Source organism: Anolis sagrei, chromosome 1, assembly GCF_037176765.1.
Source record: "Anolis sagrei isolate rAnoSag1 chromosome 1, rAnoSag1.mat, whole genome shotgun sequence".
Lineage (NCBI taxonomy): Eukaryota > Metazoa > Chordata > Lepidosauria > Squamata > Dactyloidae > Anolis > Anolis sagrei.
In genome coordinates this window covers 311301813-311373901 of record NC_090021.1, presented here as the reverse complement: position 1 = coordinate 311373901, position 72089 = coordinate 311301813, and the positions used below count along the sequence as shown (strand labels likewise).

Here is a 72089-nt window from a genome sequence, read left to right as displayed (position 1 = left end):
ATCTCTAGAAATCTCCAGAGTTCTAGTAGGTTAAGAAAGATTTTCCAAACAGTTCTTACCCCAGCCATGTGTGGTTTTATAAATCATCACCAAGATTTTGAGTTTGAATATTTAAATCTCCAGTCCTTTCCATTAGATTGGCAAAAAAACCTGTGTATTTCAAAAAACACTTATCAAGAAACTCCATAAATTTAATTCTCCACTATCTATATTGGCTAAACTAAACCAGTTTTTGTTAAGAGTGAGAGAATAATGTTTTCTGTACCTAACATATAGTTCTTAGAGAAAAAGAGTATGCCACAAAAAGAGATAGCAACTCAGACACAGTAATACATTTCAGTAGAGATCACAAGGTAATTTCCTGATTATATGTATTTTTTTATCTTTCAAGCCATTTTTAGTGTGAGTGAGAAAAAGATCTATGAACTTTGGATATTATCTGAGAAAACACATACATTACACCAAACCTTGGACAGACTTGAATTTAGTCAACCAGTAAAATGAATTGAGAGATAGCAGTGCTGAAATAGTCAGAAAGACAGCAAAGCTATCAACAGGCAGGGAAACAGCTCCAGCAGATAGACACCATGCTGGATCTGACCTTGGGGGAGGATCTAAGGGCCCTTTCAGACAAGCCCAACTGCAGAACCTGTCTCAATTTACCTGAGGCATCTAAACAGCACTTCAGGAAAAAGCACATGAATGCAGAGGAAACTGGATTTTCTCAGCTTAATCTGCATTAATCCTGTGGGGATTGACTTCCTGGACTGCATTCTGTAATCATGGGGGTCAATCTCCACAGCCATCCTGATACTTTGGGTTCCTGGAGCCTGAAGGGAGGGCACCCACTCCTCACATCTCCCCCTTCCCCCAAAAAACTTAACTGAGGGGCCTGCGGGCAATTCAGGTCCCTCTGCAGTCCTCTTTACACTTGAAAATGAGCATCAGGAGGTGTGGGGAAGAGGGAAATCCCATCTCCTGATACATCATTTTCAAGTGTCAGGGGGACACTATAGAGGAGCCTGTGCTGCGAGCAGTCCCCCTTGGGTAAGTTTTCTTGAGGGGGAGGAATGAGAGGTGGCATCTAGTCACCTGGCCCCAAGGGAAATCCCAGGGTTGAGGGAAGGGGTGGGGACTGAAACCCAGAAGGAAGTGGGTTATTTTAACCTACTTCTGTCTAAGTTTCAGGTAAGTGTAGAAGAAAAAAAGAAAGCCAAACTGAGATTAAATAGCAGGAATGCAATTAGACATTCATTGCAGAAGAAACAATTGTCTATTATTCACCATTCTTTTTTTAATCATCTTTATTCTACAGTTTTCCGTGTTTTATATATGACACAGAAAAAAGGGAAAGATGTGGGGGGGGGGGGTGAGTCAGGAGGGAAGGAAGTTAAGGACTGGTAAAAAAACAAACAAAGAAAGAAAACAAGAACAAAAAAAACCCAAGGGGGGAAATAATAAAAAGGATCAGAAGGTAAGGATGTGGGGTGAGGGAGGAAGGCAGGTGGGTGGGTAAACAGAAGGATGTGATGGCCTGTATGGTAGTGAGCTTCCAATTTAGTCCACAGGGTTACATAATAAAAATACTTGTTTTTTGTATACTGTTTATATTTTGCAATCACCTTCCCTTTTAGTCTATCTGTATTGATTTCTTTTCCTTAAGATATCTTCTCAGCGGTTGCCAGTCGGTCTTCTTTTTATTTTGATCATACATCATATTCGCCAGATTATCCATATCCACATATTCCCTTATCTTAAGAATCCAGGCTTCAAAGGATGGGAGTTCTTTGCTTTTCCACTTGCTTGCTAGAATAATTCTTACAGCTGCTGTCATATAGTATAGTAACTTATCGTTGTTTTCTCCTGAATCAAAATCTAATAGATGTAATAAATAATACTCTGGTTTCATATCAAATTTAATCTGTAATATTTTTTGTACATGAGCATGTATTGCCTTCCAGAAAGTCTTTACTCTTTTACATAACCACCAGGCGTGGTAGTAAGAGCTTATTTGATCTCCACATTTCCAGCAGCTTTTGCTTACACCTTTGTAGTATTTGGTCAGTTGTTGAGGAGTTAGGTCCCAGCGAAAGAACATTTTTTTGCCAGTTCTCTGTTATGTTAGTTGATTTTGTATATTTTAGGTTTTTTTCCCAAATAACTTCCCATTCTTTTAAGAAAATAGAGTGGCCAAGGTCCAATGGACACAAAAAATTGAAAGCTTTGGGAAAGTATCAGGAATAAGAATTAACAAAGCCAAAACCAAAATTCTAACGAAAAACATAAAAAAACCAAGAAGAGAAAAATTACAAGATCTGTCACAATATGAGGTAACTAACAAGGTTCAGTATCTAGGGATACAAATGACAGCAAATAACTCACAACTGCTTAAAAACAATTACAAGACAACTTGAAGGAACATGCAGAAAAAACCTAGATAGCTGGAAACATATGAAACTGAGTCTATTAGGCAGAATAGCTGTCATAAAAATGAATATTATTCACCATTTTTAAGGTCTTCAGGAATAACGTGTCCTGGAATTGTTCATGAACTATGTCATGTGTTTAGAAACACAGAACTAGTAATATTGAGGTTGTATTAAATGAAAGTAAGGGAAAATCCATCATATCCCAACACAGTGGTGAACCAGATACTCAGTAAATACCAGAAAAGAAAGCTTGAAAGTAATATAATTTTCTCATAGTTCTTCCTTCACAATTTAAATTCAGAATATGCTTCTGGTAATATGGAGGATTCATATAGCAACAATCTAAGATTAAGAACTTCTTGTACAGAACAGCATTGCAAGTGTGATGGCTTTGATGGCCTCCCATGATGAGAACGTACATTCATTTGTGTTGTGGCTCTTCTACCTATGACATAGAGGCTGGAAAGGCAAAACTGAAGTTATTATCTTGCTGCAACCCACCTACCCATTCTGCTGATTTTTCTTTGATCCACCCTGCCACCTCCAACACACTGAAAGCTTGTTGGTTTCATCTGAGCCAGTTTGAACTTTCCCCTCATTTCTTACAGTTTTTCCCCCTTCCTCGACACCAGTGTTTCTCAACCTGTGTGTTTTAGCCTACAACTCCCAGAAATCCCAGCCAGTTTGCCAGGTGCTAGGATTTCTGGGAGTTGAAAGCCAAAACACCTGGGGACCCATAGGTTGAGAACTGCTGTGCTACACCATTAAATGAAGAATTGGAGACATGGCTCAGGTTGTCTTAAATAGGCAGCTGGTAATGTGTGTGTGTGTGTGCGGGGATGATGATGTCAGTGAACACCTATGACATATTTTGATTAATTATACTATAGAACATGAGACCTCAAGGCAGTCTTTGGGGATGATCTGGTCCTCATTAGATCATGTGACTTGGAGACTAGACCCTTTCTTTGTTTGTTCTTCAGATGGCTGTCTGAGGAGCAATCTAACTTGTGAGTTCTCTATGAGACTCAGGTGTCTCACCCAGGGGAAGATAGAGAAGAGGTCTAGGAGAGACCAATTGCCCCAGCTACCCACACACTAAGTCTTCCCCTCCACTCATCTCAAGGAATAAAATATAAATAGGTGATGGCTTACATAAATGAATAAATAACAACAACAACAACAACAACAACAACAACAACAACAACAATAATAATAACTTTATTTTTATCCTGCCTTCATCTCCCCAAAGGGGCTTACATAGGTCACAAAGTGTCTAAAACAACACATAAAGTAAACACACAGTACAATATAAAAATAAAACCAATAGCATATAAAACAATAATTTAAACTCAGAACAGAACCCAATAATTTATGGTGAGAACTGTCGTAAAACATAGCCAACTGTAAACAAGAACAAGGGAATGGGATAGTGCAAGTTGTAGCTAATGAACAAGGACATGGGGCAAAAGTGCAGCTCTGTGTCCTTAATCGCAAGCTATTGGGGCTAGACGTTTTCAAAGGCTTGTCCAAACATCCAAGTCTTCAATTCCCTCTGGAAGGAGGACAGTGAGGGGTGTTTGCAACACCCTGGTGAGGGTGTTGCAAACAAATTATTGGGAATATTATGATTTTTGTACTACAACATGCTGTCTTAGGAATTCAGGGAGATTGCAATTGTTCAATAACTAACATTTCCAGCCCAGCTAGCAGCAATTTAGAAACCTCATCTTCAAAGAAAGGATTATATATGGGCAAAAATTAGATGAAATTTGCACATATGAGCTACAATATCCTTTACATTTGTGACATGAATGGTCCTTCTGTCCATGGACCTGTCTGCCACCTTTTCATTTTCTGAAACCTGCTGAGAGTAATATGTAAGTTCTGTTTCAGACTGGAGGGGAGAAAGACATCTTCATCCAAGTCTTGCCGGTAGAACAGTATGTATACTGATCAAGAGTCAAATTATGATAGGCTTATATTAGGTGAAAGTAGTAGCCTTGACTCAAACTTGCTACAGAACATATCAATTTTACAGCACTAGTTTATGTAAATAAATGAAAGAAGTCTTTCTAAATTGTGTAAGACATGAAGATATTTTAAATAAACACACAAATTTAATGCTGTTAAGGAGAAGGAAAGGTTGTGTGCCAAGAAAATAAAGAGTATTAACTACACAGTGTAGAAAAACAACATGGGGTTTGAATTCTTCTCTTTGGAATTCAGACACATGTTGCTTCATAGTAATTTACACCATGCTTGTCAAAGGCATCCTTTTTCTTCCTTATTCTCCAAGAGAAACAGCATTTCAGAAAACCTTTCTTTGTTTCTCCTTTTACTTGGGCATATGACCCATGTGAAACCCAAAACTCTATTTCAACTTGTAAAAAACCTAAAGAGAAAAGAAAGCTGAACAGCATGTGCACAAATAGTATCATGCTCTTAGAAAGAGTCCAATTCAGAGGAAATATGGAGGGTCATACCTTAATCCTTTCTCTGTAGGGATGTAGAGGAAAGTTCCAAATTTTCTTTCTTGCGTCCCTCACAAGAAAAGGGATCTTATCATAGAAGCATAGATTTATAGAATTGAAAAAGTACAAAGGCCACCTAGTTCAATCCCTGCCATGCAGGAAAAGCACAATCAGAGCACCCCTGACAGATAGATATCCAGCCTCTCTTTAAAAGCCTCCAATGAAGAAGCTTCCACCACAATCCAAGGCAGAGAGTTCTACTGTTATGGTCTCATGGTCAGGAAGTTCTTCCTTATGTTCAGGCGGAATTTCCTTTCTTGTAATTTGAACCCATTGTTTTGAGTCCTAGTCTCCAGGGCAGCAGAAAAGAAGTCTGCTCCCTCTTCCTTATGTCAACCTTTCAAATATTTAAGCATGGTGATCATGTCTCCTCTCAACCTTCTCTTCTGCAGGCTAAACATACCCAGCTCTTTAAGCCACTCCTCATAGCATATGATCTTTAGTCTTTTGATCATTTTAGTTGCCTTCCTCTAGACACCTTTCAGCTTTTCAATATTTCTCTTAAATTGTGGGACCCAGAATTGGACACAATATTCCAGGTGAGGTCTGACCAAAACAAAATAGAGAGGCACAATTACTTCCCTATATCTAGACACGAAGATCTTTTTCACTGGTACTATTTTCACCCATCCTGTATCTGTGGATTTCATTTTTTTCTGCCTAAATGAATTATCCTACATTTCTCCTTATTTAAATTCCTTTTGTTAGTTTTGGCCCAACTCTCTAATCTGTTGAGGTCATTTTGAATTCTGATCTTGTCTTCTGGAGTATTAGTTATCCCTCCCAATTTGGTGTTATCTGCAAATGTGATAGTCATGCCTTTTAAATCTTCATCTAATTCATTACTAAATATGTTGAACAGCACTGGACCCAGGACAGAACCCTGTAGCATCCCACTAATCATTTCTTTCCAGGATGAAGTAAACCATTGGTGAGCACTATTTGGGCTCAGCTGCTTAACCAATTACAAATCTACATAACAGTAGTATTATATAATAATAATAATAATAATAATAATAATAATAATAACAATAATAATAATACTTTATTTATATACCGCTCTATCTCCCCGAGGGGACTCAGAGAGGTTCCCAGGTAACATCACAAAACATACAAGGTAAAAACAACATAACCATAAGATTAACAAAAGAAAATATAAGCATAAAAATTGTCACCATAACACACATATATTAAAAGTAATCCTGCCTGTTCAAGGCAATTTAAAAATTTAAAAGGTCGGGCCAAGATTTGTGCAAGCCCATTATCTAGCCCGTATTTCACTAGTTTGCTTGCCAGAAGATCATGGAGGAGCTTGTCAAAGACCTTGCTGAAATCAAGATATGCTTCTGTGAGGTGTAGTCCATGCCATGCCAAAAGCCCTTCTTCCTGGAGAAACAGACCATGGCCCAGGAAGCCAAATTATTTTTGATGACATCATTTGCAGAGCCAATTGTTCACCTCTACTATTTTTCTTACCCTTCCTGGGCAGCGTCATCCAACTGGGAGGATAGATGAACATTTTTGATTGAGAAAAGAGCTTCCATTTGATTCTGTAACTTCAGATTCTGTGTTTATGAACTGATCTCCTCCTTCCTAGAGATATCTGACATGAATTAATCAAGGACAGTTTATTCAGCTGTATCCAAGAACTTCTCATCCTTGCCAACGTGTTCTAATTCCTCATCATCTCTTCTTCTTCTTCTTCTTCTTCTTCTTCTTCTTCTTCTTCTTCTTCTTCTTCTTCTTCTTCTTCTTTTCTACTAATTCTATAGTGTAGATGTGCCCTGAGCCACACAAAAACTGACATTTGCAGAGCAATCAAATGACTTAGAGCAATCAGATGACCCTTTGTTGTTGTTCATTCGTTCAGTCGTCTCCGACTCTTCGTGACCTCATGGACCAGCCCACGCCAGAGCTCCCTGTCGGCCGTTACCACCCTCAGCTCCCTCAAGGTCAGTCCAGTCACTTCAAGGATGCCATCCATCCATCTTGCCCTTGGTCGGCCCCTCTTCCTTTTGCCTTCCACTTTCCCCAGCATAATTGTCTTCTCTAGGCTTTCCTGTCTCCTCATGATGTGGCCAAAGTACTTCAACTTTGTCTCTAGTATCTTTCCCTCCAGTGAGCAGCCGGGCTTTATTTCCTGGAGGATGGACTGGTTGGATCTTCTCGCAGTCCAAGGCACTCTCAGCACTTTCCTCCAACACCACAGCTCAAAAGCATCGATCTTCCTTCGCTCAGCCTTCCCTAAGGTCCAGCTCTCACATCCATAGGTGACTACAGGGAATACCATGGCTTTGACTAGGCGGATCTTTGTTGCCAGTCTGATGTCTCTACTCTTTACTATTTTATCGAGACTGGACATTGCTCTCCTCCCAAGAAGTAAGCGTCTTCTGATTTCCTGGCTACAGTCTGCATCTGCAGTAATCTTTGCACCTAGAAATACAAAGTCTGTCACGGCCTCCACGGTTTCTCCCTCTATTTTCCAGTTGTCCCTTTACCTCATCTTAATCTCTTTGAGTTGTTCCAGTTTAATAAAATCCTTGCATCCCACATTACCTTGCATTAAGAAAAAGCTGCATTGAATAATTCACTAGACTATGGCAGTGTAAAAGGCAAAAGATTCTTCCATTACATATAAGACACATGATGGTCAGATGACATGTTTACATCTGAAGAAGAGAAACATGCATTGCCAGATTGTGTGAAAGACAATCAAGAACCAACATTGATGGAAGTCAATAGTAGAAAACTGCTTAAAGTGCAAAAGGCAAAAAGTGAATACTGTAAAAATACAATACAACTTTGAATCAATAATGTAACTCCAAATTCACATAATGATTCTTGGTCCTCCTACTTTTTTCTTCTGTGTATTACAATTCACCATACTTCAACCTCCTCCACATTTGAAGTGACCTCCTCATAGCCATTATCTGTAAATTCATTTGATGTCCATTGTACATCTAGGAAAGTCTGCTGGGCTGTGCACAACTAAAATTCAAGCTCTCTGATCTCCTTAAGCGAGAGATACAGGCCTCCAATTGTTGGGTTATCTCTTCCAACAAAGCAACCTGTTTGCATTTGCTGCAGATGTAGTTTGCCAGGTGTTCTGGAAAAAAACACACATTCTACAGGTCCTATAGATGACCACAGCTCCTTCTTTCACTCCATAATTGGATGATTCAGGTTAAAAGCAGGAACTTTGCACATAACTCCTATCCCTCCCTTCAAAACATCTTATATCTTTTACTTTATTCAGAGATAAAATTTCAAAGTAAGGAGTGTTCTGTTATCTTTGAAACTGAGCAATGTCCTTCACCATAAGCTTTCATAGTTTCAGCCTACTTCAGAAGTTTGGGCTGAAAGGAGAATTGCTGCTCTCAAAGGTGTGAAAGACTCATATCTTCTTTTTGTATAGAAACAAACCAATAATGTTACTATTCTAAAAACTGATACATCAAGAGAGTATGTTGAGATAATGGCTGACCACCATATTTTTTCATTCCTTTTAGAGGTTTTCAATTTTAAAAAAACATAACTGCCAAAAAAACAACACTTGTTTTGGCACAGAATACACTTCATAGAATCAGATTTGGAAGAGACCTCATGGGCCATCATGTCCAAACTCTTGCCAAGAAGTAGGAAAATCACATTCATTTCAAAATACAACAGATTTTGCATTAAAAAGGGAGATTTCATGAAAAAAATCTTAATGGGAATATTCTGAAAATGTGACGAATCAACAAAAAATGCATGTTCATAATCATTCCAGTCGGCCAGGAGAAGGACCGCTGAAAGTAATTAGTTCCCATGTCAAAAATGAAATAAAAATGTTTTATCCCAGTTTCACTAACTTTAGGAAGACAAAAGATTAGGAAAAAAATAACTGGAGGGGAAAAGGTTCTGTATCTATATCACACTTGCATTGCTCCGAAAAGTTTTTGATACAGGGAATCATGAGTCTATAATAAACTCAACTTTGAGATGTTTATAATTGACCAAAACTATGGTACCCAAAGCTGTAAATGCAACAGAAAATCCTCTTGCCATTTATATCTGCACTTTAAGTATATATTGTATATATGTACATGTTGAAATAATTGCTTGGGTTTGAAGGTATTGAAAACAAACCTTGACAGAACCAATCCAAATACATTGTGATTGAATTCTTCCTTAGCTATGCATTTATTAGGTACCCTTATTTATGACATCATTCTATCAGCTTCACCCACATATCTGTATTATGGGTGTAATAATTATTATTTATGTTATAAGGTTGTCAGAAGAATTACTGAAATAATTTATATGAAGGGCTCTGAGCACTCATCGGCAGAACATTGGCTGAATACCAAGTGCTATTGTTAATATTTTTTTAATTCTCCCCTTCTTAAATGCAGACATTATACTACACTACGAGACATTGCAAAGTGTTTCCTTACTACTGTTTTAAGAATTGGTTCATGCTCACACAAAGTGCTAAATTACCGAAAAGGATGAATTTGAAGACCTCAACAATACCAATATTTGTAGTCTATCACTGTTGGATTTTGCCTTCAGAAGAGGAAAAATAAATGTTAACCTAGATGAAAACTGGAGGTGCTAAATGACATGGTGGAAAAGGTTATGTGTAGAGAAATCTAACATTCTCAATTGCATCCAGATGAGTTCAGACCTCTGCCAGTGGGATTTTTTTTTCTTTAAGGGCAATGCAATGACAGCTGAATTCTGGGTTTATGTGGCTGTTAATACACACTATAATGCTAGGCCTCACCCTTTCTCCATTACAAAATGGAGCACAGTTTACTCATATAGAGTGGAGTTTGTTGAATTAAGTGACTTAATGTTCACCTATGTTTTCAGCAAATATTGGAGGAACCCCCGGTGGTGCAGTGGGTTAAACCCCTGTGCCGGCAGGACTGAAGTCCGACAGGTCGCAGGTTCGAATCCGGGGAGAGGCGGATGAGCTCCCTCTATCAGCTCCAGCTCCTCATGCGGGGACATGAGAGAAGCCTCCCAGAAGGATGATAAAAAACAGCAAATCATCCTGGCGTCCCCTGGGCAACGTCCTTGCAGATGGCCAATTCTCACACCAGAAGCGACTTGCAGTTTCTCAAGTTGCTCCTGACCCGATAAAAAAGAAGCAAATATTGGCATACCATTAAAACACCTAGATCTAGTATATATTTCCAAGAGAATATTTCTTTCAATACAGACATAATTTAAGTTGTTTCTGAAGGGAGTCAGGTTATGCCAGTGTAATGTCTATAGGACTTTGAACTCTGTTTTTTACAGACATTATTGTCTCTGCCAAGAAACATACTTCATATTATGAGGAAGAGGTGATTTTGTATTGTTCCTCCCCTCATCCTGTCCTACCACAAAGCAACTGCACTTTGAAAAGATCCTTGATATATGGCATCATATGTCAGAGATACAATTGCCTGGAAGATCCAGAAAATCAACATTCTCAAATGAATGTCAAGGTAAAGCTGCCTTCTGCCTTTCATGGGTGTCACCTTCAGCCAGTTAACCTTCATTTATTTATTTTAGAGATGAGCATGCAGGGCAAGTCTAAAGGCCATTTTCTGACCTGCCTTATCTAATGTGGTCCACAAACTATTGTTTTTGCAAACTGGAAAAAGCAATACAGTAACTTTTAGACACTATTTTGAGGTAGGCTTTTAAAATGTTTGTGAATGAAATCCCTACAAAATATCAACTAAATGCAACCCCCTTTCAAAGAGGTTTTGGGAGAGATTTAATTCAAAATGAAAGGGGGCAAAGGTAGCACAGAAATCCCTCTGAGCATCATGAAGCTATTGGGGAAGATGATTCCTATCTCAAATATCCATAGTCACGAGGCTTGGTTGATAAAAAAAATGGTTCAAAACTCATTTTGGATGTAGGGGGCACTGGTGGTTCGATTCTAATGTCACTTTTGTTTTGTTTTTTAATGAAACTTTCTGAAACTTCTGAACTTCAAAATAGCTTTGTTAATGGCAGACACACATGCACAGTAGGAAAAGAAAACAGCACTGCCACTGGGGAAAATTCAGGGGATTCACCCTCCCTCATTTTAGACCAATCCTGATGAAACTTGCCACAGTGATTGAACACATGGACCACTGTTAGCTCACCAAATTTCATGACCTTTGACTTTTCCATGGATTTTTGGCGAATTTCCAAAGTTTTTATATAAAACATTTTTAATAATAAAATATGTTCCTGGTTTGAAAGTGTTATTTCCTGTTTCATTGGGTAGTCTTTACTTTGATATGCACAATGAAGGACCTTCTTGCAGCAACACCAGAAGCACTCCAAGTGGCCAGATACTGGTCAAAGGACATTTAATCAACTACCAAACTCACACATTCTGTATTTTCTCTGTTTGTTTGCTTTGTTCTTTTAGAAATGTAATATAACTGACTGGTTGCCCTGACATGAGAAATAAATAAAAAATACTTTGATATTGGTTGTTCTACTCCATAAACTTTGTTTGCATGGCTCAAACTGTGTTAAATTGGTGGAGAATAGAAATCATAGTAGAGACCCCATCAAGGGACATCTAGACTGACCCCCCTTTTCTGGGCAGAAAGGCACCATCCAAACTCTCCTGACATCCATTTGCTTCCTCTACTGAGTTGGATGGGACCTTCAAGACACATCCATCCGTTTATTTCTGTTTGCAGATGCAATCAATCATTTTATTTTATCACTAGCCGTCCCCTGCCACGCATTGCTGTGGCCTACATGGGGGTTCTGTGTGGGAGGTTTGGCCCAATTCTATCGTTGGTGGAGTTCAGAATGCTCTTTGACTGTAGGTGAACTATAAATCCTAGCAACTACAACTCCCAAATGTCAAGATTCTATTTTCCCCAAACTCCACCAGTGTTCACATTTGGGCATATTGGGTATTCTTGTAGAGTTTGGTCCAGATCCATAATTATTTGAGTCCACAGTCATCTTTGGATGTAGGCGAACTACAACTCCAAAACCAAAGGACACTGCCCACCATACCCTTCCAGTATTTTCTGTTGGTCATGGGAGAACAGTGTGCCAAGTTTGGTTCAATTCCATCATTGGTGGGGTTCAGAATGTTATTTGATTGTAGGTGAACTATAAATCCCAGCAACTACAACTCCCAAATGACAAAATCATTTTTTTTTAGTGAAGGACATACATTGGGTTGTTGGGTGTCTTGCGGCCAAATTTGATGTCAATTCATCCAGTGGTTTTTGAGTTCTGTTAATCCCACAAACGAACATTACATTTTTATTTATAATTATTTACTGACATAAAGGGCTGGCTGGCTGGCTTTAGCTGGCTACCCCAGGGCCTTGTTCATGGCAATCAGGCCAAAGTGAAATGATTGGTTTTTAAGCAGTTTATGTTCTCTTGGATGTGCAAAAGTTGTGTATTGCTTTGCTGTCTTCTTTAGACACCTTTGTAGATTCAATCAGTTTATTTTATATTTAGACGAAGACTGTTATAGATAGCTTCTTCACTTCACTTCACTTTATTTCTTAATTAGTCGCTCTCCACCAAGGTGCTCTGAGTGACTTACAATCTAGCTATAGGGGTCCTTCAGACATTTTGGCTAATGAGCAGGAAGGTAGTGTCGGAAATGTAGTTTAACAGCAGGGCCTTTTGCAATCTCTAGCATTTGGGGCCTGGCCTTCACAAACTATAACAATGGCTGTGCTTAGCCACACTGACCTCATCCCTCCCTTGCATCACCAGGGAGGGAAAGCATGAGATTTTAAAACTTTTTAGGCTTTACCAAAGTTGCTTTATGGTTCTGAAAACTAAAATAACCTTGGGAGACATCCAAACACTATGGAATATTTCCGGAAAAAAAGGTTAGTGGTTCAAATTTGGATTCCCCCCCCCCCCCACCTTTCCTGCATTTTGGAAATCCTGAATGGTTCAAAACTGCTTCGAAAGTCAAAAGTTGAAAGTTTTTTACGATTTTCCAGCTCTTCCGAATGAACCTATCCAACCCTAATAGTCAAAACTCATTTGCTTACCTTTCAACATTCAGAAGACTTTTCCAGTTACATTAATAGAAAACCTGAATTAAATTAACTTGCTCTGTTGATGTGATAAGATTCTCTGTGACACACAGAGATTGGTATGTGAATAGGGTTTTCTGCCTTGACCATTATGCCTTGGCCACTGTGTTGCAGAATGAGTAGTTACTAGATTGAACTGGAGGCTTTTGACCACTTGAATTTTCCTTGTTTTATTTTATTCTACTATGTTTATATCCCATCCTGTGTCATGGGACCTCAGGGAAGCTACAATAAAATCAAAGTAACTTATTTAAAGCAATTTCAAAGAGTAATAAGAAATTTAATCAGACTAAGGGCATATTAAACCATTCAGGATTTCCAAAATGGTTTAAAATCAGTTTAAATAGTTTTTAAATTACAAAATTATTCACTGATTCGAAAGAAATCAAGCTCCAAAGTGTTAATGAAAAGCAATTGTTTAAATTTGATACCAGATTGACATGAGATACTAATAATGTCCTCTAATAGGAGAGGGTACACAACTGTGTGTCACAGCTGAGAAGGCCTACTCCTATATTTCCCCACATTGTGCATTGTTCCCATTGACGAGACACAAGTTGTCCAAGAGCCTATACGTATATACAATAAGAGTTATTAGCCTAGTAATCAAACTCCCAAGTAGTTAAGACTTTCATCATCATCAGCAGCACATTGAATTCAATCTGGAAGCATGTGTATTTCACCTCTGTGGCCAAAGAGGACTGTATGTTTCAATTTTAAATATAAATATTTAAAATATTTTAAAGCTTCATATTAGTAATGACTGATTATTTTATTTCAGTTTATTTTATTATATGAATTTGCCAACATTTATAGATACCCACATATAGGGAATAGAAATATACTCAAAACAGGAGAAATTAAAACTTATCAAATTTCAGGGCTCTGCTGAAAAATCTAGGGATTAATTCATGTGTATTCAAATATGTAACTGCTACATGGAGACTATCACCTTTTTTGGACAGACTTTTCATCTTTTTCACATAACTGGTAAACAGGTACAGTATGAACTTCTCCTTCTCAAGTATAACTGCATCTTTTGAATTGACCAAGTACAGATGAGAGAAAGGTTTTCTTCTAATTCATTTTGGAGGAATTTACAAGAAATTTGAATATTTTGTGATAAAAAGAAAGATATGTTAAAAATTCAAATGCATGGAGAAGGTGGGGTGGGAATGAGAAAGACACATTTTACTTTCCCTATTTTGATAGTGCTATAAACGAGCATGAACAGACTGCATTAATACATGCCTTTATGGTCCTGCACTCCTACTTACACATAACCTTGTAACACCTCTATTCTGTACTTCTGGTGCTCCCTCCTTCTGCCCTCTCTCTGTGTGTATATATGTATATATCTCTGTGTGACCAGGGCTATAGCCAAGGGGGGGGGGTGTTAACCCCCTGAAAAGGTTCTAACTCAGGGGGAGTTAGAACCCCCCCCCCCACGAAACCTGTTTTACTCATGAACTTTAACTGGTTAACCAATTTATGTGTAAACCAGGTTTCTTTTTTAACCTGACACATTTCAGGGCAGGGTTGGACTTTTAACCCCCCCCCCCCCGGCTCCAGCCCTATGTGTGTGTGTACACACACACACACACACAAGCGGTTTCTCAATTGCAGATATTGTAAAATAATTCAAGTTATATATTTTTTAAAGGAATAGTGATGGGGAGAGAGAATGGTAAGGGAGTAGAATCAACCCCCCCCCCCCCCCCGATGTCAGATAAGTGCCAGCAGACACAGAAGCAGAACTGCCCCATCAACCAGGTAGATGACCAGCCCACGCCAGAGCTCCCTGTCAGTCATCACCTCACCCAGCTCCTTCAGAGTCAAGCCAGTCACTTCAAGGATACCATACATCCATCTTTCCCTTGGTTGCCCTCTCTTCCTTTTTTCTTCCATTTTCCCCAACATCATTGTCTTCTCTAAGCTTTCCTTTCTTCTCATGATGTGGTCAAAGTACTTCATCTTTGTTTCTACTATCCTTCCTTCCAATGAACAGTCAGGCTTTATTTCCTGAAGTATGGACTGGTTGGATCTTCTTGTGGTCCAAGGGACTCTCAGAACCTTCCTCCAGCACCACAGTTCAAAAGCATCTCTCTTCCTTCACTCAGCCATCCCTATGGTCCAGCTTTCACATCTGTAGGTGACTACTGTTTTGACTATGGAGATCTTTGTGATGTCTCTACTCTTCACTATTTTATTGAGATTGGACATTGCTCTCTTCCCAAGAAGTAAGTCTCTTCTGATTTCCTGGCTACAGTCTGTGTCTGCAGTAATATTTGCACCTAGAAATACCTAGAAATAGGTGACATGAATATGGTGTAATTTGTAGCCGTTGATGGGTTGTGTGTGACAATAGGAAGGACAGGTTTATCATAAGGAGGAAACATGGAGTGCGTATGACACCATATGAAAGAACCTACTTCAATGTCTGTTTGCCTCCTTTGTGTGATGAAGTCCATATATTCACATAACCTGGTGTTCACTGTTGTACTTGGTGTTCACTGTACAATGTTCCTGAAGTTCCCTCCACTGTTCCAGAGAGGGGACATCTGCTTTTTCTTCCCAGTTGCCTGAATTATTTCCAATCCTGATCAGCAAATACAGGCAGTCTTCAAGTTATTGTCTCATCCCCGTTCTTAATTATGAGTCATTTGTAAGTTGGAATTTTATAATGCGGGACTGCCTTTACTGGGAAGCCAAATGTTCAGGGAAGGAAAACGTGGTAGCCAAGCAGAATGTTACTCTTTGTCTATAACACAAAACACATTTATGACTAGGGAGTACTATTTTGATAATAATTTAAATTCCTCCTCTCTCCAGTATGTTTGCGTGTGTTTATCTTGAACGTGCTTATGTTTTTAGCCAAAGTCCATAATGAATAGATTAAAATACATGAATCTTACACAATATATAAAATTAAGCAATATCGTGTTACAGATGGAGAAAATTTTATTAAAGAATATACTATAAGAGAATTTCAAAATCAGGAACAGAAAAAAAAATAAGTGATTGCTTTGAGACAACTTGTGGGAATTTGATTAACATACTCTTTCAAACTTTTTTTTTTTGCAGCCAGAAAGTATAGGAAAAAGATGCTCTTATTTTTGTGTGTTTGCATGCAAGATTTTGCCATATTTATATATCCATATTTATATTTATATCTCATTACATTTTACTTCAAAGTTTGCAAATGATTCTTGTAATGGTGAGGCTTGAAATAATCTGACCTAGAGAAGAATCCCTTTTCATTTACTCAATTTGCAAACACCTCCAATGTTTGACTCAGTATCAGGACTAGCATACATTTCCATAATCCTCAAAGCTGTCAAAGCAGCTTTTTGGTGAATCAGATAATTTAATCATATTGAAATCAATGGGATGGAGCTATTTTAATAGCAAGAGAGGATATAACCTCTCTTGTCAATTCAATATCATCTTTTCTGACTTGGTCAACCTAGAAAGGGTAAGTGGGGCATCAGATCAAAGACTCTCTGCTTAGTGGGTTTCCAAACTCTTTGAAGAACAGACTTAAAGGAGAAGGTGAGAGGAGAAAATGAAGACAGTCAAAGGCAATCAAAATGCTTCCCAGATGATTTTTAAAAAGATGACTGCAGACATCAGGTTGATAGAGCTGTGAGGAAGAGCAAAAACAATGTTAGGAAGACTGATGAGTACATGAAGCAAAATGAGAAACAGGCTGGGATATATATATATATATATATATATATATATATATAATGCATGTGTAAGTGAAGGAGCCTTCTTTAATGTTAAGAGCTAGGACAAGGGTCTCCGTTAACATATTTTATGGGGGCTGGAGGTGAATGAGAGATAAATGGAGGTAGTGAAAGAGAGAATGCCCAGGTCCCAATTATAGATCATGTCTCTTTGTGAGAATACCATAAACCATTTAAAAGTAGCAATTTGTTGAGGTTTGGAAAAACTAACTGATAATTGAAAATATTCTTTATGGCCGTAGATTAATGAACGTAAAGGAGACAATGGTAAATCAGGAAAATATCTCACTTTAAAAATAAGTTATCCAAAAATGGTTACTTGTGAGAGGTATTTCTTTCTTGTACCTCTACTCTCATTTTCATGTTGTAATAAATGAGCAATATGTTTAGCTATAATAATTTGATTGCTTTATTTTCACAGTCAAGACACTTCTACTTGATACAATTAGTGAAGGATTCCCATGTGATTCTGTGGTGGATCTACAGGTCATTGCCATATGAAGCCTATTGAAGTCTGAAGTGTGCTTGTCTGTATGTGTATGTATTCACATGATCATAGGACCATAGAATCATAGATACCCCAAGGGCCATCAAGTACAACCCCCTGCCACACAGGTACATGCAATCAAATAACTCCTGACAGATGGCCATCTAGCCTCTGTTTAAAAACATTCAGAGAAGGAGATGCCATCACCCTAAGAGACAGCATATTCCATGGCTAAACAGGTCTTACCTTCAGGAAGTATTTTCAAGTGTTTAGGTGGAATTTCTTCTTCTGTGATTTGAATCCATTGTTCTATACCTCATCTCTAGAGATTCAATGTGATAGCTTTTCAAAAATTTAAACACTATGGCTGTTATTCCCAACTTCACCTATTCTTCTGCAAGTTAAACATGCCCAGTTCCATGCTTCTCATAGACCTTGTCTTCCAAAAGTTTTATCATCTTGGTTGACCTTCTCAGGATATGCTCCATCTTGCTTGTCTTCAGTGAAAAGGAAACATAAGAACTTCTTCACACATCCCTCCCCACTTACAATTTTGCTGGCCATCAGACAGGGGGAATGTAACAAGGTATGTTGGCATCCTGTCCCTGTCCCCATCAAATGGGGAAAATGGCTGAAAAATGCAGGCAGGTCCATTGGGGCTATCTGAAAAATACTTACCAGGGAGAATGGGCAAGGCACATTGATGCCTTGTCCCCATCAGATGGGGAAAATGGCTAAGAAATGCAGGTTGTTCCGTTGGAGCTACCTGAAAAATACTTACCAAGACATTGTGGCTGAGGAAGCGTCTTGCAACACTTCCTTGGCACTTTGAGGATAAATGGGGAAGGGCCTGCCAATCATATTGCTTTGACAGGCCTGCCAATCATATAATAATAATAATAATAATAATAATAATAATAATAATAATCTTTATACCCCACCACCATCTCCCCAAGAGACTCAGGACGGCTTACAGGAGGCCAAGCCCAACAAATACATCAATAAAACAACAAAGCAATTAAGCAACTAAAGCACAATACAATATAATAAATAACCTATAAGCAATAACACAAAAAAAATGAAACACTGTGGGCAGAGCTAGATGTAATCGATTTAAAAATTTTAAAACAGTGGCATTAACAGAAATAAAGTATGTCTAAACAGGGGGATTTTAGAAGATAATGTGGGGACATCAATCCATCAGGTAAATAAAGTGTTTCAGAGGACATATGGCAAGAATTAGTCAGATCAGGGCACTGATTCCTTCATTCAGGGAAGGCACACTGGAACAGCCATGTTTTCAAGCTCCTCCTAAAGACTGCCAATGTGGGGGCTTGTCTGATATCCCTAGAGAGTGAGTTCCAGAATTGGGGGGCCACCATAGAGAAGGCCCTCTGCCTCGGTGTTGAACAACTCTTGCCCAATTTCTAACTTCCCCTTTCTGGGCAAGGTTCTAGAGCGGATGGTGGTCTCCCAACTCCAGGGATTCTTGGACAACACTACTTATCTGGATCCATCGCAGTCTGGTTTTAGGCCTGGCCATGGTAAAGAGATGGCTTTGGTCGCCTTGGTGGATGATCTCTGAAGGGAGCTAGACAGGGGAGTGTGTCCCTGTTGGTTCTCCTGGACACCTCAGCGGCTTTCAATACCATTAACCATGTTATCCTTCTGGGGCTGCTCTCCAGAATGGGCATTGCTTTGCAGTGGCTCCACTCCTTCCTTGAGGGTCACTCCCAGTTGGTGAAGCTGGGGGATACCTGCTCGGACCCTTGGTCTTTGACCTCTGGGGTCCCGCAAGGTTACATTCTATCCCCTATGCATTTGATATATACATGAAACCACTGGGTGAGGTCTTTCAAAGCTTTGGAGTTTGGTGCCATCTGTATACAGATGGCATTCAAATCTACTACTCCTTTCCACCAAACTTCAAGGAAGCCTCCCAGACTTTGAACCAGTGTCTGGCAGCTGTGATAGAGGTTTGCAGACTTGTGTTCTGAGGCTGCAATTTGCTTCCAACTGTGAGAAAGTATTTGAAAACCATATAGCTTTTAAAAGCTATTTTCAATTTGCCTTTAGATGCTTTATGCAGAAAACATTTTTGCACTGAAAAGAATATTAATTCCTGTGCAAAAATGTTATTTTCTACACAAATGAGTCTTCTGTAAATTTTACACATAACATTTTTCCAATTATAACATTTGCTACACATTTCTGTGCAGAAAAGACTATTTCTTGTGGAGAAAATTCTGGTTTCTGTGCATTTTGCACAGAATAAGTCTCAAATTCCAAAGAACCTCATCAATCCAGGATTCATCGGGGTTTCTTAGCAACAAAAATGTGTTTCTAAACTATTGTCTGCATATTTTGAATATTCTTTCAATCCCTATTCATTTAATCCTGTGAATTCTGCTCTTTATCATTTACTTCTGTAGAGTTAATAACATCACACATGATTTAAGCCTTGCTGACTTGACAAGCACCTGCACTTGCCTGAACTCACCAGTTATCTGGCATCTGTCTTATCTTATGTAAACTGAACTTTGTCGAACGGGGTCGACTTTGGCAGGCAGATTAGCAATCACGGTAGTGAGAGGCCAGGGACAGCTGAATTTCCATGAACTTTAATAACATTGGTAGCAATCTTGACTGAAACATGCATATTAACAAAGATTTTTGACATGCTGGTAGGAATTTTTTAAAGAAAAACAACCCAAGTCCAAAAGGGCAAAAAGGAAATCCATGCAAAACTCATATCTCCTAGAGCACCACAAGCCAAAGCAAAATACATGGAGAATTACCAGAGACAATCTAGAATAAAATTGCTTTTTATATTTCTCATAAAATGATTCCTATTATATATATCATCGTTACCATCATCATCATCATCATCATCATAATCATCATCGTTATATCCTACTTTCCTCTCAAAAATAAATATTTTTATTCTTTCCCTACATCTGCTTCTTGGTAGGGGGTTGGACTAGATGGTCCATGAGGTCTCTTCCAACTCAATGATTCTATGATCTATGACCCCTATATCTAAAGATCTCAGGGCACAGCATGATACAAATAATTTAATACAGTTAAAAATAATTTAAATAGAATAAAAGCATACTGAAGTTAATTGTAGAAGACAGTTAAGATAATTTAATATCACATTCCTATCGAGATGCCCGCTACTTTCTGTACACTGGTATGTTGTTGAACCACATCAATGAGCATACACGGTTTTATGGATGACTGTTTGTTACTGAGTAGATAGGCTTAAAAGGCTGCACTCAATATACCAAATTATCTATGTGGATTTGCTCCCAGCATGATACTTGGTGATTCAATAAATATGATTGATAAAACTTAGGGTAGTGAGGGAAGAATCACTTCAAGGTCTCCGACAGCATATTCTTGAAAAATTTTGTAAACTAGCAGCACATATTGTTTTTATCATTTGAACTTTTTCTTGTACCTCCAAAAACATCACATTTTTTTAAAGTCTGAAATTATTTGCTTTGTTACTTCTCTAAGGGCATGGTTTCCAGACTTTTAGTCAAGTTAGTCAACCTCCCCTGGACACGTTCCAGCTTGTCAATATCATTCTTGAATTGTGGTGTCCAGAATTGGACACAGTATTCCAAATGTGGTCTGCCCAAAGCAGAATGGGGGGGGGGGGTGGCTTCATGACTTCCCTTCATCTACACACTATGCTTCTTTTGATGCAGCCCAAAATCCCATTGGCTTGTTTATCTGCTACATCACATTGTTGGCCCATGTTCAACTTGTTGTCTACTAAGACTCCAAGTTTTTTTTCACTTGGACTTTTGTCAAGCTTGGTGTCATCCATTCTGCATTTTATTTTTTCTGCCAAAAATGTAGTATCCTAAATTTCTTCTTACTGAAATTCATTTTGTTATTTTTGTCAGATCTAATCTGGATTTTCTTTTTATTCAATATTTTTTTCCTTTCTTACTTTCTCTTCTTTTTAATTGACAATACTAAGGCTCCATCTGCACTTCTATACAATGCAGTTTCATAATGCAGTCTAATTACATTGAACTGCATTATATGGCACCGTAGACTCATTAAGCTGTATTATGAAACTGCATTATATGGCAGTGGAAATGGGGCCCAAGATAACTATTCCAAGTTACCAGAGATTACTTTCTTACCATCTCACTTGTCAACATTTAACCTGATCCAAATTATGAAGGTGTGAAGTGGAAATTATGAATAACTTTCAAAAACTGTTTACCTTCCATATACTTTCTCATAGCAAGAAGAAAATTACTGAAATAACTTGTTGATGCCTTAACTAACCTTAATAGAAAATTACATCCCTAATAGGTGATGGCCTTGGAGGACCCTTCCAAGTCTCTGATTCTATTATTGTCTCCTCTATTGATTCTAATGAATCAACTCTTTGTTTCTATTATTGTCATATTTGGCATCTTCTACCCATTAGTATATGGCAAGGAAATGAATCTCTAAGGCAACAGAATAAATGTATATAGGCTAGAAATTTGAAAGATTAACAGAATAAATGTTTAAAAACTAGTGAGAGAATGTAGGACACTTTAGGGTGGCTTATTTGTACTCAAGAAAAGAAGACGGAAAGACGTAACACCTGCATGAACTGATGGTGTTTCACTGGCTGTCACACACTTGTGCTGAAGCAAGACAATATCTTAATATTAAGATAAGAGAAGAAGTGAGTGAACATGTTCCAAACTATTCCTACTAGTTCAGAAAAGGATAGGGGATCTTTATCAAATACAGATGCACAGATTCCGCTATGAAAGTGATTTAGGTCAGACCAAGGCTGCAGAAGTGGAGTTGCTCTTTTGGTGTGTTGTATGCACAAATGGGCATATGGTTGAGCTTTGCAATGTGCTTTGGGCTGCACATCAACTTGTTCATTAGCTTGTGCATTCTGTTGTGCAACACTACGATTCAACATAAGAATTATGTAGCATCATCAGTTCTCCTGGTGGAAATTCATGCTATGTATCCCTGATATACGATCTTGCTTTGTATATTTACTTTGCTTACCTAGTTCCAGGATGCTTATGTTATGAGCAAGTATTTTGTGAAAGTTAATCAAAGGATCAAAGAAGAGGTGGAAGATATATTCTGATAGCAGGAACATTCAAAGAACATTCTAATAGTATGAACAATGTCATTGTCAATGCTCACTGCCCACAATGGGTCCCATTCCACCTTAATTACATGCATTCTGTGCATGTACATATGGGCATGCACCTTATCATATGGCATCACAGATCCCATAAAGTCCCTGAAAGCCACACCAGGTTGCTGGGTGGTTTTGTTCTTCTCTCCACCCCAATCAAGAAAGGTGCATTGGAACACTTTTGTAATTGCCTGGAAAATCAATCATAAGACAAGAAAGAGAACACAGAGTAAAGTTCAGAAAAGTTCATTTCCAAATGATGAAACGAGGTTAGATTACTTAATGATTAATCTATTTTATTCTGATAAATGTGAAAGTGGCCATTGGATAACTTTCACCCATCTCTTGGCTTTACAATATATAAACATCACATAGGGAAACACAGTAACTTGCCTTTTCCACTTTTGAATCTGGAACCATTCTTCCAGCGTATCTCCGGCTCCTGTGATGGAGGCTCTGGGGACAGCTACCTTATTCCTGGTGGTCTTCATCTCCTTCCTTGTTTTCTCTGTTGTCTGGAAGAGCAGGGCACTGAGGAAAGAAAAGTTGCCCCCTGGCCCTACTCCTTTGCCCATCATTGGAAATATTCTACAGCTGAAAGCCAACTACTTGGATCAGGCTATCCATAAGGTAAATAAAGAATGAAGACCATGCTTCTCAGCAGATATTTGCAAGAAAACAATAAATATTTCAACAGTTTTTTGTCAAACTGTTTCACCTAGGGGAAAAAAAACCATTTGCAGAATATTTATCTATACATAGGGTGCACAGTAATTTGAAGCATATGAGCAGAGATCCCCATCACAAGGAACATCTATCCTACCTAGTTAATTTTAATTTGTGTATTTTAACCTTCATTTTATTGGTAAATTTTAAGCTCCATTTTATCTGTGTGTATTTGTTATCTATATTGTAATAGTGTTTTGTTTTACTTCACTGTTTTAACTGCGTTGTACTCCACCTGGAGCAGCAAAGAGAAGCTGGCAATAAATGAATTGTTATTGTTATACCATTCAATGCTGGCAAAAAAAGGAAACAGGTAAGCTAATTGGCAGCAGAAAATAGTGCAAAAAGATGCAATGATTTAAACTTAGGACTGATTATGGTATGTGGATACAGGAGCTTCAAGATTTAGGAATGCAAAATTATAATCATTTGGGATAATGTTCTCGAGGTGACTAACCTCTAGGTTTTTGTTTTTTGTCTTTCTGCAGCTCAGTCAGAAATATGGTCCTGTTTTCACATTGTATGTTGGAATGGAGCGTGTTGTGGTGCTGCATGGCTATGATGCAGTCAAAGAAGCATTAATTGACCGAGCAGATGAATTTTCAGCCAGGGGGAAGTTGCCTTTAGCTGACAAAATCAACAAGGGAAAAGGTATGATGTGGTGTTTTTCAGTTTGCAGATGTTTTTCAGGACAGGTTGAAGAAAATAACCCACACCTCTCTCCCTGAAGGGATTCAGGGTGTCTTCCAAATATAAATGAAAACATGGCAAACATTTACTGTTGGAAAATAGAAACAAAACAATAATATTAACACATACAATTAAAACAGAGAACATGACTTTGGTTAAAAGGTTATCAGTCAGTCAGTCAGTCATCAATGATTTTACTGAACGCTTAAAATCTGCATAAAAATATAGCTCTTCAATAACATTAACTTAAATGGTCATTGTCAACTTGAGCCACTAAGATGGAAACAGTGCTATTATTCATCCTCCTCTCAATAAACCAATGAACAAAAATAGGTTTTCAGTTCTTTCTTGAAGGGGAGGAGTGAGGAAACTGTTCTAATTTCTTTAGGGAGGAATTCCAGAAGGAAGAAGCTATAAAGTGATGTAGGCATATTATGGTTATGTCTATAAAGTGGTGTAGACATGACCATAAAATAAAAAGGCAGTACAAACAGAGTTAGAGAATCAGTAGAATAAGGTGCATGAAAGCAGTTAATCATTAGTAACCATACAACTCTCATGCAGCAGCTGTTGCGTTTGAAGGCACAACAGTTAAGTAATCAGAAACTTTGTTTTATATGCCAAATATTAAGCCTGTGCGATCAATGCAAAAAAAAAAGTTTAAATACTACTAAATTGAGTTATGAGTGGTGGTGAATCATTTCTAAAGTGTTTCCAAAATATCGTGAGGACTCCATATCATAACTACAATGATATAACAATTTCTGTTACTTTTTGTTATACAATTGTGCAAGTGGGAAAGCTTTTGGGGCTCCTTTCTTCCTCATTTTAGAGCTATTGGGATGAAACTTGTTATAATGGGTAGAATACATTTACCACTGATTTTTGAAAAATAAAATTAATGAACAACTTAAAAAAAACTACAAGAGCTATCTCCTTGAATTTCTATTTTCAATGATACAACATAAACAGGGCATCATGTCCCCAAAGTTTCAGAAACATCCACTGATTTTTAAGGAATTTTAACCAACATAAACTAAACAATACTATTTCACTGGGAGGCTCCAGGAGCCATTCAGTCCAACCCCCTTCAAGCAGGCAGGAAAATAACAGTCAAACCACCCCCAACAGATGCCCATCCAGCCTTTGAAACAACAAGAACAACAGAAAACATACTAGGTAAACATTGGAGTCACTGCCTCTCAACTTTGCCTACCTCACAGGGTTAATTCAACTCACAACAATCCCCCTTTATCTCAAAATCCCTTTAGAGAATGAAAAACAAAACTTTCAGGGAGGATGCAGAGGAGGCAGCACAAGTGAGGAGCAGGATGCTCTTGGCTACTGGTTGTTGATGGTTTATGTTCTTATGATGTTTTGTATATTTTTTGTTATTTATTGTGTTATATTTTAACTCTGTTTGACTGGGTTTGATCCCCATGTAAGCCGCTCTGAGTCCCTTTGGGGAGATGGTGGCGGAATACAAAAGTAAAGTTGTTGTTGTTGTTGTTGTTATTGTTATTATTATTATTATTATTATTATTATTATTATTATTATTAGGCAATATGCAAAATTCTAGGGAGTATACTCTGGAAGGCAAGGTCAGCAGGACTAGAGATAAGGAACATACAAGCACATTACTATAACAGCACATCAGTGTGTTCTGCATACTGCTTATGATCTGCAAGGCCCTATTTGAATATCTGGAAATCTGTATAGGTTCATATCAGTCTGTATGTGCCCAGAAATAATCAAGAAAAGTGCTTGTCTACATTTCATTTTCTTAACTTACTAGTGTGGTGAGAACAAGTCAAAGGGATTTCTCAGTGACAGCTTTTGGATTTTTTTTAACCTCTTTTCTGGGAATACTGAAATAGGTCTCTCCTAGAATAACAGCAACAATGATGATGATAAATAAAAATCAATCACTTTAGTTTAATTGCACTTTCTTTGTAGAAAACATTTAACAGAGTTGAGCATGTGATGCTATTGCTTGTGTGCGGCCTCTATACATTGTAAATGCATATTTGCACCATTCATATATGCAGATGTGCACAATGAATGGCAGTTTCACATTTCACATTTTCTTGCACATTCAGTTGTACAGTTAAAAGTACACAATGAGCATTTAATTGTGAGTGCAAGATTACACAATGCTTACTTGATGTGGCATTTCAGGCCATATCTGAAAATAATTATTGCATTTCTGTCTCCCCCTCCCTCCCTCCCTCCCCCTCCCCCTCTGCCTTTGCTTCTGCTTCTGCCTCTTTCTTTCCTCTTTCTCCCTTTTCCAGGAATCATATTCAGCAATGGGGAAAGATGGAAACAGCTCAGACGTTTTGCCCTCACTACCCTCCGCAACTTTGGGATGGGAAAGAAAAGCATTGAGGAAAGGATCCAAGATGAAACTCAATATGTTGTAGAATACTTGCAGGACACAAAGGGTAAGAAGCCTTGCTCTTCAACATTCCCATTCCCATTGGGTTCTTCTTGAGAAGGTTCCTCTCTGTCTTCAGCTTTCTCAGCCTGGTTCCAACCAATTACAGATTTTAGATGGAAGATATTATGACAGCAGGTTTTGCGCCCACTCTCAACTCATCTGAGTGATAGAAGGTTCTTCTTGATCTGGTCTCAGAGGCTCTTAGAGGAAAATGTAGACCTGGTACTGTTGAATCCTGAAATGAAACCCATATAATGTCTTCTGATCTAATTTTCCCCAATGCAGGTATGCACATGGAAAAGACTAAGGTCTCCCGCATAACATGAGGACATTATACCCAATTCCTGAAAAGGATACAAGCTAATACAGTGAAAAATATTTTCAACCACATTACTATACAGCACATGGTTACCTAAAATCCAGGCTGAGACAAGTTAATTCTTTTTTTTTTTTCTATTTCCAGAGAAACCCTTTGACCCAACATTCATGCTCAGCTGTTCTACCTCCAATGTTATCTGCTCAATTGTCTTTGGAAAGCGATATGAGTACAATGACAAGAGATTTCTATCCATAATGTCCTCAATGAATGAAAACTTTGAGGTTTTTAGCTCTCCTTGGGGACAGGTAGGCCCTAAAATATAGTTTTGTGTCAAATATGTATCTAATTTGACTGGAATCCTGTTGTTAACATGTACGTGTATAAACAGGGATTGCACTGTGTGTACATTTGTATGTATGTATGTATGTATGTATTTATTTATTTATTTGCTACATTTATATTCCACCTTTCTCACTCCAAAAGGGAGACTCAGAGCAGCCTTAAAAAGGCTGCAATTTGATGCCATGCACATACATACATAAATACAGTTAAAAATAGACATACAGTTTAAAAAAACAAAAATTAGCAGCAATATTAACACAATTATTACAATCACATCATCCGGAGTCAAATCCAAGGCCATTTCATTAGTCATTCCACAATTCCATATACTCTTATTGCCCTTACTGGTACATATATCCAATATATTTACTTTCAGATTGCTGCCAACCTGTGGTAGTGACACATTGCTGTGTCTATAAATGCCAATTGAGTGGGGTGTGGGTGGAGGATCTACACTGAGTCAATGGAAAAACATAGGAAAACAAAAGTTTCTTGTCCCCATCAGAGCAGATTCATTGAATCACTGAGATTCACCTATACATTGCCTCTTCATTCAACAATTGATTAAATGGGTTATTAATGTTGAGAACAACCAATGGGATATCATTCCTTACTTCTCATGTGCCCTTTTTATGTTTTTAGTATTTTGTTTCAAAACTCCTACATGGTTCTTTTCACTTTGTTAAGCATTTATTCTTGCAAATCTGTACATGCAGAAAAACATATGTGGTACACTATTGCACGGTTCACCAACATGTAAAGTTGAGACTAGAACTGAATTTTGTGTTTGTGCACATTACAGGAAATATTACAGGAAATCTTTGTTTTTGTCTATAAAACTGAAGAATGTCAGGATTTGATTCCTTTTTTTCATCCTACTACAGAGAAAGACAATGATTTGTTCAGATATTTCATTAAGTATATTAATTAGGGATGGGCAAAACTGCAAAACTGCATTTTTAAATTGTTTGCTATCATAAGTAGGGAACTTATTCTGGGAAACATTTTATTCAATAATAAAAATTCCAGAAATCAAAAAGCTGATATGATATACAGAAAGCTGGCGACTCTCTGCCTGGCTGAATGCAAAACCCCTTTGAAAGATCACCGGCACACACCCACCTAACTGTGCTTTTAAGCCCTTGGCTTGTATGAGGTGAAAGAGTGTGATTGTGCCAGCCCTAATCCTGAGGTCTTAGGGCTGAACTAATTTAAGTATGCTGCCACCATTCGTTTCTTAAAAGCTGCTTTAGATTGCTTTTGTAAGCTTCAAGCATTGAGCCACACTTGAGTCAGGTTTTGATGAACAATAATGTGTTCCTATTATTTAGAATAGGAACAAATGCAGTTAATATCTTGACAGTTTTAGAAAGTTGTGTCTTATAAGCGTGATGGTTACATGAATGGTTCTATCTTTGTTACACAAGAGAATTCTCTCTCTCCAAACAAAACAAGAAACCTAACAGGACGGTGTCTCTGCCAGAGATTCTTCAGTAGCCCAGATAGATCTAACCTGATACTATCCTGCTGCTACCTAGCAAATCTCCTATTAGCTGCAAGTCTGCTTTAGCTACCTTGCTAGCAAACTTCTGGCCAGACTTAGGCTTTTACTTCTAACCCCAACACCACTCCACTTCTAAACACCCTTTCTCTTCAAACCCCAAACTCCCATTCCTCTGATGGATCTCAAAACCTCTTTTCAAAAGCAAGGTTTTTTCCCTCTTGGCAAGCCAGGCTCCGCCTCCTCTGATGCCAATCAAATCCCTCTCTCATTTTTCCTCCAAAGGCTGATTTAAATACACACGCCCCCTCCTGGAAAATGAGCTACCAAAATGGAGTCCCTCGGCACCTTCTTCTAAGATGGCTGCCGATTCCTTGGGCCTACCATTTTCTAGGTCTAGAATAGGCCTGACTGGAAGTAGATTCACTATATTTGCCATACCCGATTCATAAGATTTGTATATATGGACAGATATTGAGAAACACAGAGAGCATCCATGCAGAAATTTAAGACTTGAAACACGCATCCAATATTTTTGTTTAAATTCTATAATTCTCAAAACCTTCCCAAAGTCAGTTTCATTTTCAGTGAAATCAAGTGAGGAAAACCAAAGAGGCCTCATTCCTCTTTAAATTAAGAAAAGACAGGCTGTTTCTCACCATGACAAAAACAGTTGTGTGGTATTAGCAAGTGAGTTGGGGAAGAGACTTAGAGAGCACATAATTCTGGGATATGTAGTTTGGACTGACTGATGCTTCAATACTAGTAAGATCTGTGTTGGACTGGGATGAAATCCCTAAATAGAATTCCTGTAGGTTCATATGTTGTGTTATGAGTCTTATAGAGAGACAATCCATGAGATAGCTGTTAAGGCTGTAAAAATGTTTTCGTCATTTTTTTAAAAAAAATCTCAAAAATCAGTAGAAGTATGATTTTTTTCTGAAACTTTGGGGGAATGATCCCCTGTTATCTTGTGTCATTCTATAAAAATTCAAGGAAATAGCTCTTGTAATTTTTTAAAATGTTTTTTAAAATAGCTCTAATGAGGGAGAAAAGAGCTCCTAAAGTTTCCTCACTGGCACACTTACTTAATGAAAAAAAATAGTTAACTATTTTGTTTGTTCTTATATTTATGATATGGACCCCAATTTTGAAAATACTTTAGAAATTAATCCCCACTTCCTAATTTCATAATGAGTATTGAAATATTTTTTTCACTGATTGCACAGGCCTAGTAGTAATGAATAATTTTAGTAAGGTTTTTTTTTTTTTTTGCTGTGAAGAACTCTTTTAAAACCACAGCTTTTTTTTGGGGGGGGGGACACATAATTTTTCTTCACTTAGCATTCATTTTTTCATGTACAGAAAAATGTTATACATAAATACAAACTTATTCAGTTAGAAAATTACATGTGGGATTTGTACACAGACAATTAAATTATCTGCACAGAAAATTAGTTTCTGCAAATAGAAGAATTTCCTGGGGTTTTTTCCTGTGGGAAAAACTGTTCATGAATTTTACACAGTATATGTTCCAAACTGAAAGTTTTTGTCAGTTTGAATTTCTCCTTTTCGGGGTTTTCTGAAATTTGAGAAATGCATCTTTAAAACCATTTTAACTATTTCAAAAAATGTGTACTCTTCTTTCTCCAAATATTTAAAGATCATTTTCCCCAACACTCACAAGTTTCAGAATAGCTTCCTTGCTTCTTCAATATGATTTTAGAGATGCAGAGTCATTTTCTACCTGTTTCTCTTGAGAAGTTCAATCTAGCTGCAGGTGCCATGAAAGAGAGAATGGTTATGACCTAAATGATCTACAGGTATCTTTTCTGCTTTGCCCTATAGTTGTGCAACATCTTTCCTTCTCTCATGGACTTCATCCCTGGGCCTCATCATAAAGTGTTTTCCAACAGCAACAAAAATGCAGAGTTTGTTTTAGAAGAAGCTAAGGAGCATAGGGCTACCCTGGACCCCAGCTCACCTCGAGATTACATCGACTGCTTCTATATTAAAATGGATCAGGTAAAACAAAATCATAAAATTTGCAAGAAAGGAGGACAAGCTTGCTCAGATATCAGAAGTGACTGGTTGCTTTTGTGTTCATCGGGCAGCAACATTTCGTCTGCCATTTCAAATGAGCCTTTTAAATGCAAAAATATTGCAAAGGCTTTCATGACCAGAATCACTGGGGTATTGCATGGATTAGGGACTGTACAGCCATATTCTAACAGCATTTTCTCCTGACATTTTGCCTGCATCTGTGGCTGCCATCTTCAGAAGATCCCAGGCACAGATGTAGGTGAAACATTGTACATCTGATAGACAGTTACATCTTCATGTAAATTTCACTGTAGATCTAAGTAGACACTTAGACATTGGAGCACATTTTGACTTTTCAGTTGTTTTGAGGACTCACCAATAGTCTAGTCTTATATTATATTTTATATAGAATTACATATTATATATTATATATTCATTAAATAAATTAAATAAAACATATATAATAAATTCTTGTATTATATTTTAATGAAAATGGGTAAGTTAATTCTGCTGGTGTCCAGAGGGAATCTAAAATGATCAAAGGTCTGGAGACCACGCCCTATGAGGAGCTTTTTAAAGAACTAGGAATGTTTAGCCTGCAGAAGAATAGGTTGAGAGGGGACTTGATTACCATATGTCAATATGTGAAAGGATGTCATAACAAAGAGAGAGCAGGCTTATTTTCTGCTGCCCTGGAAACTAGGACTCAAAGCAATGGGTTAAAATTATAGGAAAGGAAATGCCACCTGAACATTAGGAAGGACTTTCTGATCTTATGATCTGTTCAACAGTGGAACTCACTTCCTTGGAGTGTGGTGGAAGCACCTTCCTTGAAGGCTTTTAAAAGGATACTGGATGTGTCAGGGGTATTTTGATTATGCTTTTCCTGAATGGCAGGGGATTGGAATAGATGGCCCATGTGGTCTCTTCCAACTCTCTTATTCTATGATTCCATACTAATTGCACTGCATTTTCCCCCAGGAAGAACAGAATGATGCATCTGAGTTCACAATTGAGAATCTAATATTCTGTGTGCTTGACTTGTTTACGGCTGGAACAGAAACGACCAGCACCACTCTCAGATATGGGCTCCTGATACTGCAGAAATATCCAGAAATAGAAGGTAAAAAAATCGACCACAGGGCAACAGTTTCACTTTAGTTTTCTTTCCACCCTCTCCGTTTCCTCAGAATGCTCTATTCAGCAGAACCTTGTTGACTAGGATTCTACATCAGGGCTGTGCAACTTAAACTTCCATACATGGAATAATATATTACAAATTGAATCCTATTAGTGTGTTCTGCACATTCCCTTATGCATGTGGCTGCACAATTTTAACCATTGCATAATTTGCACATTCAGTTCATAACTATGTTCATTGATTTCTAAAAATTGCACATACAGTTGCAAATTCTCAGATGTTGCATAATTGTTGGGCAATGCTTTGAATGTGCCATTTGGTTGACTGTAATTGTGGAGCCTCCTATTTATCACATGCTGATGCACTAGTACATACACAGTAAACTGCAAACATTTGGTTTTCAGAAATGTGGTGGAGTAGCACAACTAATATAGCTATTCAAACTTTTTCTGTGCAAGCCTGATGTAGGTCCTTAGCCTAACTGTGAGGTATAACTCTTGTGCAAAGGGCAAGATTACACAAATATATGCTCAAATGAATATGTAATGCATGTTCATTTGAGCATATACTTGTGTAATAAGGATCCATGGAAATATGCTCTTGAAACTCACACAAAGTTTTGGAACAATAGATTTGGATAGAATGAAAAATAATGTTGATTTGGTTTGCAATATTTAAAACTCATCTGCACTGTGATATTACTTTGATTTGTTAATATTTGTTATTTGTTTTCACAGTTGCGTTTTTTCATGTATTTGCTCAATAGAAAAACATACAAGGAGTTCTGGAAGCTTCAAGCTTCACTGATTCGAAAGAAGCAGCCTCAGAGCTCTCTACAAATATATTGAAATAATATTCCAAGACATAGATGTTCCCCTAAGGACAACCTTTGGGGCTCAAAGAAAAAAAATCATCATCAACTTGACATGAAAAAGTATCTTTGTGGGATAGAGAATGGGGATTGTTGTACTCTGTACGACAGATAGAAGAAGATAGAGGGGGAATCTCCAGTGAGTAGGGATCAAACACCTCCAAGGTATTTCAAGTAGACTTCTCATATATTTCTCTATGTCTTCAAAAACCGCCTTAGCTAAGGACAGTGTGTCTTCTCTGAATAAAAACCTGGAGATAATGAACTGGATAAAGAAAAACAAATTGAAACTGAATCCAGATAAGGTGCTTATTAAAGGTTCTTAACTGGGGATAGTTCTGGACAGGTTTACACTCCCCCTGAAAGACCGTCTACACTTGGGAGTGCTTCCAGTTCCTTCTGTCGAAATGTCAGCCAAGGTACAAGCAAAGGTCAGCAATGTTTATTATCAGCTTTGGCTGATACACAAGCGGTGCCCCTTCCTAGTACTGGAAGATCTAAATATGGTAGTGCACATACTAGTAACCTCAAGGCTGGACTTCTGCAATGTACTATATATTAGGTTACCTCTGTACCAAGTTCAGAAAGTCCAGTTAGTTCTAAAATCGCAGTCAGATTGGTAAGGAGTACATTTAGGAGTGAGCATATTACACCTTTCTTGTTTGTTGTTGTTGTTTGTGTGTTCAGTCACTTCCGACTCTTCGTGATCTCATGGACCAGCCCATGCCATAGCTCCCTGTCGGCCGTCACCACCCCGAGCTCCTTCAGAGCCAAGCCAGTCACTTCAAGGATACCATCCATCCATCTTGCCCTTGATCGGCCCCTCTTCCTTTTTCCTTCCATTTTCCCAAGCATCATTGTCTTCTCTACACTTTCCTATCTTCTCATGATGTGGCCAAAGTACTTCCTTAAAATCACTCTATTGGTTGACAATTTGTTTCTAGCCAAAGCACAAAGTGTTTATGACCTTTACAGTTCTACATGGTTTGGGTCCAGGTTACCTGCAGGATCACCTTTTTACTATATAATCCACCTTTCTACATATTGATCCTCCGGGAGACATTCACTTCAACCAGCCAGAACAAAACTAGCAACTGCCACCCAGAGGACCTTTTCATTGGCTGCCGCTAGATTGTGGAATGACCTACTGGAAGAGCTTCGACAATTAAATGAGCTCTCAGAATTTTTAAAAAATGAAAAAGCTATCTCTTCTGTCAGGCTTACTTGATCATTTAGAACTATGAATTTTAAATTTACATTTTATTAGTATTGGTGTTTTAATATTTGTTCTACATTTTTTCAATATGGTCCTTTGTTTTATCTATGTATTTTAACTATGTTGTACCCTCCCATGAACTGTAAAACCTTTATTGTTGTTGCTGTTAGCCACAGAGGGGATGAACCCTCCATTGCTGTTTTTTGAATGCTTGTTCCTTATTGCTGAATTTCATCAATCTCCTAATAGCGAAAATACAGGAAGAGATTGACCGAGTGATTGGTGGTGCACGAAAGCCTTGCATGGCTGATCGTGGAAAGATGCCTTACACAGATGCTGTCATCCATGAGATCCAGAGATTCATCTCTCTTGTCCCATTGAGTGTTCCCCATGCAGTTCTCAAAGACACAGAGTTCAGAGGATATGTCATTCCCAAGGTATGCTCACTGTTTCCAGTTCAAAACCTGAACTTCTTTCTCTATAAAGAAAGTTATCTTAACTTTGCTTAGCTTGGATATATCAAAGACAGCTATTTGTCAGGATATCTCATATTAATATTTTGATGATGGAAAGGAAATTATGTCTTGGATTCTTTATTCTCTGTAGGGTACTACAATATACCCTGTTCTGACGTCAGTGCTATGTGACACCAAAGAATTTCAAAACCCCACACAATTTGATCCACAACATTTCTTGCATAAAGATGGGTCCTTCAGGAAGAGTGACTACTTCATGCCTTTTTCTGCAGGTACAAGAATCTCTTTCTGGACAGTTTTCATGGAAGCATGGTGTTGGGCAATCATTCATAGTCCGCTGTTGGGATTATTAAGTATGAGTTCCCATTGTCAGAGACTGCATGCTGGGTCCCATGCTCACAATTATGGTATTATATTCTAATCTAAATGCCATCCTACCAATCCTAGGATTTAAAATTTAGGAAAATAAATTTATAATTACTGGATAAAAAACTCTAGTGCCTCTGATCAAGTTACAAGTCCCAGGATTTAGATAGGTACACCCATGGCAGCTAAACGAAGAATATTGTGGTAATTATATAATTGTAAAGGCCCTCCTCTGCCTAGATTGCAAAGCTGTTGGCATAACTTTAGTCCCAACCATACTGTAACCATTGCAAAAAAGTGGATTTACCGATTTAAATGCCTGATTTAATGGATCTACTCTTCTTTTTTTTCTTAATCCCACCACCACCACATCCCCATCTCCCCCCCCCCCCCACCCAGGAACAGTTTGCTACTCTTGCTATACTTATTACAATTGTTTTATCATGAGGATAGTCTTATTTAACTCCTTATATTTATCTTTTCTCTTTATTCTGGAAATGAGACCCTTCCATTTTTGCCTCCCAGGTCCTTCTCATCTACTCCTCTTGAGACCGACAAACAAAGTTCTGTCCATTGTCTTATAGGATCACGTTTGAAACAAAACAAAGCAATTCTGAATGTATATTTTACTACTACAAAATTCCATACTTTATGTGCTCATTATAGTGTGAACTTCCAAGGGTTGCTCCACTGTAGCTCCCTTTGGCCATAGTCAGCATTGAGTCAAGGAAAGGGGATGGTGTTGCTGTTGTTATCATCACCACCATCATTATCATTATCATCATCGTCATCATTTATATCCTGCTTTTATCTCAAGACTCAAAGATTCTCACAACCTTAAAAAAACCTACAATTTAAAAACCTTCCAATTATAAATATTAAAATAGAATTAAACAACTTACCATTATTAAAACAATTAAATTAAAATCACATAAAACTAGTAAGCATAACATTGTTAAAACAATTAAATCATCATATAGCACTTCCTGGTCCCTTCTTAACAACTTTCTCTTTTAAAGATACTTGCCTGATTAAAAATATTTTAGCATGCCACTGAAAGGACATTAGGGTAGGGGCCATCCTGATCTTGCTGGAAAGAGAGATTCAGTGTCTACAGGCAGTCACTGACTACCAAGTATGCTTGCAATTCAGTGACAATTAATGGCTAAACAATTTTTCTTGGGGATAGAAATAATATTTTCATATTTTAAAATAGGTTTAAAATAAGTTTCTTGAATGTCAAGAAATCCCAATGAGAAGCAACCTGGAATCTCTGCAGAACTTTTTCATAGCAAAATTCTCATGTTTTATTGCTACAATTTGAATCCCTTATATATGGGTTTTTTAATACACAATTTCAGTTACCCACATTCAAAGATATACACACACATCTTGAAGGTGCTTGTTGATTTTTCTAGGTCCCCTAGTGTGATCAAACATTATGCTTCTAACCCACGTTCAATAAAAATGTAGAGTTCACTACTATCCATGGTCCCGGGTATCCACAGGGCATTTTAAAATATAGATATGAACTTATATCACATTGCTATGCAGGAAGTAACTTAAAACATTCATAGAAAATGCTGTTTACTGCACAATTACACATCTAACCTTTTTGTAAAATTTCAAACCATGAACCTCTACAGCTTTCAAAGGTGTTCTCATGATGGGAAGGCTAAAGGAGCTAAAACCTCCTTTTGTTTCCTTCAAGAATTACATTAACAAAGAATTATATGCCTATATTGCTCCGTGTAGAACCAAAGCCAGTATGGGATCCCTTTCATGGATTTTTTTTGTCATGTCAGGAGTGACCTGGGAAACTGCAGGTCATTTCTGGTGTGAGAGAATTGGCCATCTGCAAGGATGTTGTCCAGGGGACGCCTGGATGATTTGATGTTTTTATCATCCTTGTGGGAGGCTTCTCTCATGTCCCCGCATGAGGAGCTGGAGCTGATAGAGGGAGCTCATCCGCCTCTCCCTGTCTTTGAACCTATGACCTGTCGGTCTTTAGTCCTACCAGAACAGGGGTTTAACCCACTGCGCCACTGGACATCCATGTAATTGTCAGGTGATCCAATACATGAAACGGGGACTGATCCAGACCATCTCAGGAGTTTAAAGCAAATACAGTGCTAAATACCTTGAAGACAGTGATGCTCTCAGGAAACATCTGTATAGTGAGACTTTTAAATGAACATATGTGTGAACAGAAAAATTACTTTTATGCACACAAATATGATGTGTCTGTAAATAAACACCTAAAACGGGGGGCAGGAGAGCTCTTAAAATCTCTCTGCAGATAACATGTTCTTTTTAAAAAGCTCTCTTAAGATGGTTTTGTCTTTACATGATGAAAATACATTTCCAGACACAGGGAAGGTGCAATGCTTCACATCTCCCTGTTATACTATTTCCTGTATCTTTTCTTCATTATGGGATTTCAAACCATTCATCACCCATCCATCATTTTCCTTTGCAGGCAAGCGAATCTGTGCTGGGGAGGGTCTAGCCCGCATGGAGCTTTTCCTGTTCCTGACCACCATCTTGCAGAACTTCAAGCTAAAACCCCTCACAGACCCAAAAGACATTGATATCTCACCCCAGATGAGCAGCATAGGTAGTCTTCCGCGGTCCTATCAACTCTGTGTTGTCCCACGCTGAAAACATCACTTCCATACTTCAGTTGTCCAGCATATGAGCTGGTGAAGGAGAAATGGAGATTTTCTGTTAGGATAATAATAGTATAGATACTAGAAAAATAAAACAATTCCAGTGCAGAGTTAAAACAAGATTCCATTTCTTTCTTGGGACCTAATTGTCTGCATATGAATTTGTACAAATGCATGGTTTTAAAGCTATTTTGATGTGTTTAACTTCTTGATTATGCAATATTCTGTTCATCAGTTTAAGTTATATTTCATTGTTCTCCATTAGACATCATTTTAAATTGTTTTAAATTGGTTATTTATATGATGCCCTGAAAATCTTATGTAAAGAGAGATATAAAACACTTTAATAAATAGAAATCATATCCAGTAAAAGACTCGTGATATATTACTGTAGGGGATCTAGTGAGGTGGTGAATGGTCATTGGGACTGATGCACAAATAGGACTGAGGTTCATTGGAACCTCTGTGTATTTGGTCAAGACTAAGGAATGCCAGTGAGCATTGCAGAGCTTGATGTGCATCAGGAAACCTTTATAGTGTCCCATTGTGCATCTTCACAGTTCACTACAGACCTCATCAAATTTAGCTCCCTAATATGGGTGATAACAGGGGAATTCGCTGGGCATCAAAGCGAAGCCTCCCATGTTCTCCTTGCTCCATCTTAAAAAGCTGATAATACAGTTCTTGAACGGAGCCTTGCCAGTAGTAGCTGTGCATCATAAGAAGGAATCCAGTGGGCTCCGTCCAGGAAATGTGCTCTCAGCATCCTACAATGGGTCTGAGAGCCTATGTGATGAAGTCAAAACAGGGTTTCTTTGCACTCCAGTTATGTGGCTAGGTATATAGTTTGATTTCCTTTTCTTCACTCACCAGACTCCTTAGATGCCCCTCTGTAAATTGTGGGGGACTGTTAAGAGATATCCACTATCACTGCCAAAATGTAGATGCATGTGTTCTAAAATGAAAACATAGCAAGGATTAACTAGAAAGCCTATCCAGTTGAATACAATGTCTATACTGAGCTCAATTATTTTCCAGTGCTAGTTTTGATAAGAAAACTTATTAAACTATTGAAATACTGAAAATCTAAATTCTAGAATTCTAAAATTGCAACAGCAAAAACAGCAGAGAGAAAAACAGGCAGGGACATCTAATCACCTTTCAAGAAGAGTTTGCTCCAGGCACAATCAGCCCATTGTATGCTAATCAAGGCGGTCAGTTGAAAGATCCACACCTAGCCCAACTTACAAAAGCCCTTTGTCTCACCCTGGTCATTCCACAGATATATAAACCCCCTTTTTTCCCAGTTCCAGCAGACCTCACCTCTGAGGATGCTTGCCATAGATGCAGGTGAAACGTCAGGAGAAATGCCTCTAGAACATGGCCGTATAGCCCGAAAAAAACCCACAAGAACTGAGTGATTCCAGCCATGAAAGCCTTCGACAATACATTCTGGGAGTTGTAGGCCAAAACACCTGGGGACCATAGATTGAGATCTACTGCCTAAAGCCTTGTGTTGTCATCATACACTTGAGCCTTTGAAGCGAAGGCTAACACTGACAACTAACTCCTGATGGGCTGCAAAGACAAACCTCCAACTTTCAAATGAATACAAAATTGCGAAATATAGGACATAGCAACTCACTATCCAGCCAAAACTGTTCAAACTCCCTACCAGTTGTCTTATAATTCCTTCCCTCCAACTGATAAATGCACTATTTCTGGTGTCTGGACTACAGCCCAGACACCATTCCCACAGTTTACAGGGCTAAATAAGCCCTGTAACCTGTAGGAATACCCATCCCCTCCCCCCAAGCCCCTTGATCCCTTAGAAAACTAAGAAATACTTACATGTTCGCCATTAGACTCTTAGTGTGCTCTCCCAGTGCATAGAAATGATGTGCCAGGAGAATGGGGAGGGGGGAAGGAAAGAGGAAAATTGCTTCCCCCCCCCCCCCCCCCGCTCTCCTGGTGTGTCATTTCTATGAGGCGGGAGAGCTTGTCGGGATTCTAATGGAGACCACATAAGCATTTCTTAGTTTTCTAAGGGATCTAGGGACTTGGGAGAAGGGCTTCTCCATGTTTTCTTGGGCTAGTCCCGAGAGAATGTGTGGACAACTCAACCCAGAAAGCGCACGCTTTCTGGGGTGGGTGCGGACACCCTCCCAAAACATCCAATTTTTTAACACAGATGCATTTGGGATAAAGGGCTGTCTAGATCCGCCCCTAGTGTGATAAAGCAGCAAGCCTTCATAGGTCTGCAAGTCCTAGGTCCTTTCAATTTGAAGCCAATTGTCTGAAGTACACCATCTATTGGTGGAAGAGAGCATCAGCAATCCTTTTGCTGGGGACCAATCCTATTGCCCAGCTACCATAAATAAAATACAGAATTAAAATGTATTATAATGAAGACACTGTAAAGGCCTTAATTAATTGCATAACCCAAAAAGTCCTGGGAGATATGAAATTAATAACCTGACTGTTGCCAAATGGTTGCACTAGAAGTTGATTGAGGAATTAGTGAACCTCCTGTCTTTGCTTGGATCTGACTACTTGCTGAGGTCATGCTTTCTTTGAAAAGTCAGTTGTTCAATGTATTGTCGAAGGCTTTCATGGCTGGAATCACTAGGTTCTTGTAGGTTTTTTCGGGCTATAGGGCCATGTTCTAGAGGCATTTCTCCTGACGTTTTGCCTGCATCTATGGCAAGCATCCTCAGAGGTAGTGAGGTCTGTTGGAATTAGGACAATGGGTTTATATGTCTGTGGAATGGCTGGGGTGGGGCAAAGAGCTCTGCTGAAGCTAGGTGTGAATGTTTCAGCTGACCACCTTCATTAGCATTTGAAGGCCTGGCTGAGCCTGGGAAAATGTTCTGTTGAGAGGTGTTAAGATGTGCCTGGTTGTTTCCTCTCTGCTGTTTTGCTGTTGTAATTTTAGAGTTTTTTAATACTGGTAGCCAGATTTTGTTCATTTTCATGGTCTCCTCCTTTCTGTTGAAATTGTCCACATGCTTGTGGATTTCAATGGCTTCTCTGTGTAGTCTGACATGGTGGTTGTTGGAGTGGTCCAGCATTTCTGTGTTCTCAAATAATATGCTGTGTCCAGGCTGGTTCATCAGGTGCTCTGCTATGGCTGACTTCTCTGGTTGAAGTAGTCTGCAGTGCCTTTCATGTTCCTTGATTCGTGTTTGGGCGCTGCGTTTGGTGGTCCCTATGTAGACTTGTCCACAGCTGCATGGTATATGGTAGACTCCTGCAGAGGTGAGAGGATCCCTCTTGTCCTTTGCTGAACGTAGCATTTGTTGGATTTTCTTGGTGGGTTTGTAGATTGTTTGTATGTTATGTTTCCTCATCAGCTTCCCTATGCGGTCAGTGATTCCCTTGATGTATGGCAGGAACACTTTTCCTCTGGGTGGATCTTCATCTTTACTTTTGTGGCTTGTTCTTGGTCTTGCAGCTCTTCTGATGTCTGAAGTGGAGTATCCATTGGCCTGGAGAGCCCAGTTGAGGTGGTTCAGTTCATCTTGATAGATGAACTGAATAGATAGATATCTACATAAAAACTCCAACCATCACCCAAGTCAAAAAAAGAAGCACCATTAAAGCCTTGGCAGACTGTGCAAAAAGAATCTTTGAACCCCACCTCCTCCAGGATGAACTGAACCACCTCAACTGGATGTATCTTCTTTCCTTTCCCAAGATTGATTTTGTAAGCAGTAATCACATGCACTTTTTGTCTTACAAAAGCATTCTGATTAATTGCCCTGCTTCATCTATAGCTCAAATTGTGCTACAGTACTATTTATTTATTTAAAAGTTTTCTATACCGAACTTCTCAACCTCATTGAGGGACTCAGCCCGGTTTCCAACCATAAAAACATATACACTCATTAAAATAACATATATCACAATTACAAAAACAGCTTTAAAATTACACTATGTGTAAAACTACAGTGGTCAGTCGTCATATTAAAAACAGATCTACATCATCTTCCATCCAGAGTCCTAGGGTGTTGTCTCATTCATTGAAAGCCTGACTCCACAGCCATGTCTTCACCCGTTTCCTAAATGTTAGGATGGATGGGGCGGTTCTGACCTCCGGTGGGAGAGAGTTCCAGAGTTGCGGGGCCACCACCGAGAAGGCCCTGTCCCCCGTCACCACCAGACGCGCTTGCGAGGCCGGTGGGACTGAGAGCAGGGCCTCTCCAGATGATCTTAATAATCTTGATGGTTCGTAGGGGAGAATACGTTCGGAGAGGTAAACAGGGCCGGAGTGGTTTAGGGCTTTATAGGTCAACACCAGCACTCTGCTTGCTAAACGTACCAAATGTTTTCTGTAAGAAGATCAATGACAGGAGGGCGGAACCAGTAGTACTGATTCCTAAGAAAAAGATTTTAGGTAGGTAAATGGGAAGGAAGGAAGGGGGAGGGAAGGAGAGAGAGGAAAGAAAGAAAGAAAGAAAGAAAGAAAGAAAGAAAGAGGCCAAGGAAGAAGGGACAGCTGTCAGGTGCTCTGGGAATGTGGCAGTCTACTACTCAGATTCATGACAAGGCATGATTTAAGATTGTGGGTAGTTTTTAAAGAAACATGAAATCAGATTTCCCATAAAGAAAAGAAAGAAAAAAGAGAGCAAAGGAGAAGGGAGAAAGAACAACTACCTTGTATAGAATATATTTTGAAGATTTTTCTCTTGGGGATATTTAATTTTCAGAAGGCCAACTTTAATATTAGAATGCTTATCATATTGATAATGTCAACAATTCTTTACCACATGTGATGGACCTGCCCAAAAGCTAAAGAATTCTCAATAAATAATAAATTCGCCCAAATACGAATCAAGGAACATGAAAGGCACTGCAGACTACTTCAACCAGAGAAATCAGCCATAGCAGAGCACCTGATGAACCAACCTGGACACAGCATTTTATTGGAGAACACAGAAATGCTGGACCACTCTCACAACCACCATGTCAGACTACACAGAGAAGCCATTGAAATCCACAAGCATGTGGACAATTTCAACAGAAAGGAGGAGACCATGAAAATGAACAAAATCTGGCTACCAGTATTAAAAAACTCTAAAATTACAACAGCACAACAACAGAGACAACAAACACATCTAATCAGCTCTCAACAAAAGTTTGCTCTAGGCACTGTCAGGCCATTATATGCTAATCAAGGTGATCAGTTGAAACATTCATACCTAGCTCCAGCAGACAAGAGTCCTTTGTTTCACCCTGGTCATTCCACAGATATATAAACCCTTTTTCTTAGTTCCAACTGATCTCACTACCTCTGAGGATGCTTGCCATAGATGCAGGCAAAACGTCAGGGGAGAATGCCTCTAGACCATGACCATATAGCCCGAAGAAACCTACAACAACCCAATGTTAACAGAGACATTGAGATTATTCTAAAATGCAAAATTCTACTAAAACCAGAACTCTGTCTACTGGGATTAATGGTCAATCAAATATCGAAACATCAAGGCCTCGATATTTTGATGAATAAAAAGATTGTGTCACTATAATCGATGTTCTAGGGTCTAAATACCTTCAAGGCATCAGATACTTTGCGATCTTGGAAGTTAAAGAGGTTTGACCCTGGTTAGCACTTGGATTGGAAACCTTCACGTGCATGAGAAACCACCAACAAATGCCAGGTGCTGTAAACTATATTCCTGAGAAAGGACCTGACAAAACCAGCTGAGTACTCCTTACCTAAGAAAACCTAAGGAAATTCATAAAGTTATCCCAAATTGACAGGCAATTTGAGGATAGAAACTTACACCCACATCTTATGTTCTATGCAGGGCACCAAAAAATTTCAAATCCCAAAGAGTTTGACTCATTTTCTTGCATAAAAATGGGAATTTCTAGAAAAGCAACCACTTCATCCTCTCCTTCTCTGTAGGTATAATGGTCCTTTTCTTGCTAGAAAGCCTTCTCGAGAAGCACATTGTAGTTTGGCTTTTGGGAGTCTTCTCACTGTTGGGGAGGTGAGGTACCAGTTACTCACTATTGTAGCCAATAGTGGGCTATAATTTATTTATTGTGTCAGGAGCAACCAGACATTAAAAGACAGAAACACACACACACACCTGAGAATCCTTTATTAAATGTGTGGAGCTTCTTTTGGCTTCATGTCATATTGAAACCTCTTTTTTTGTACAATAGCATATTCATGAAGCAAGGGTAGCCTCCCCCCCCCCCATCCCAAATGCTGTTCTTGCATGTTTAGACTCCTTTTTCTAACATAGAGAAATATATTTGCCAATATACTTGAGTTCCTTACACAACATCATTTCTCATTCTATTTTTTTTTGGGGGGGGGGGGGGGCGTCCTTTGCAGGCTAGAGGATTTGTGCAGGAGAAGATCTGCCTCATATAGAACTTTTCCTATTCCTGACTACCAACTTGCAGAACTTCAAACTGAAGTCCTCATGAGTAATATGACCAAAGTTCCCCAGGCCTTTCAGGTTTGTGATGTTCCTCACTGAAAAAGGTCACTTCCGGGTGGCATGTGACCTGGTAGGGGTGCTGATGGCTTGTGAAATTCAGCTTTGACATCTGCATGCATTCCTGAAAAACTCTCAAGTGCCAAAAAAGAACATGGTAGCTAACAAGTTTGGTTCAAATCTGTAAATGTATGTGTGCATGCTTTTCACACAGTTTTAATTTGTTTTAATATGCAACATACTTTAATCTGTTTAAATCAATGTTTATCATTAAAAATATTAAATAATTCAACACTTACCTTATTTGTGTGGCTGCCTTAATCTGGTTTGTAAATTTTTCCATATATATATATATATATATATATATATATATATATATATAAAAAAAACTCTAGTGTCATCTTAGGGACTGTCTAGTCACACTTTGCCACCACTGTCACCATTTTTCTATCCAGGCATTCAAAAAACCTCAAAGCAGCCCAGCAACAGAAAATAAAACATATAATTATCCATTTTACTTCCATTCAGTTGATATATATATATCAACTGAATAGAAGTAAAATGGATAATTATATGTTTTATTTTCTGTTGCTGGGCTGCTTTGAGGTTTTTTGAATGCCTGGATAGAAAAATGGTGGCAGTGGTGGCAAAGTGTGACTAGACAGTCCCTAAGATGACACTAGAGTTTTCCTTTCTCTATAGAATGACCCTTGAATTCATATTGAATCCTATCAAAATCCATCATTTTTGGCTGCTAAGTCTGCCCTTGACTTATACATGAAGTTGACTTATACATAAGTATATATGAAATTCAGTGGAATCAGATGGTGCAGAATGAAAGTGAGACATTCCCAATATAATCTAATAATCACATCTTCTGTGATACAAGTCTGTGAAACACATACAAGTCTCTTTCTCTCTCTTTGTTCCTGTCTTTCTCTCCCCACACACTTTCTCTCCAATATGTATGAATTCATGAATATCCATGGAAATAGGAACAATCAGATTCAAGTACTGCTGCCAAAAGAAGTACAACTATTCATGCTTCCCCATAAAAAAATATAACTCTTGATGTTATGCAAAAGAGGGTGGCAACTCTTATCAGTCATTACCTTCACAATAGCAGTGAAATTGCCGGTCGCAGTAGCCAAATGAACTCACTGTTAACTGATTGTTGTAGCTGATCATTGATGATTTATACTTTCCAGTCTTGCACCCAGTTCAAAACAAACCTGGATTTCATCAGAAGGTTATGATTTTAAATGGATTTGGGTGCTGAGAAAAGAGTTATTCTGGTTTCTGAGCCGAGGCTTCAAACTTTCTGGATTTTATTTCCAATAACTAATAGCACTCACTTGCCGGGAAGTGTACTATACTATAGACAATTGTTATCTTACTATCTAGAATTTGTGTCTTCCTGTGCATTTTTGTTCATACAGAAGTGGTAGGAATTTTTTTTGCAAAGAGTATACCTTTGGTGTATTGTGTAGTTTCTGGGCTATATTGCCATGTTCTAACAGCATTTTCTCCTGATGTTCCACCTGCATCAGTGGCTGGCATCTTCAGAAGATTTTCAGAGGATGCCAGCCACTGATGCACATGAAACATCATGAGAAAACTCTTCTAGAACACAACCACACAGCCTGGAATCCACACAACACCCCAGTGATTCTCGCCGTGACAGCTTCAACAGTATACCTTTGCTTAAAAACAAACATCAATCTAAGTTTTGTGAAAAGATCAAATGCTGAATGGAAAGGAAAGGAATCCCTTTCAGAGGGAGGGAGGGAGGTTGTTTGTGTGGTTATACTTATACACACACACACACACACACATAAAATCTCAATAAGGAAGGGGGAGGAAGAGGGAGATGCAGTTTCTTTTCTTCTTTTAGTGGCCTTTTTACCAGAAGTTCTATTACATCAGATCAAATTGTTTGAATGACAAGTTCATGTCAGTTAGAAGTCATTTATATCACCATCTTCTTGATTTTTTTTATTAAAAAATAAGGTGATAGGGTTGAACCCTGGAGTTTCTGCCTTACTGTGTGGTGGGAGGGAATATATAATCAGTGTTCTTTGTCTTCTGTCCATCCCACACACACACACTTCACATACACTCCAATTGATTAATTTTGCTGGGACTTCTTAATTAATTTTTATTTAATTTTTTATTTCATGTTTTTAGCTGCTTTTACAATGTTCCAAATGGTCTTTTCCCACATTTCACCACTTTGTCTTCAGCTTAGCTCAAACGCTACAAACTGAATTCAAATTTAAATATAATTTACACTCAATTACTTCATTGGAGGAAGGGGAGAGCAGGGGTGGAATCTTGACTTTTCCCCAAAAACACAGCTGCAACTTCTAGTTTACATGTTATTCTTCATTATTACCTTTATTGCTATGCTGATCACATTCTGTTCTGCATGTCCACATATGTCCTTTTTTTAAAAAAAAAAATGCTAGCACTTATGTTCCAGTCACTATAATCTGATACACTGTTTCCCATTTGAGCCTAGTGTCTTCTACATTTGATCTACAGTTCTCACATAAAAAGGAAAAGGAAGCTTGTAACCCTAGCCCTGAGCAAAAATAGCCAACAGAATCATAGAATTGGAAGAGACCACATGCACCATTCAGTCCAACCCCTTGCCATGCAGGAAAAGCACAATCAAAGTACCCTAACTGATGGCCATCCACCCTCTGTTTAAAAGCCTCCAAGGTAGGACCTTCCATCACACTCCGAGGCAGAGTGTTCCACTGTTGAACAGTTCTTATGGTCAAGAAGTTCTTTCTAATGTTCAAGTGGAATCTCATTTCCTGTAATTTTGGAATTTCGATCCAGCAACACCAGCAGGTCTACATAATTCCCACCCATTCCTATGAAATTTCAAATTGTAACTTTCTCTACACAGCCTCTTCCATTACAATTGCCAAATGAAGCAGTACAACCTATATAGCAGGCTTTTATATGTAGTTGTGCAGCTTAAATCTCTGTAATTTCTGGAGACATGCATTGATAATGCTATGCAGCTCTTATGTTGCTTTGTTGGACCCTGGGGCCTGAGCATTTGTTATCCAGCTTTGCTGTCTAGCTCAGCCCTGGGCTTACCCATGAGGAGACCTGCAGCCACACCCTCGTTCCAGCCAGCTGACCCAGCAGCCACCAAGGAGAAAACATCAAAGGACTTATCTAGATTCCTGAGAGAGCTTTGTTGGGCCCTGCTGTAGGAGATACCCTGGGGCCTGAGCATGTTATCCAGCTTTGCTGTGTAGCTCAACCGTGGGCTTACCCATGAGGAGACCTGCAGCCATGCAGCTGACCCAGCAGCCACCAAGGAGAAAACATCGAAGGACTTATCTAGATGCCTGAGAGAGCTTTGTTGGGCCGTGCTGCAGGAGATAGCCTGGGACCTGAGCATTTGTTTTCCAGCTTTGCTGTTTTGCTTAGCCCTGGGCTTACCCATGAGGAGACCTGCAGCCAAACTCTCATTCCATCTTAGCACTCCTGCACTTTAAGATCTTGTGTTTTAAAATGTTGGCACCTGTACCCTAATCTTGTAGCCTTCTTATTAGCACTTTATATCACCTTACCCCATTGTAATAACGCATAAGACAACTTTTACTAGCAGGCTTGTTTGGCCTGTGGGGGAAGGGATATTGGGAAACTATGTTTTAATTTGTTTTATTGTATTTATATGTTTTAACTGTTTTATAAATTGAAATGTTATATTTATTATTTGTATGTATAATGAGGCATTGAATTTTTCCATAATCTGTAAGGCACTCTGAGTCTCCTTCGGGGTGAGGCGAGTGGGTATAAATATAATAAATAAATACATTCAATAATTATGTTGAATGGCAACATTGCACTACTGGATATATGCCACAACATGTAGCCAAATGCACATACATAGGCATAATTCAACTTCTGCAAACTTGAAATCAGTGCATCAGACAAAATGCCCAAATACTACTGTAAGGGAAGCAATGCATGCATGAAACACCAACAGGATTCCAGTTATTTTCTTTGTTGATCACTTCTGAGAATAGCAAGGTGGTTTTAATGTGTATAGCTAGTGAGCATACAGTTTTTAAGTCTAACTGAAATCACTATGAATCAGTACAGATCTCCAAGTCCCATAACATCAAATAATGACAATCAACTGAACATGGTACTCTTCCTTTTTCAACAGAGACAGATTATACACTTAGATGCAAATCTGCATGGGTTTATGTGATGATCATAACATGCAAATTATCCTTTCAACTGTTCAGATTTTGGAATCTAGTGTTTAAGTTCTGAAAAAGCTGGTGACAGACATAGGTAATGGAATAAAACTGCTCCATGCAAACAAAACAGAAAAAAATGTCCAGATTCAGTTGTACAAATATATGAACACTGTCCTTCAGATGTCCTAGGGCAGAATTCAATATCTGAAAACAGACTTTCAATCATTTCTCTTAGCCTTGCTGCTCAGGTTTTTTTAAAAAAATCTATTTTGGAGTGTTTTCCAACCTCTGGAACAGATTTGCAGTGTGTGAAGAGGGAATTACTCCTTCTTGGTACACCTGAAAGTAGTTCCAACAGTGGAACAACCTGATCAGGATTTCACTCCAGGGTCATATGCTAAAGCAGCCGGGTTTCAGAAATAGTTTACAGTTCATAGTTGTGCTGTAAAAGGTGACACACATTCAAATATTTAGTTCTTTTTCCATATATAAAATATATAAATAATAGGAGGAGGGGTTGTCATCTATTGCAGAGCTTGAAAAATTGCTTCAAATGGTTAATTGGCTGTGCTTATTTTTCTGATACTTCCCACACAAGAAAGTTAGTGTTTATGTCATAGTTGCAATTTTATAAAGCAATTGTCAATTTTATTTATTTTAAGAAAGAGAGACCATGATTTTGTCTTGTTATACTGTTTGTAAAAAAACCTTTGTTGTTGTTGCTGCTGCTGCTTAAGTATCCAGGTCTGTACAACCACATTGCACATGAGGAAGCAATGTATAGGATATGAACAAGAGATAACTATATACATTAATATATGATGAATAGATTTCCAGACATGTATTTTCTGTAAACTGATGTCTATAAAAATATGTTCCTATATAAGTAAAGTCTAGAGTCAGTATGGACTTCCCAGTGACGCAGCAGGTGAAACTGCTGGGCTGCTGAACTTGCTGACTGAAAGGTTGATGATTCAAATCCAGAGAGTGGGGTGAGTTCCCGCTGTTAGCCCCAGCTTCTGCCAACCTAGCAGTTTGAAAACATATAAATGTGAATAGCTTAATCGGTACTGCTTCTGCGGCAAGGTAACGGCGCTCCATGCAGTCATACTGGCCACATGATCTATGAGGTGTCTATGGACAATGCCGACTCTTCGGCTTAGAAAATGAAATGAGCACCACCCCCCAGAGTCAGATGCAACTAGACTTAGTGTCAAGTGGAAACATTTACATTTACTTTAGAGTCAGTATGGTGTAGTGTTCTCAGTGTTGGATTACAGGTTTTATTCCATCAGACAGGCAAACTGTAATTTAACAATTGCATGAAGCCTTTGTACATCCTGCTGCCACTCTGCCCCCCCCCCCCCCAATTTAACCTCTTTTTGTCGCTTACCACCTTTCAGTAGCTTGCAGTCCTCCACCATTCCTGTCACCCACCTTGTTTGTTAAGTCGACTCCGCTTCTGTGGAATTCTTCTCCTCTCCATACTTCTCTCTCTACTTTGCTATTCCTGAAGTACCTGTGATGTGCTTATTTAAAATATTGCACTTATATATATATATATATATATTTAAAAAAGGTTCAATTTTTCAAAGAAATTATGGAGCAGTGGACATGCGGGAAGATGGAATTACATTAGTATATAGCAATATGATCACAGATAGGCAAAACACAAAAGTTGCCTGAATCAATGCATCCTTGTATATAATTGCTATCTATTATAGTCTGACTGCCATGGAATAGCAGCTTCGTTCCATAAAGTCCTATGGCTATGGAGACCAGGGAACAGTTATGAAAAACCCACTGAGTGACTTTGTGCAGGTTATACTGCTCTCAGTTCACAAAAGCCCTGTAATTGATTAATCTTGGGTCAACCATAAGTCAGAAATAACTTGAAGGCACACAAGAACAACAGCTAAAGTAGAAAGATATTCTGACCTTTGAACTATAGAGTATTTGTCTTTCCAATCCAAAGTATTATGGACTGGTAAATTCATGCACTACCCAGCAAAGCTGACCAAAAATTGTATAACACGTTGCAGGATGTACAAGTTAGAATCATAGAATCAAAGAGTTGGAAGGGACCTCATGGGCCATCCAGTCCAACCCCCTGCCAAGAAGCAGGAATATTGCATTCAAATCACCCCTGACAGATGGCCATCCAGCCTCTGTTTAAAAGCTTCCAAAGAAGGAGCCTCTACCACACTCCGGGGCAGAGAGTTCCACTCCTGAACAGCTCTCACAGTCAGGAAGTTCTTCCTCGTGTTCAGATGGAATCTCCTCTCTTGTAGTTTGAAGCCATTGTTCCGCGTCCTAGTCTCCAAAGAAGCAGAAAACAAGCTTGCTCCCTCCTCCCTGTGGCTTCCTCTCACATATTTATACATGGCTATCATATCTCCTCTCAGCCTTCTCTTCTTCAGGCTAAACATGCCCAGCTCCTTAAGCTGCTCCTGGGCTTGTTCTCCAGACCCTTGATAATTTTAGTCACCCTCCTCTGGACACATTCCAGCTTGTCAATATCTCCCTTGAATTGTGGTGCCCAGAATTGGACACAATATTCCAGGTGTGGTCTAACCAAAGCGGAATAGAGGGGTAGCATTACTTCCTTAGATCTAGACACTATGCTCCTATTGATGCAGGCCAAAATCCCATTGGCTTTTTTTGCTGCCACATCACATTGTTGGCTCATGTTTAACTTGTCCACGAGGACTCCAAGATCTTTTTCACACGTACTGCTCTCGAGCCAGGCATTGTCCCCCATTTTGTATCTTTGCATTTCATTTTTCCTGCCAAAGTGGAGTATCTTGCATTTGTCACTGTTGAACTTCATTTTGTTAGTTTTGGCCCATCTCGCTAATCTGTCAAGATCGTTTTGAATCCTGCTCCTGTCGTCTGGAGTATTGGCTCTCCCTCTCAATTTGGTGTTGTCTGCAAACTTGATGATGATGCCTTCTAACCCTTCATCTAAGTCATTAATAAAGATGTTGAACAGGACCGGGCCCAGGACGGAACCCTGTGGCACTCCGCTCGTCACTTCTTTCCAAGATGAAGAGGAAGCATTGGTGAGCACCCTCTGGGTTCGTCCATTTATCTAATTACAGATCCACCTCACCGTAGTTTTGCCTAGCCCACATTGGACTAGTTTCCTTGCCAGAAGGTCATGGGGGACCTTGTTGAAGGCCTTACTGAAATCCAGGTACGACACATCCACGGCATTCCCTGCATCTATCCAGCTTGTAACTCTATCAAAAAAAGAGATCAGATTAGTCCGGCATGACTTGTTTTTGATAAAGTTATATATAGCATATCAGTTTATAGATAGTTATAACACAAAAGGAGTGACTCTAGATTTTATTATATTTACAATGATAATGTAATTAAACCCACTATTGCAAAAAAGGGAAATGAATGACAAGTAATAGGATATTTTGTGATTATTTGTTCGCAAGTTCTAACTAGGTTACAATATAGATTCTGTGTCACATGTCTAAGAAATATTCAAGCAGCCATGCACTAATATCTAGCATAATAAGCAAGGAAATGTTATTTTGTAACTTTATAACAAAATCCAGTGTAATTTACGACTAAAATAATATACATTTCCTTGAATTGCTAAAATAAGGGGAAATGGAAGAAGGCAGAATGTCAGAAATCCAAACAGGAGCATTACCGAGACACTGGCTTTTAAATATCCTAATTCAGGGAGCTTCTGCAAAGTGATTTTTTAACAAGCTCCATTTGTCAGGAATGTGGGAGGATTTCATTTCATCACAATGACAGTTCTGTTCAGAGCCATGATAGGGTTAATGGTGATTATTTTGATTGGAAGCCCATTGACACAGGGAGCCGGGAAGAGGATAACATTGTTAAGAAACCACAGAAGTTGAAAGGAAAAAAGGGGGAAAGGGCACAGCAAGTGTTTGATGATCCTTCAGGAAGAGATGTTTTGAGTATCATGTTCTGAAAATGTCTGGTCACACTGATCTAACGCCAAAGGACAGTTGCACCTTTTAAGACAGTGACCTGCCATGCTGTAGACATGTCAATAGTCCAAAAGCAAGAGGGAGGTCAAAGCTCAGGGTACTGGTGTCCTGCCAAAGGGACTTAACTTTGCAATTAGAGAATTGTTTCTCTTCATTTTCACTCCATTGCTAATTTCTGTGTTAGCATATTCGATATGTGTGTGCCTTTCTACCTATGTCCATTCATTTATATAAAGAACAAGAGATTATGCATATGTGCCCTCCCTCTTTGTGTGTGGATGTGTATATGTTTTATTGTACTAATTTATGTTTACCCTGTCATTTTCCCAAAACCAGGAATCAAGGTGGCTTAACTGTTATTGTGTGCCATGGAGTCAGTAATGTAAATCTATATTAGGGATTTCTTGGCAAGATTTGTTCAAAGGGAAGGCAATTGCATTCCGCATAGGATGAGAAAGTGTGTCTTGCTAAGGTGGATTTTAATGGCACACAGATTCAAATCCTGATCTCTCTGTTCAGGTCCAGCACTAAAAACAGTATACTATATAGGCTGTCTATATGTGTATGTATTCTTTTAACCTTTCAAGGGAATTAAAAAAAATCAGTTTCATTTTATTTATTTATTTATTTATTCAAACTTATATGCCGCCACTCCCCTAGGGCTCGGAGTGGCTTACAAGAAACAAACTCGAATTTAACACAATTTAAAATAGCATATCAAAGATCAAAAGCCTGTCGAAACAAATATGTCTTACAAGCCCTGTGGAAAGCTGATAAATCCCACAAGGCATGGTCTTCTGGTGGCAGAGTATTCCAGAGTGATGGTGCCACTGCTGTAAAGGCTCTGCGTCTAGTTGCTGTTAGACGCAAGGATTTAAAACTGGGAACTTCCAATAAATCTTGGTCCTCGGAGCGGAGAGATCTCTGAGGTTGATAGGGGATGAGGCGGTCCCTCAGGTACCTCGGCCCCAGACCATGTAAGGCCTTAAAGGTAAGTACCATCACTTTAAAAGTGATCACTTTAAAAGGTAAGTACCATCACTTTAAAAGTGTAAGGCCTTAAAGGTAAGTACCATCACTTTAAAAGCTCAATCGGTAACCAGTACAGCTGCAGTAAGATTGGGGTTATGTGGCATCTCATCGGAGCTCTCGCAAGAAGCCGAGCAGTTGCATTTTGCACCAATTTGAGCTTCCAGATCACCAGCCAAGGAAGGCCAATGTTGAGGGCATTACAGTAGTCCAGTATTGACATGATAGGGGGACAGCCGTCTAGCCTGCCGCAGATGAAAAAAGGTGGTTCTGCTCACAGCGGAGACCTGAGCCTCCATCGTCAGCAGAGGGTCCAAAAGGACTCCCAGACTCTTTACCAATGATGACGGGCATAGCGCCTCGCCATCCAGGGTAGGCAGCTGGATATCCTCACTGCCTGGGTGACCCAGCCATAGGATCTGAATTTACACTGCAGAACAAATGCAGTTTGACACCTCTTTAGTTTCTTTAGCTTAATGCTATGGGATTCTGAAAGTTGTAGTTTTGTGAGGCACCATTACTCCTTGAGAGAGAAGGCTAAAAAAGTGCTGCTCCCAAGAAGGTATTTTTATTCATTTATCTTGTCAGAAGTAAATTGAAGGTACAGTTATAATGACTAGAAAAACCACAAACAACATTTTTAAAAAACAAGTAGGTTGTTGCCTATCAATAGCTGAGGACTAAATTTGTCACTTGGAGGGAGCAGACTGGTGATGAGTTGTGCATAGTGTCGTGCAATAGGGGCCATCACCAAATGTGATGATCGTACCTCTATGCAGATTTGCTGTCAGTGATTCTAGGCCACATCAATAGGAGTATAGTGTGTTGATACTAAGAAAAGTAATAGTGTCCAATTCTGGGCATCACATATTCTAGAAGGATATTGATAAATTGGAATGTATCCCAAGAAGGGTGATCCAAATTGTTTTGTTAATGGGTGGCACTGGCTATTATACCGAGGAGTACATCTATAGCCAAGATAACACCTTGGAAAAAGACCCTAAGCATTACATACAGTAACCCAATGTCAGTTAAAACATTGGTGAAGATAATCCAAAAAGTAAGCCAAAGTCCATGAAACAACAGAGCAAGGATGTTAGATGATGTCACATCGAGATTTTGGAGCAGAAATTTGTTAAGGCATCAAATGGCTGCCTGGCTGTAAGCTACCATGAGTCACCTTCAGGTTTGAGAAATAAATAAATAAATAAATAAATAAATAAATATGCAGGAAAGCAATTGCCTTGGTAGCATTAATTGAAAAGTAGCTGGGATAATTACGTCTGCATTGTTCCTTTTCAGGTCAGCGATGACATTTTCTGTCTCCTTTAGTCTATAACATTCAGTGATCAAGTGGAGCAATATATGACTTGGTTTAACAATTCCATAAAAAGTCTGCCTGCCTCCATTGACTCCTTTGGGCTAAGTTATCTTGAGTCTCCTTCTCTTTGTCCTTAATTGAGGAGGCTCTTCCAGGTAGAGCATGCCAATAGCTGGGCTCCTATCTTCTCAGCAGACAGTTTGGTAGCATGAATGATGTCACTCATGACATCAGATCTATGCTAATAAAAACACCTCTGTCTGCTATATCATGAGTGCACAGTCTGCCTATAGTACACAGCAGCAATATATTTGGCAGTGTTCCTCTTGTATTGTCTCTTGCATGTCTTCAGCACAAGATAGGATTCTTAGAAATTAATATGAAGGGCGGAGGAAGCTAAACATGGGCAACCTTTGTACCAGGAGCACTGAGTTTCCATTGGGAATGAGGTTTGTGCCTCTGTTATTGGCACTGCTCCAGGATACTGTGAACATCCCATATGTGCTCCATTATTGATGCAACTAACTTTCCATTCACACTCACCCATAAACATCAATTCCATTTATCAGTTTAGGATGAATAATAGTGCTGTATCAATTGGCATTTATTGCACTTCATGGTTGAGGGAACTCTGCTTTCCACATTGTAATCCACTAAACTAACGATTGGTCTAGTGGCTTTTTAAACTATGGAACAAAGTACCTTGTGGTCATCATTTTTCATATCTGAAGCAGTGGACACAATGCAGAATAAATATCAAAAGCAATAGTGATACTGGCCTTTGCTTTATATCTGAACTAGGGAGATGTTTGCCTTAGGAAAGTCCTATCAGCAAGATATGTACAAGTTTAGATTTATACAAAGAGCAAGAGGAGAATCCATTATCATGTCAAATGTGGACTTAGCCTTTAAGGAATTACTTCATAAACTTAATTAAACACATTAATCCTTTAAACAGCAAATTAATGTTCCAAGTGATTGGTACTGCCGGGAGATTTAAACTATAAATTCTGCTAAGCAGGTGTATTCCATCTTATCTTGTTTGCAGTTCTCTAAAATTAAAAAAGGAGAGAATAAAATCAGAGAATAGTTACAGAAACAGAAAGAAGGAAAATTGGACCTCAAACACTATAAGAACTGATATAAAAGGTGGTTCTACACAAGCATAACATGAGCCTCTGAATTGGTATGAAATATATTGCCAGCAGGGCCCCACAGCCTAGGCGTTCAGTACAGCTGGAGATCAGGAAGGATTCTACCCTACATCCTAAATTCACTCCCCCCCCCCAAAAAAAAAAAAGAGAAAGAAAATAGCAACTTACCTGAGCTCCAGGCTGTTTACTTCCATGTTTCTGCCATGGGGATGCATGCAGGCTGATGTGACCCTCACATTGCATTGAATGACAGTGTGAAAATGCCCAAAGTTGGGTGCGAGTAAAAGTGGTAAACACTCATAGTTAATGATGGGTCAAACCTATTTAATCTCAAGGAAAATAGACCAGTGCAGACAGAAGAGCCAGGTTACTCTTAGATTGGTGTCAATGGGTATTACGTCAATATAAATTTGTCTAAGGGTGTATCTCTGTAGAACGCAGTTTGCTCTGTCTAATAGGAACAGATGGAGGATATACAACATTACTAAGATCTTAACTAAATGTTGATGATCAGAGAAACTAAATTAATTGTAGGCTGCTGAGCAAGAAAGTCAACATCCTAATTTTGACCTCATAGCCAGGCATGAGAGCATAGCCTTTTTTCCATTGTAGAATTGAAGAAAGTTACATTTTGAGTCTTACAGAACTTTTCCAAGCTCTGCTCGTTTGAACTGAGGCAATGTCAGCATATTATCAAATTTCCTTACTTTTCTTAAAATATTCACATACACACATACCCCAATATGGTTTTAGAATAGCAAGACTGATGACCTCTATAGACTGTTTCCTTTCACCGATGTGATGGAAAGGCCATTTAAATTAAAATATTCCAAATGTAAAACAGATCTTTTCCAATTGCTCATTGTTTCTTGCCATTCCCTCCATCCAAAAATAGAAGTTAAATTCTATTTTAGCCTTATCTCCCCAGCTCCATCAGTAAATACAGACTCTCTCTTACATCTCAATAATTGCCAGGCAAAATTAACAAGCTGCTAATGTTTTGAATTATGAATTGGAGGCCAGCTTTCAGGTTAAGCCCTTCAGGTCGATTGAGCTGTCTGCCCCAGTTCTGTGGAAATAAGTGACTGTTTATTCATTTCCCCTGATTAGAAGACTGCTTTGCAACCAGATAAAAGGGGTTCCACATTAAATGAGAGACCCTGGCCTTGTGTTTTGCTTTCTGGATTTAGTGCTAAATGTTACAAGGAATTGGAGATTGATTTTACTCAAGAAACAGTGCCAGATAAAACAAGAGACATGCATGCAGCCCTGTTTATAGAAAGGAACAGTGTTATCATAAGAAGGCAGAAAAGTACCTGAGCAACATTAAATGGGGCCCTACAAGGCTACTGAGAGGTCTCTGTGTACTTGAACACACACACACACGCACACACACACACACAAAAAGTAGGGAGGAAGAGAAAGAGATTGATCCTTTCAGACTCACAACTATTTTGGTAGCAATTATATTAACCAGGTTCTGGCATTTTGTTCCCCTCTAGTGTGAGCAAATATGAAATAAAACTGAGCATCATTATATGCTTCTAAAAGTTTTGGCTTATATAGCTAGAGTTTGACACACTTCTCAAAGGTTTTAACCAATTTCTATGAAGTTAGAAAACCAAGACTATAATTTAAGACCTAATTGAATTTCCTGAAAGGAATAACCTATTATTTTCCATAAACAACACTTACTTGGGGTTGTTCCGCAAACACAATGACAGCATTCTGATTCCACTTTAACTACCATATCAGCATTTGTGAAATTGGAGCTTTTGACATTCTGCAGACCCCTGTGTTACTTGTGTTGGTCCTTTTGATGGTAGGGACAAAATGGAAATGTGGTACAGCCAGGACACCCAAAATGAGAGACATGGAAGTGTCACCCTCTCATGAACAAGCCACTTTGCATCCAAGTCCCCTGCTTCATTACAGAAAGTTTTTTCTCTCATTCCTTTAACTTCTGCATATAAGTGACACTACCTCCTAAGGTGAGAAATAAACTTCTTCAACTGGGAAGGAAAAGCAGAATGCATGCATTTCCCTGATGCTGTATAGTCTGGCTTTTCCAAAGAGACTAACTACATGGTTGTAAAAAGGCAGGTCCATAGGATACCCATAGGGTTTCTTGGGGTACCTTTGCTGCACATCTTACAAGCCAAAATGATGAGACAAAAGAAAATAAGATTACATTCAATTTTTTTCTAGCCTGCTGTTAAAGGTAAGCTGTGTTAGTGAGTGTGTGTATATACACACAAATATACTTAAATATGAAAAGAAATAATAAGGATACACAAATGTGCAGTGCTCATGAAGGTTGCTTTTGGACTAGAAAAGACTCTAAATTGTTGTGTTTGTTGTAAGGTTTGATAATTGTAGTCCATTTTTTCAAGCATTGTTAATGCTTAATGTCATTCCATTCTTCCTCAGATGTCCTTTTTTGGTTAATAGCCTGATACGCCAATTACATATCACCAAACCCCAATTTATTCGGATTGATCACATATTGGCTCTCCTACTTCTTGTGCCTACTCCCAGCTGTTCCCCATCTTCCTTGCACTGGCAGTTCAAGCAATGGGGACAACTGGCGCTGACAAATTGGGTAATAATGTGAGTTATAAATGCAACAATCACTTCACTACTTAAGAGCAATTTACAAGTCAACTTTAAAGAGACTTTGCCCATTTCCCAGGACTCAGAAGCACATCAGACAGCATTTACTAATGAGATGTTGAGGAATCGATAGGCAAAGTCATTTTCTCATTGCTCCAAGCTCAGTGTTTTGTGAAAAGTTAGAATTCATGATAATTGAATCTGAGCTTGTGAACTAGTCTTTTGTTTTCTTCTTTTTCAAAAGAAGAGAAGCCAGAGCTTCTCAGTGGTGTTCTCTAGTTTAAAAGCTAGCCTCATGAAAAAATTACACCAGGAAGTTTTGGCCTCCCATATTTGTACAAGATATAGGTCTAGAAGTTGTTATTATAGAAAGAAAGGAATGGAAATGGATTTATCACTAAGATAATGTCCTGTTCTGAAAAACACCCTTGTTTGAATTTGAAAAAAGAGAGGCAAATAAAATATTTCTTTCTAGCATTAATTTTTAATTTTGCAGCTCCTTAGGAGGTCTGTATCAGAATACTCTGGAGGACAATTTTTCTCCTCCAACTTTCACATCTATCACAGAAAATCTGTTGAAATGTTCTGTGATAGCCATGCAGTGGTAAGTAGGATTGCCAGGTCAGTCATGTCCCAGTCCCTGAGATTTGCTGTCTGAATCCTGCTACCTGTGACATCATGGTAACGAAAATTGTGATGGCATAGATTTGGATGCTTGCTAAATTTCCTAGATCTCAAGTCTTCACTCTGACTCTCAAGGTGGGGAAGAGGAGGAGGAAGTTCAGGTTGATAGTGTTGCCATGAAGGGGATTGTGCCTGCATGCACACACACATCTCCCTCAGTTCTTAATGTGTTTTGAAAAATATTTGAATATCACACTTCATGCACCTGTCATTGATAATGAATAAATATGCTTAATTGCATCATCAGGGACTGCTCCTTGTAACATCACTAGGAATTCCCTACCCCCTAACGTGTTAGGTCTTCATCCCTAAGTGTCAGGTTTTGGCACTAAAATTTCATAAATTTGGATTAGCCCTTAGCTGGAAATACCAGTGCTTATTGTTGTAACTAAGGTAAGGGTTGGAGGGTAGGCTGAAGTACTTCTAAGTAATCTGAGTGATTACATCAATGAACACAAGGACAAGAATTTGGATAAACTCCTGCAAGCCTAGAGGAGCTGTCATGTACACAAAAAGTAAGGGACCCAAAACCCAAACAAAATCTATTTTTTTCCTTTCTGAACATTTTTAATTACATCACTTTTTAAAGTGAGAGCCTTTCTGGATCTTAATCAGAGAAAAAGTGAGGTACACATGTTGTTGTTTATTCGTTCAGTCACTTCTGACTCTTCATGCCCTCATGGACCAGCCCACACCAAAGCTCCCTGTCGGCCATGGCCACCCCCAGCTCCTTCAAAGTCAAGCCAGTCACTTCAAGGATACTGTCCATCCATCTTGCCCTTGATCTGCCCCTCTTCCTTTTTCCTTCCATTTTCCCCAGCATCATCATCTCCAAGCTTTCCTGTCTTCTCATGTGGCCAAAGCACTTGTTTCCAATATCCTTCCCTCCAGTGAGCAGTTGGGCTTTATTTCCTGGAGTATGGACTGGTTGGATTTTCTTGTGGTCCAAAGCGTCCTCAGAATTTTCCTCTAGCACCACAATTCAAAAGCGTCTATCTTCCTTATGGTCCAGCTCTCACATCCATAGGTTTCTATGGGAAATATCATTGCTTTTTGTATGTTGATCTTCATGACTGGTTTGATGTCTCTACTTTTCACTATTTTATTGAGATTGGTCATTGCTCTCCTCCCAAAAAGTAGATGTCTCCTGATTTCCTGGCTGCAGTCTGTGTCTGCAGTAATCTTCACACCTAAAAATGCAAAGTCTGTCACTGCCTCCATGTAAATATAACAATATAATAAAACAAAAGTCATCATTTTGACCCTTTTCCACAATTATGAACTTGCATACATGTTCCTTTCCCCCATTTCATCTATTGCAACAATGAGGTAGAACCTCATCTCTCTACTTTATCTCAACAGTTGCCCTGTTGTTACCATTAAAGAAAAACAAAGAAGGATGGTAGTGAATTACTGTCAACATCCTACCGAGGCAGCAGGTGGGTGGATATCATTGTGCCCCACCCATGTGCATTGCTCCACGGGAAGAGGAAGTGGAACAGTTACTGCATATGGAATTCTAAATATCTATAGGCAGTTTAGTGGAGGACTGGATCAGCATATTGCTCTATCAGCATATTGCTCTGATGTGGTTCAGTTTAGACTTCTGATAGATGTTAGGTAGGAAGTGATTAGTTTTAGTCTGTCATGAAACCCACTGAGTGAAATCTTGTTTCAGTCATGTTGAAAAAAAAAATATGACCATTGTCCAGAAATCTTTCCTATTAAAAAAAAAACAATTTAAGATACAAACAATGATTACATTGATGTGTCATGACAAGAGCCATTTATATCCTTGAGCTCTGTATTAATTTTGAAGATTTGTAAAATTTGTTCAGGGTCAAATATAGCACCAGATAAAGTACAGTTTGAAATCATTGTGATCCATCCATTTTAATGCTTCACTATATAGGTCCCTATAGGAAAGTTACTGTTTAGCTATTATTAAAGGCTATGTTTCATCATTGCTGAAGGTTGTTTTAAAGGTTGTTTCCCTGGTGTTGGAGCTGCATTTGTTTTCTAAGTTTGCTGCTTTACTAAAGTGTGTTTTATATATGAAGTAAAAAAGCCATGTTGCTTTTGCCACTTTTTTTTGACATCTTCTAAATTGACTTTTAACTCATAACCTCCAAAATCTGACCTATAGAGGAGGTTATAACTCATGTTTCTATAGTTTTAGTTTTTGTTTATTTAAAAATAGTAAACAGTCTGGAAGAATCTTCTCATTATCAAAACCTGCCAATTAAGTCTGAAAATCTATTCGTATCTATTCGTATACATGCTTTTCATCCCACTGATAGAGGGGAGACCAGATGCGTTGCTTGTTGCAATAAAGACTGGATGTCAGGTATGGCCAGGCGAGGCTGTGAGGGGCAAGGGATACACACACACTCTCACACAAGGCAGGACAGTGGGATGCCAACACTATATATTAAATATTTCTTTGCTGTCACCAAATATTTAATAAGATTTCTTTTGCTACCACCTTCTATTGGTTTCATAGGCCACCTCTTTCCAGAATGTTTAAGAGGACACACAAACTCTTCAGATGAAATGAAATAAGAATATGTTGTTTATTTTGTTCTTGAACAGTAAAGATGCGTAATGGTTTCAATAAACTGACAGGCTTTACGTCTTACAGAGAAAGGTCTTATAACTTGAGTTCCTTAAAAGCAATGTTCCACACACAGGTATGCAAACAGGTTATTTTGAACCTTTTGAATCCTCTTTCCACACCAGCCCTCTAACACTATAGAGGACTATTAAATTCCTTATTTCTTCTCCCTGAAGGCTTTTAACTATTTCCTCAAAGAAGTATCTTCTTTACAAACAGTTCACAAAACTCTTCCTTCTTTTCTGCAAAATCTCCTAACTAGCTCTTCAAATTCCAAACTCCCGACTGACCATTATGACTGCCTTAGCTCCTTCCTTTCCCTTAGGTCCACCCATCTCCAGTTGCTAAGTGTAACAAAGATAAGGGTCTTATATTGCATATGACATATGAAGATCGAGTATTCTTACAGGCAGGAGAGACAACACACCGTCTCTAATCCCTCCTGTCAGACCCAAAGTGCTTCAACACGAGTGTTGTTGTTATAACATGAGTGTGTAATGGTAGGTTTGCTGCCACCACCCCAAATTACAGTTTGAGGAATTGTCTTGTTGTTGTACTTGAGGTAAAATGTCCCTATACACCGGTTCTTCCTTTTGGCTCCCTTTCTGGTGACTGAACTGTAGAGATGTGGAGGCTTAGTGGATCTAACCTTATGTGATGAAACAAGGCTGAGGCAGATTAACGGTAAACTAGAGAACAGGTTTATTGAAATATTTGAAGCAAACAACTGACTACTGAGAGGTACATACGCGTAGTTTGTTTCTGAAGCACAGACTTGTTAAGCAAATGGTTTCTTTAGACGGAGTAACTTTTCCTTGACACGAGCTACTTTCCTCACCCTATCCTGTAATATGTAACAGTGCGTTTCTTTGACCAGCTGCCCCTGGCTGCCTTCCAGAGTATCTAGGTTTCCCCTGGATTACTCTGACCTTTGGGGAAATAAACCCACTTGTATTCTGTCCTAATACAAGTAAACAAGCCTTCACTTTGATTGCCCTAGTCAAGCTATACGGAAGCACTTGGTCTTTAATTATTCCCTAACAGGCTAACTCCTGGCCCACTAAGAAACTCTCTTCTCCCTGCCTGAAATCTTAATCTTTTCTCTGCTAGATCAAATCCTTCTCTCCCCCTACTGTCAGAAATGACAGCCTATTTACACTCTCCTTCAACTCCTCCCCTTGGGGTCTGAACCAATCAGGAGTTAGCTGACTCCTCCCCTTGCCTCTCTGCCTATACCATCATGTCTGCCATCCTGAGCTGCCTTCCCAACATGGAGGCCAGCTCACTGACTTCCAGGCTGTGACCTACGGAAAAGGTATGAGTTCATTACACTAAGCAACTCCCTCCAATTTTATCAGCCAATCAGACCACACTTCCAGCTATGAAGCTGCCTAATTGCTTCATCATCCTGCTCTCCTTAGCTTTTCCAAGCCAGGCTTGTCTACTACCTTTACACCAACACTGTAAGGTAGGCCAATCAAACACATTATCTCCTTTGGATGGCATTTCACCAAGTGAAGCTTTTCCAAAGGCTCAACAGGAGAGGAGATGCTCTTCAATTTAACAGTTACTAGAAAATCTGCTACAGAGTATAGTGGGTAATCATGTAAAATGGTATGAAGGGAGACAGTCAGAAGAAAAAAATAGACACTGGCAACAGTCCACCTGGGGACACTGTTGTTACTAAACTGAGAGAATCTATGAATCTATGAATAAATAGAATATGTCACATGAGTTGCTTGTTTGTTTGTTTGTTTGTTTTAAAAAATAGTAGTGCACTATCAAGTCATTGTTTATTGCACCCCTGTCCAGGGATATATCATCAGTTTTCCTACTAATGCTAGCATGAAATCTATATGTAGTTGAATGTTCTATATGAATAGAATTTTTTTCTGTGCTGTCATATTTTAGCTCATTCCATTCCTGTCAACTGTTTGTACCAACATATCATAGAAAATTGAGTCAGCCATTTCATTCAATTTGTACCAATCAATACCAAACTGGAGTGCTTCCAAGAGAAACATCTTCCCTTCATTCCATATCTCAGGTCCATTGTGTATTTGAGCAACTTCAAATAAGTATTGTTAAGGCAGGTTCCATCATTTTTCTTCCCTTAGAGATGAAAAAAGTCCAGATCAGTTGTTTAGTTCGAGACATTAACAATTTAATTATCTCATGGTGTGCTTTCTAATTTAATTCTTCATTTAAAAAGATGCCCAGATATTTCAAAGAGGTTCAGCACTCAATAATATGGACATTCATGACTCACTTGTGCTTTCGTCATCCTTTCATGAAGACCAGCATCTTGTGTTTTTTTTTAAATGAATGTTAAGAGAATCTTGAGTACAAAAGGGGATAGATTTCACTTTCAAAAGTCTCAAACCTATCTGACTGAGGGATAAAAAACTGCTTCATCTACATACATCAAAACTGGACATTTTTTGACACAAGAGTGATGAGGGAAAAAGAGTGATGCCATATCTTGCACTGGATTCAGCCATTCTGAGTCCCCCCTCTGGGGTAGAGAAGTGACGGGGTAGAAATACCGGAAATAAATAATAAATAAATGTATTATTGACACCAAAATTAATAAAATAGGGAGTCAAGGTAACTCCTTGAGAACTTCCTTTGGAGACTTCAATGTCTTTTGTCAGCAATACATTTAGTCTTAGTTTTACCTTAACAGCAGTATTAAAATATAGATTTTGGATTAACCAAAATAATCTTTCATCGATATTGTTATTGGATAGCTTCCCCCAGAGCTTGGACTTATTTTCTCAATCAAAGGCTGAGGTCATTTTTTTAGAAGTCACAAAGAGGGTTTCTGTATTTTTTTAATTAAAGATTCAATTAAGGAATAAAACATTAGTCTATTATACTATAACCTTTGTTAAAGCCTGCTTATGCTTCATTGATTGTATTATCAGCTTCATCCCAAACTATAAGTTCATGCAATAGAGATTTAGAATACAATTTAGAAACTACAATAAACTGATACGTCCATAGTTTTTAGCCTCCTGGTATTATATCCTGTTGGATTTTTTTGTTTACAGTGACCTATGGCTAACAGCAATAAATATTGTAGATTGGATTGAAGTCCCACTGTGAATTCAGCTGTCTCATAAATTCCTATTAGTGTATAAAATTAGTCATACTATGTCTGTGGATATAGTTAAGTCACAATAAAGTTTAGTCATCATGATGTGTTGGACTTAACTCATATTTGAGTGGGGTAAGGAGATGATTCTGCCCCATCTGCTTTTATTTCAGAGAAATGATAGAGCTCTTTCTTATTTTCCTGAATCATGTGTGATTTCAGCATTCTATGAAACCTATAAAATGCATATGGTGTGTAAGACACAATACCATATTATGTCCATTGCAAGGAGTCGTATCTTCATAAGCTGTTCTGCTTCCACTTTTTGTCAAAATGTGGCATAATTTAACTTAGAATAATCAGGTGGTTTCTCATTGATATTTGTTGGGCATCACCAGGGGCAAATATGGTCAGGACACAAAATATCAATCTGGGAATTTTATTACCTTCAGTTGAGACCTAATCATGTGAGAACCTATGAGTTCAGTCCCTGGAGCCTTTGGTTTAAATCAAATTACACAGGCATTTGACACTTTTGTCCTTGTGACTGTTTCTGGGTTGACTAGATCTAAGGAACTCATCACACTGAGGTCCTGAAGCCAGGTGACAGTGGGAGGGATTCATCAGACAGCATGGTGAATCCATGGGGCTGTGGTGGAAACTGTTGCCCCATGCCTCCCATAACCTACTGCGCTGCTTTCCTCATCACATGGGGGAAAGTGCCTCTGCCCATCTGCCCCCCCCCCTTTTTTTTATCTAATGAGAACACTGGGATCCTCCTGTGTTCTTTGGGCAGCATCCTAAGACACTGCCAGGATGCTTCCTGTATGGAGCCCTGCCAGAAGTAGCCTTCTGTGGTATGATGGGCTCCATCAGGCTCTATCGAGGAAGCATCCTGGAAGTGTCTAAAATGCATCCCGAAGATAATGTGATGAGGTCCTAATATAAATATTAGAAGCCTGATCTTCCAACTGTATCATAGCTACTAACTGTAACAATTTGGCAGGGATAGTCCCAATTAATTTTCTGTTACTTCTAGTTTTTTCACATCTGATCTTTCATTATTCTAATTGCAGTAATTTTTTTTCTTTCCCTTTCTTTCCCTTCATTTGACCATGTATTAGATTATAGTTGACTTGGCCACAGTGGTTCACGCTCTGGTTACATCCCGAATAGACTACTGCAATGCTCTCAACATGGAGCTGCCTTTGAAGACTTCTTGGAAGCTTCAACTAGTCCCACCAGTCAGCAGACAGGCTGCTCACCGGAGCGGTGTACAGGGAGCATACTACTCCTTTGCTGCGCCAGCTCCACTGGCTGCTGATCAGCTTCCGAGCACAATTCAAAGTGCTGGTTTTAACCTTTAAAGCCCTAAATGGTTCTGGCCCAGATTACCTGTCTGAATGTATCTCCTGTTATGAACCATCACAAAGCTTAAGATCATCAGAGGGGGCTCTCGCAAACGCGGTTGGTGGAGACAAGAGACAGAGCCTTCTCGGCAGTGGCCCCCCATCTGTGGAACTCCCTCCCTCAGGACATCAGGTTGGCCACATCCCTCCTGTCCTTTAGAAGACAATTGAAGACTTGGCTTTGGGCCCAAGTGTTCGACTAGTGGACAGCGGCAATTGTATAGGAAATTTAGGACATCAGCAACATTGGATTTACCTGACTTGGTCTTGGTTTTAATCGGCATGTTTTAATGTATTGTTTAATGAACTGATGAATTTGTATAATGATTTTAATGATTTTTACTGCTTTAACTGTAATCTTTGTTGTTATATGCTGACAGCATTACATGATGCTTATGTGAAGCTGCCCTGAGTCCCCCTTCAGAGGGAGAAGGGTGGGGTAGAAATACATAAAATAAATAAATAACAAATATTGTAAGTAAAGGAATTTTTACATATGATTAAGGAACTATCCAAACTGACAACTATTGTTACTTTCTAGAGCATATATTTTAATTCTCTGGGAGCAATTAGTATTGATTTATTCGGCTACAGTTAATGTCAATTTTGCCTGCTTCCTCCCATTTCCATATCCACACACTCTTCCAGAGAAAAACATACATACCCATACACTCCATATACTAGAGTGTTGTCTGTCTCCTTAAACCAAACATGGAGTCTTGATTTTCTCTTTTTCCATATCCCTTTCCTTTATACACACACACAGAGCACTGCAGAGACATGCAGGACATGCAGGAGAGGGACAAAGAGCATGGAATTTAGGAAGGCTGGTGAATCAAACAGTATTTCTTAATGGAAATTGTGTGAGGGATTTTTTTTTTAGCAAAAAGACTTGGAAAAGGGGGATTTATCTGAATCTTGGAGAGAGAAAACAGTACTGGATTAAAAAGTACAAACCCCCAAAATAGTTGAGTTTCAGATCCCTTCTACACAAGCACTAAAATCCAGTTTGAAGCTGGCTTGAGGTTGTGATGTCTACAAAATATACACCCCAGTGTGCCCGACAACCGCTCCAGCTGATCAACATATATCCCATGTAGAGCAAAAATCCAAGTCCAAAATGCAGAGTGTGTGTGAAGACAGGGCTAGTGTTGGAATGTTTAGAGAAAGAAACTAGATACACAGCTCAGAGTGAAGGTAGGCATAAGCAAGGATCTTCCCCCAAGTAGAAACCACAGGGTTCCCATGGGAATGCTTGCTTTCCCTTTCTTGCATTTCTTGCTTCCCCTCAGTGCTGATTCTCATCAGTCAGGCTGCTTCTTATCAGCATATTTTTCAGTGTAGAGCCATATAATCCAGTTCAGTGCAGTTAATCTACATTTTGAAACTGGATTATAGGGCAGTGTAGATCCAATCTGATAGTCTACTGTAAATTTAGCTAGTTAGAGTAATCTGTAAGCAAATTCTTTTTCTTCAGCTTTTGTCTGTGATTCTCTTTTTTTTCTGCCCTTCATTTGTGTAGATGAGTTGGAGTAGTATTGGATGCTGTTCCAATTTTTCCTTGCCAAATGTTTACTGTGTTTGAAAGAACTGTTTCTCACATTTACCAACAGGTATTCTTTACAAAATCATCATTGTTTGCTGTCCACAATGTTTCAGAAATATGGACTCAATTTCTAAGCAGTATATGTCATGGTGGTAACATACAATTAAACACAAAGTTACAAATGCTTTAATTGGTTATCAGTTTATCAAGGAAAGGAAATAATCTTTCCATAAATTTTGGTTTTTGAAAAATGCTTATTTTTTGAGGGTGTGTGTTTCAAACAGGCATTGGAGAAATTTATATCTAAATGGCAAGTCTCAATCTATGTCAATGGGAGGATGATCCAGACTTGAACCATGAATCATATTCACAGTCTATATAGATCTTATAATTTCCAGATAAGATTGGTTTGAAGCTGTATTTATACTTCCAAAGCAGGCTCCAAACTGATTGGTGGACATTGCTAGTCTAGTAGGCTTCGTCAAAAAATGTAAAATGTTGTAAGTTGGATCATTTTCATATGGAAAGTGCAGCCTACACACCAACTCTCCTCGGCACCAGCTACACTTCGCTGCCCCCTCCCTCCAACAGCCAGCAAGAAGAAAGTGAAAAGGAGGCCAGGAGACTTCAGCTCCTCCAGAGTGGAAGGTGCAGCCTACACACCAACTCTCCTCGGAAGCAGCTACACCTCGCTGCCCCCTCCCTCCAACAGCCAGCAAGGAGGAAGTGAAAAGGAGGCTAGGAGACCTCAGCTCCTCCAGAGTGGAAGGTGCAGCCTACACACCAACTCTCCTTGGCAGCAGCTACACCTCGCTGCCCCCTCTCTCCAACAGCCAGCAAGGAGGAAGTGAAAAGCAGGCCAGGAGACTTCAGCTTCTCCAGAGTGGAAGGTGCAGCCTACACACCAACTCTCCTTGGCAGCAGCTACACCTCGCTGCCCCCTCTCTCCTACAGCCAGCAGGGAGGAAGTGAAAAGGAGGCCAGGAGACTTCAGCTCCTCCAGAGTGGAAGGTGCAGTCTACACACCAACACACCTCGGCAGGAGCTGCCCCCTTCCTCCAACAGCCAGCAAGGAGGAAGTGAAAAGGAGGCCAGGAGACTTCAGCTCCTCCAGAGTGGAAGGTGCAGCCTACACACCAACTCTCCTCGGCAGCAGCTACACCTCACTGCCCCCTCCTTCCAACAGCCAGCAAGGAGGAAGTGAAAAGGAGGCCAGGAGACTTCAGCTCCTCTAGAGTGGAAGATGCAGCCTACACAACAACTCTCGTCGGCAGCAGCTACACATCGCTGCCCCCTCCCTCCAATAGCCAGCAAGGAGGAAGTGAAAAGGAGGCCAGGAGACTTGAGCTCTTCCAGAATAGAAGGTGCAGTCTACACACCAACTCTCCTCAGAGGCAGCTGCACTTCATTGCCCTTCCCCATCCTCAGTCTACTGGCAAGTGATAGCCCACACATGACTTATGACACCACAACTGATAAAGTCTATGTTCCTCTGGACTTTTATGAAACTGATCAGTAGCCTACTACCATCATCAGATAAGACTCTCCCTCCACCCACCCCAAGGACCTCATATCACATTTACCATCCCCCAAGAAGGCCCAGGACTTTTTTTTTACCCTCCCCATTTTGTATTAATTCTGTACCTAAATAAATTTGTGTCTGTTGGGATGTGGGGGAAGCAGGGAGGGTATAAAAAGAAGGGCTATGGAGAGAGAGTTAGGGAGTCGGGGGGGGGGAGGGGGAGAAGAGAAGGGCCTACATTGCTAATTGCTGCAATAATATGTTTCATGCTTATGTCTATGTTTGATGTTTTTATAGTTTTAACGGTTTTTATCTACAGTTATATGTTATTGATTTAGATATGTGATATATATATATATATATATATATATATATATATATGAGGCATTGAATTTGCTATTTATTATGTTGTAAACCGCTTTGAGTCCCCCCAGGGGTGAGAAAAGCAGTATAGAAGTGTAGTTAATAAATAATAAATTATAAATTATTTGCACTTACAACACTATTTATGAAGCACAGGAATCTTCCTTTCCAAAACTTAAGAATCAAAAATTAGCCCATACTTTTTTGTTTTAGTTTTGTAAATCTTGGAAGGCTCCCAAAGTAAGTTTCATATTCAGTTCAAGACAAAGCCAAAAAGGCTGCCTTTTCTCTGTAAATTAATGGACTCTTGCCATTAGAAGAGGGAAAAGAGAGAGCCAGCAGAGATCCCTGGGAAGAAGCACAGAACTCAGGGAAAGTCTGGGAAGGTAAAAAGCCTATGCAAAAGGCCCTGACCTAAACTACATTTCCCAGAATGCCCTAAACCACATTTCCCAATCAGAATAGGGAAGAAAGAAATTTGTCCCTCCGTAGTCCACCAGAATTCCAATAAATTGGTTCATATTGTACACTATGATTTTCATACCTGGGTTATAAATGTCATTTCCTAATTGGTTCTAACATGAAAACATGGGAAAGGTTTATTAAACTGCAAAAACTTTGTTCTTGTGGGAGGGACAAGCTGCTTTAGCACATTTTGCACTAATATCTTGTAGAGTCTCCACTAATTTCACATAGGTTTTGGCACAAAAATGAAATTTTTAGAGTACAACAACTACTTTCAAAGCAAGGACCACACAATTAAACAGGAAATAACAATATTAAACTAGGAACATATTATTATTATTATTATTATTATTATTATTATTATTCAGAGGCTGGACAGCCACCTGTCAGGGATGCTTTGATGGTGTATTTCTGCCTGGAAGAAGGGGATGTAAAATTTGTTAATATGTTTGATTTTTGTTCCTGGGTTAAAAATCTCATTTCCAATTTGGTTCTATGAGAAAAACATGGGGAAGATTTATTAAATGGGAAAAACTTTGTTCTTGTGGGAAGGAAAATTATAGCACATTTTGCTTTAGTATCTTGTAGCATCTCCACCAATTTCAAATGGTTTTTGGCACAAAAATGAAGCTTCTGGAATAAAACAACTACTTTCAAAGTACGGACTACACAATTAAGCTGAAAATAACACTTTCAAATTTGGAGCATATTTTATTAATTAATTATCAATGATCAATTATCAATTACTATACAGAGGGTAGACGGCCATCTATTGAGGGTACTTTAATTGTGCTTTTGATGCATGGCAGAAAGAACGGGGTTAGACTGGGTGGCCTTTGGGGTTCCTTCCAGCGCTACGATTCTGTCATGTATCTATCATGTAATATTATAAATAATATGAGATATATTTAATGAGATAGCTTTTGAGGCTTCTTCTTTTTTAAAAAAAATGTTTTTGTTAAAACATTTTTTTAAAATTCCCTAAATTCAATTAGATGTATTAATATTTCTGAATGCTGGAGGGTATGATCCCCTGTTAGCGTGTGTCACTGTGTAGACATTTCAAGGAAATGGTTCTTGTAGTTTTTTAAAAAAATGTTTATAAAAACTGAAATTTCCCCAAAACTCCATGGAAAAGTGAAACATTCTGAAATCCAGTGGACTAACAGTGGTAAATGTGTTCTATCATTTTGGCACATTTCACCCCAATAGCTGTACACATGAGGGAGAAAGTACCCTTTGATGTTTCCCCAATACACAATTACTATAATTTTTTTGTCATGTGAGGAGTGACTCTTGGTGTGAGAGAATTGGCCGTCTGCAAGGACGTTGCCCAGGGGACGCCTGGATGATTTTGATGTTTTTTATCATCCTTGTGGGAGGCTTCTCTCATGTCCCCGCATGAGGAGCTGGAGCTGATAGAGGGAGCTCATCCGCTTCTCCCCGGATTCGAACTTGCAACCTGTCGATCTTCAGTCCTGCCGACACAAGGGTTTAACCCACTGCGCCACCGGGGGCCCCGAATTACTATAATGAAATAATAAGAACATTTTGTTAGTCTCTTTACAGTAATAAAATTTTCACTAACAATATTTTAGAAACAAAACACCAGCAACCCCCCCCCCCTCCAGTTTTGTAATGACTTTTATGGATCACCTATGTCTAGTTTCTAGTACCCCATCTATTGCTTCTGGTTAGGATCATCCATTTCTTGGAACCAGAAATATTCATTCCTCAGTCATGACTGCAACAAAAGTATTATATGTTTCCATGTAGATCAGCAATTTTTATATTTCAGCTGTGGGAATGACTTCAGAAATAACCCCTTAATTTGCAGGAGTAACAAATATATCCAACCCAGTGTTTATAAGTCATACAGTTCTTTCCAGATTTACTCAGAAGAAAACATTGCTGGTGTTAGTGAGAATGACACCCAAGCAAGTGTACTGAAAATGACTCCACAAAAGGAACAAAGCACCCACCATTCTGAAAAGCCCCGAAAATAAATTACTTTGATGGTTGATTAATATGAAAACAGATGGAGATCTTGGGAAAGAATGGAGGGAAAGCCGCAATTGAAAGGCTAAAAGTTCATACTCCTTCAGAATCCCAAGTTCCTGTTTCTTATTACCTTTTTATTATTATAATTTTTGCGTGACTGTGGCTGGACCTCTGGTAACCTCCCCGCTTAAAGAGCTCAGGAAAGAAAAAGCTACTCACTGCAGTCAGACAGGAAGCCCTTTCTCCTTTGCTCCCCCTTCCTCCTTGAAATCCAACAATGCCTCATAAAATATCAGATCACAGATTAAAACAGACGGACATGAAAGTCCAGAAAGTGTATGCTATGC

General features: G+C 38.9%; 1 protein-coding gene across 1 annotated transcript; it reads left to right on the top strand.

Moving 5' to 3' along the window:
* Positions 1-22798: 22798 nt before the first annotated feature.
* LOC132763575 (cytochrome P450 2C19-like) lies at positions 22799-38336 on the top strand. Its single transcript, XM_060757174.2, has 9 exons — positions 22799-23080; positions 23665-23827; positions 26162-26311; positions 26771-26931; positions 30318-30494; positions 31494-31635; positions 33990-34177; positions 34347-34488; positions 37062-38336. Exons 1-9 carry the CDS (start codon positions 22898-22900, stop codon positions 37241-37243), a joined length of 1488 nt encoding a protein of 495 aa, XP_060613157.2. The 5' UTR covers positions 22799-22897; the 3' UTR covers positions 37244-38336.
* Positions 38337-72089: the final 33753 nt, after the last annotated feature.

Coding starts and splice junctions, on each gene's coding strand:
- LOC132763575 (XM_060757174.2), top strand. CDS start 22,898: ATGGAGGCTCTGGGGACAGCTACCTTATTCCTGGTGGTCTTCATCTCC. Junction 26,312..26,770: donor ATACTTGCAGGACACAAAGG/GTAAGAAGCCTT, acceptor TTCTATTTCCAG/AGAAACCCTTTGACCCAACA. Junction 30,495..31,493: donor TCTATATTAAAATGGATCAG/GTAAAACAAAAT, acceptor ATTTTCCCCCAG/GAAGAACAGAATGATGCATC.